The sequence below is a fragment of the Podarcis muralis genome, chromosome 3 (genome assembly GCF_964188315.1).
Source record: "Podarcis muralis chromosome 3, rPodMur119.hap1.1, whole genome shotgun sequence".
NCBI lineage: Eukaryota > Metazoa > Chordata > Lepidosauria > Squamata > Lacertidae > Podarcis > Podarcis muralis.
The window spans coordinates 6,670,249-6,742,337 of NC_135657.1; the positions used below are offsets into that span (position 1 = coordinate 6,670,249).

Here is a 72,089-nt window from a genome sequence, read left to right on the forward strand (position 1 = left end):
TGATGAAAATGGCTCATAGGTGGTACCTCACTCCTTCCAGATTATCAAGAATGTATAAAAAATTGGTGAATGCTTGTTGGAAATGTGGAGGAAATAACGGTGACATGATCCACATGTGGTGGACGTGTGAAAAGATCAAGATTTTTTGGGGGGAAATATACGATGAATTAAATAAGATGATGGGGATAACTTTTACTAAAAAACCGGAGGCATTTCTATTAAGTATTATAGATAAAGAGATCCCCAAAAATCTAAGAGAGGTATTCTTGTATGCAACTGCAGCAGCTCGTATACTTGTGGCCAAGGGATGGAAAGATCAAAAATAACAGGGATAAGGGATGGAAAGGCTCCAAAAATAACAGATTGGCAAATCAAATTACAGGAATTGGTGGAGACGGCTCAATTGACTAGTAAACTCAGAGGAATCATAGAATCATAGAGTTGGAAGAGACCACAAGGGCCATCGAGTCCAACCCCCTGCCAAGCAGGAAACACCATCAGAGCACTCCTGACATATGGCTGTCAAGCCTCTGCTTAAAGACCTCCAAAGAAGGAGACTCCACCACACTCCTTGGCAGCAAATTCCACTGTCGAACAGCTCTTACCGTCAGGAAGTTCTTCCTAATGTTTAGGTGGAATCTTCTTTCTTGTAGTTTGGATCCATTGCTCCGTGTCCGCTTCTCTGAAGCAGCAGAAAACAACCTTTCTCCCTCCTCTATGTGACATCCTTTTATATATTTGAACATGGCTATCATATCACCCCTTAACCTCCTCTTCTCCAGGCTAAACATGCCCAGCTCCCTTAGCCGTTCCTCATAAGGCATCGTTTCCAGAGGAAACTCAAAGCAAAACTTTGTGGAAAAATGGGATGGTTATAGAAGATATGTTCAAAAATACAATAATAGTTTTGACTTCATGCTAGCATTCGAGTGATAAAGGAACGAAAAAGAGGTGGATAACAATTAAGGATTTATTATGTTTTCAGAATGTATTAGAAAAATTATATAGAAAGGTTTATTTTTTTGTGTACATTCAAATGTAAGATAAAATATATGCAAAGGGACTTGACAGGAAGTCAAAGTTGAAGAAAAGATTTTGGAAAATAAAAAGGGAAAAAATATTTACCGTATTTTTCGCTCTATAACACGCACCTGACCATAACACGCACATCGTTTTTAGAGGAGGAAAAGAAGGGGGGAAAATTCTGAATGAAACAGTGGATTTGCCCCTGCACTCGCGCCAGTCGGCTCCAGGGACCACACATTCGCTCAATAACACGCACAGACATTTCCCCTTACTTTTTAGGAGAAAAAATATGTGTGTTATACAGAGAAAAGTACGGTACTTTCATTATTATCATTTTCTCTGAGGGTGTGGGTGTCTGCACATATGTGTGTTGTTGTATGCAATGTTTGGGAGGAAATAAGACGGTAAATAACAAATAACAAACTAAATATCGATGTATGTAATTTTTATTTCTTCATTATATTTAGTGGTAGTATGGCTGTATTGCTTTTTGTAACATAAAATCATTCAATAAAAATTATTTTTTTAAAAAAACCTTTAGCTTTTTTGCATGTCCACCACGTTAAGAAGAATGAGCCATCTATTTGCTTACATTTCCAGCATTTACTTGACAAATTTTTATACATCTTGGCCAGTTTATTTGGCATTCAATACCACCTGCACCTCATTTTAAAATGATTTTCTATAAGTGTAAAAGGAGCAGTAAATTTCATTTCCTTTTTCCATGACTTCTTTTCCAAGATTGATGCAAATGATAGATCATTTTGGTCAAACTTCTTGATATTCTATAAATTGGGCAAAGTCGGAATTGCTTCCTGGACGTAAAGGTGACTTTATTTATTCAGCTAAGAATTATCAGTTCCATATTTGCAGAGAATATGGAACTGATAGATATTTAGATATTTAGATATTTAGATATCATTTAGATATTTAGATATTTAGATATTTATTTAGATATAACCATACCAAAGGATATCACCCAACTAGCCGTATGTAATATAAACAAAGTACCTAATGAGGTTTCTTTATATAGTGATAGAATTATAGAATCAGAGAATTGGAAGGGACCCTGAGGGTCATCTACTCCAGCCCCCTTCGATGCAGGAATCTCAGCTAAAGCATCCCTGACAGATGGCCACCCAACCTCTGCTTAATAGCCTCCAACGAAGGAGCGTCCACAACCTCCTGAGGGAGACCGTTCCACTGTTGAACAGATGTTTCTTTCATTAATTCCCCCCCCCCCAAGTCAGAATCCCTTTTCTTGTAACTTGAACCGATTGGTTAGAGTTCTACCCTCCAAGGCATGAGAAAACAAGCTTGCTCCCTCTTCAATGTGACAGCCCGTGTGTTATTTGAAGATGGCTATCATATCTCCTCTCAGTTACAGATAGGCCATCAAATGCCAACAGTGTCCTTCAGCTCTCTATATTGGACAAACAGGCCAAACCTTACGCCAAAGAATAAACGGACATAAATCTGACATCAAGAATCACAAGACAGAGAAACCAGTAGGAGAACACTTCAATCTCCCAGGACATTCTATACAAGATCTCAAAGTAGCTGTTTTACTACAAAGGAATTTCAGAAATAGACTGGAAAGAGAAGCTGCTGAATTGCAACTCATTACCAAACTTAAAACCATGGAGAGACCTGGTCTGAACAAAGACATTGGATTCTTATCTCATTATACATGACAAAGCCATTTTTCACCTTCTCACCCCTTGCTTTTTCCTGTAAGACCTATTGCAGTCGTTAAGAGTCGTCAACAGGCTCATCACAGCTATCTGCCAATCACCCATTCCCACCACCCTTCTGAGTAATACCCCTCCCCACCTTCTCACTATATAGAAGGATCTGGCAACTTCTGTTTCAGTGTATCTGAAGAAGTGTGCATGCACACGAAAGCTCATACCAAGAACTAACTTAGTTGGTCTTTAAGGTGCTACTGGAAGGAATTTTTTTTTGTTATATCTCCTCTCAGTCTCCTCATTTGCAGGCTCAACATACCCAGCTCCTTCAGCCATCTTCCACATAAGGCTCGGTCTCCAGAGCCTTGATCATTGGACAGCCCTCCTCTGCTCCTCTGGTCAATATCCTTCTTGAATGCCAAATCCTCAGTTTTTAATTGATAATTGCATTTTTAGTAAGGATATTCAAACAGAAGATCTGGAAGTAAATTTGGCAAACGGTTGGTTCAGCTGTTTCTGGAATCCAGGTTTCTGTTCTGTTCAGTTGAAATATACTCGGAGTCGAGTGTGGATTTCATGCTCTTTATTCAGCTCATAGCAGTGAGTGTTGGGATCCTGCCAGGGAGTCAGGAGCATCAGGCAGCCTCATCAGGCAGGCCTCCATCGTCGTCTCTGGACGATCTCCAGACTTCCATTGGAACAGCATCAGTCAATTAGCTACACGAGCCTCAGACACATTCCAGGACTCGTGCACGCCCTTTTCGCAGAGTTTCCACAACGGAAGATTCACCCAGGAAAGCGTATTTACAGCTTTATTCAACGTTGGTCAGAACAAAGGAAAAACATGATTGCTTGCTTCGATGTCGAGGAAACAGCCAGACCAAAAACTATATACAAAACGGAAACTCCCTGTGAGCAGGACGTACACAGGCTTGTGACACACAACAGCCTGCTCCATTTTTAAGCTGGAACGGAAATATCCTAACATTGAGGAATGAAAGTTCCCCCGAAATGTCTGCTTTATATACATTATTTACACAATGGGCCGCAAGTGATTGGCTAATTCTGGGATTCTCCTGTAGGCCAATCAGGTTGTAGATTCACTTCCACCTGGAGCTGGATTGGGTGGCTCCTGCAGACCAATCATACTGCTGCATTGTTCTGGGCCAATAAGAGTGCTGCATTCTGAATCCTATTCTTCTAGGACCAATCAGACTGCTGCCTTTTGGATCCTATTCAACTCAGTACATAACATCAGTGTTTCTAAACTGTGACACACCCAAGGCTTGCCCAGTTTACTGGAATTCCTGCCAGACAACCAAGAGCCAGATGACTGTCGAGGGAGCTCAGCACAAAAACCGGGACATCCAATCAGAAACTGGGATAGCTTCTGTAATTCCGGGATGTCCCAGTTGATTCAGAACTGTTGATGAATAAGCAATCTTGACTTGACATTAGGCATAGTGGATCTGTGACCCTCCGATTGTTGTTGGACTACAATTCCCATCATCCATGAACTGCAATTCCCACAAGCCCTGGTATATTCTGCATGGGTTGAAGCCAAAGGGAGAGGGGGAAGAAATTATAAGCTGCATGAGTATGAGTTGAGCCCACTCATGGTAGCCACCGACACAACCTCCCCGCCCTCCCCAAAGCTACGCTTTCTTCAGTCCATTTCAGCGCCCCCTGCCCCAACCTGGTTTCCTAACATTGTTTCTCCTTTCCACTGCTGATTTCTTTCTCCTCCCTGGAGTCTTCCTAACCAGTCAATGATCCCATTGTGGAAGTATACCTGAAGGAGCATCTCTACCCTCATCATTCAGCCCGGACACGGAGGTCCAGCTCCAAGGACCTTCTAGCGTTTCCTTCATTGGGAGAGGAGAGGTTACAGGGAAGCAGGCAGAGGGCCTTTTAGGTAGTGGTGACTATGGAACTAAGGGCAACGGCACCAGCGTGGTATTGGTCTAAGACCTGGGAGACATGGGCTCACGGGAGAAAACGATGTACATCGCCTTGAGTTCCTTGAGGAAAGTTGGGAGAGAAATGTCTAAACAAACAAACAAATTGAAAGTGGCATAGATATGTGTTCCTATGTGTTGAACTTTAGACATCCCTTTCTGCTTGTATTTTATTTTAAGTGGCATCTGCAATTATACTTGGCTATGTTGTGAATTAATGTATGTAAATTAAAGTTGAAAAGAAAGAGCCAGATCAATGACTGAATCTGGGATCTTGATCACTAGGCAGCAATAGCCCTTCCCTACTCTTTAGTCTACACTCTCTCCCTGGCATGAGTTCCTTCTTTCCTTCTCAAAATTCCAGAAAACACCCCTTCAGAAAATTCCGCGTCCTACTCAGAGTACACCCATAGAAATCAATAAACCTGATGTGCATTCAGCAGCATTAAATACCACTCCCAGTGACCTATGGGCACCCACAAGGCAGTGGCTCCTGAATAATCAGCTCCAGTTAGGTCATGGCTATGCTCTTCCACCAGAGGAGGGTCAGATTTAGTCATAGATCCTTTTTCAAAAAATAAAAAAAAATACAATTTTAGATTTGCAGGTTAATATGTGTTTAATTTGATGATCATCTGAACAGACTGATCTTTGTTTCATTGCTTGCTTCACAAATGGATTGATCAGGAACACTTCCAGAAGCAAAGATCCAGAAGAATCAGCGTAGTCCTCAGACATTCTCGCCCATGGATGTGGGCTGCTCACTGATGTCACTCAAGGGCACAGCATTGTGCATTGAAGCCACAGTAAGCAGGAAGAGTTAGACCAGGCGGGTAGCATTTGGTGATTCTCTTCTGGCAGAACCCTCCATTTCATCACACACTGATGATTATCCTGCATAAAAGAAATAAATAAATCTATAATTGATGGCACTTTCATGAACCTGGAGTCGGATTGCTCACCTTCAGGAGATGAGGGAGGATCATAGAACTGTAGTGTTGGAAGGACTCAGTGGAACATTTAAGGAATCTGTACCAGAAAGGAAGAGGACATGCAGGCCCAGCCCCAGAAGAGCTCTCAAAGGAACATCAGTGCTGACACCCTCTGACCCATCAGGATGTCAGGATGGGCCACTGGCAGCCGCTGACTTTGAGGACTCCACCACACGAAAACGCAGGGAGACCTGAGGATCCCACACTCCATTGATGTAGGAGGTGATGGCAAAGGCTGGACCCTCAAATTGACACCGCATCTTGCAGGAAAGGTGGTGCTAACTATCATTTTATCTTTTTTCTGATATTTATATTGCACCTTTTTTCCAAGGAGCCCCATATGGTGTACATAATTCTCTCAGCTCCATTTTATCTTCACAACCACCCTGTTAAGTAGATTAGGCTAAGTTGCAGTGACTGGCCCAAGGTGAGCTTCTTGGCCAAGTGGGGACTTGAATCCTGATCTGCCAGGTCCTCCTCCAGCACTCTAACTCCTACACCACACTGTTTTTCTATTCGGCTGCTGCTGCTACAACATAAAGCCCCCAATTCAGCTTGTTCCTTGATGGAGCAGCTTTAGAGCTGTATTCCTCAGAGGGCAGCCTGCACCTTGTCTCCTCTTGCCCCAATTTTACCTAGCCTTGCCATAGCACAGAACCCAACAGACACCTTGTCGTGGACAGCAAGATGGTCACTGATTTAGATGGACAGGCATGGACAGGAAAGTCCTGATTTGACTGAAGCTCTGGTCAATTACATAATTTTTTGACTGAATGGGTGTATTTAGAGGGACCTTATTTATCTACTGTATTTTGATCTCTTTTGCCAAGAATAAATGACAAAAACAAAGTAATGGTTCACCGGGTCTTACAGATAGCAATTTGTAAAAAGAAGAGAAAAAAGCCCTGATCTGAGACTTATAATCAGAAAAGGCATGCAACAAAAATCGCTTTTCAATTTTTTTGTCCTTATAGATCTGTGCTTTTATCTTTTGTGTTTATCTCGTGAACCACCCTGGGATCTTTTGATGAAGGGTGGTATATAAATCAAATAAATAACATAATTAAAAAGAGTTTAATATGAATAGTTCTATATGAAGTGCTTAGAGATATCTGTTCCCAAGTCTCCTTTGGGAAGAAGAGCAGGATAAAAATTGAAGTGATAAATAAACCTTCCTAAATAAAAATTAGTTTGTGTGGTTTTTTAGAAAGGAAAAGAAGATTTGGAGAAGAAAATAATCCTACTAAAAAGTGATTTATTAGCAGAATGTTCAGTGAGTTAACAGCTGGATGGAGAGCCAAAAATGACCTGGAAATCAACTAGTCCAACCCTTGTTCAATGCAGGATCTTCAATAACAAGATCCTTCACAATTGTCCCTCAAAACCTGCTTCTCTGTCATTTCCACCCCTTTGGTTCTAGTCCTGGCCTATGGAACAACTTCCACATGGCAGCCGTGCAAATATTTAGAGGCTGCAATCATGTCTCTCCCTCAAATTAACCTTCTCTTCTCCAGGCTAAACATGCTGAGCTCCTCCAATGTTCCTCAAAACAAACAGCTTTCAAATCTTGTACCCTTCCGGTCACTTGACTTAGGAGACACTCAAATCAGTCGTTTTCCTTTTTAAAACATGGGTTCAGAACTGGCCACAGGCTAGAATAGATCTATTAAATTATTTCTCATCTCCAGCCTCAGATTGCAGTTGCTTTTCAATTCATTTTTCCAGTATTTCTAAAAGGCAGAATTAACTACAGTGGTACCTTGGGTTACATATGCTTCAGGTTCCATATGCTTCAGGTTACAGACTCCGCTATCCCAGAAATAGTTCCTCAGGTTCCTCAGATTTCTGAGAACAGAAATCATGCTCCGGCTGCGCGATAGCAGTGGGAGGCCCCATTAGCTAAAGTGGTGCTTCAGGTTAAGAACAGTTTCAGGTTAAAAACGGACCTCCGGAATGAATTAAGTATTTAACCTGAGGTACCACTGTTTCACCATTTTGTGTATCTGAAGAAGTGTGCATGCACACAAAAGCTCATACCAATAAGAAACTTAGTTGGTCTCTTAGGTGATACTGGAAGGAATTTTTTTATTTTCTTTTGACTATGGCAGACCAACAAGGCTACCTACCTGTAACTATCACCTTGTTGGCATTCAAGAATTCCTCCCCTGGTTCAGGTCCTTAGGGACCATGAGGTTTCTAGCTCCGGTTCTGCTGGATATTGTGATGTACTTTGGTACTTCAGGTGAGGTCTGGTGAGTGTAGAATGAAGTGGGACTCTTTGTTGCCAAATCACATATGCGTTCTTTCAGCAGCAGCAGACGGCCGCTTCATCCTCATTTACTGAGTGTTGTCTTAACATTTTGGAAAGTTAGATAAGAGCCACCAGTTTTTACTGCCCATGGGAAGTGCAGCCTGCACAGTTTGTACCCATACGAAATATCTGTGGTATCAAAATTCCCTGTGCACAGAGGAAAACCTTGAGGCTCTAATGCTTAAAAGAAGATGCAGAACCTAGAATCATAGAGTCATAGAGTTGGAATAGACCACAAGGGCCATCGAGTCCAACCCCCTGCCAAGCAGGAAACACCATCAGAGCACTCCTGAAATATGGTTGTCAAGCCTCTGCTTAAAGACCTCCAAAGAAGGAGACTCCATCACACTCCTTGGCAGCAAATTCCACTGTCAAACAGCTCTTACTGTCAGGAAGTTCTTCCTAATGTTTAGGTGGAATCTTCTTTCTTGTAGTTTGGATCCATTGCTCCGTGTCCGCTTCTCTGGAGCTGCAGAAAACAACCTTTCTCCCTCCTCTATGTGACATCCTTTTATATATTTGAACATGGCTATCATATCACCCCTTAACCTCCTCTTCTCCAGGCTAAACATGCCCAGCTCCCTTAGCCATTCCTCATAAGGCATAGTTTCCAGGCCTTTGACCATTTTGGTTGCCCTCCTCTGGACACGTTCCAGTTTGTCAGTGTCCTTCTTGAACTGTGGTGCCCAGAACTGGACACAGTACTCCAGGTGAGGTCTGACCAGAGCAGAATACAGTGGCACTATTGCTATAGAAGTGCTGCATCAAAACTGAATCCAAATTTAGACATATAAAAATAGGGTTAATATGTCCTGATTTATAAAGTGATTGATCACTATTCCCTTTAGCACAAGAAAAGCCCTGCTTCTGCTTCCTCCAGTGAAGATGCAGAGTGTAGATCAGGAAAACAGGATGAAAAATGAGGAAACATTCACATGTGAGTGGGACCAACTCATGGGTATCACTTACTCCTGCAGCAGCGTGCATTAGGGCCACAGGAGACGTTTGTAATCTCTTCATAGGCACAGTTCTCAGTCCTTGGGGCCTGGCAAAATCCTCCCAAGAGTGTACACAATGGAGGTTCATCTGTGCAAAAGAGAGGGAAGTTGATATTCATCATTTGAGAGAACTCCTTGTGCAATACAGAAACGTTAATTTGACGGCCGTTTTGTTTTGAGCCTTGGAAGAGGACTTCCAAGTATGAGAGCCTGAGGTCCTGGACTAGGAAATGGGAGACCAGCCTTCAAATCCAGCCTCATCATGAGGCTCACAGAGTGGCCTTGGGCCAGTCACTCACTTTTAGCCTGATCTGCCTCGCAGGGTTGTTGTGAGGATTAAATTAGGAAGAACCACAGAAGGCACCTTGCGCTCCATGGGGGAAAAGGTGGGACATAAATGCAACAAACAAACAAACAAACAAATATTCAAAGCCCTTCTGTAACAGCAAGTCAGTATTACCATGTCCCATAATGCTGATGGGGAGATCGAGGCTGAGAGTGAAAGTGTGGTTATCTGTAGGCCAGCTGGTGAGCTCATGGTGGAGTCTCACAGACTTGGATTGTCAGGCATGGGAAGTCCTGATTTGACTGATGCTCCGGTCAACATTATTTTTGTACTTCAGGTGAGTTCTGGTGAGTGCAGAATGAAGTGGGAATCTTTGTTGCTTAAAAGAAGATGCAGAACCTAGAAGTGCTGCATCAAGACTGAATCCAACTTTCTACTTCTAAAAATAGAATTAGTATGCCCTGAGCGTATTATCAGCTACTCTGATCCACAAACTGTTCAGTGATTATTTCCTTTAGCACAAACATAGCCCTGCTTCCTCCAGTGAAGATGTAGAGTGTAGATCAGGAAATCAGGATGAAAAATGAGCAAACATTCACATGTGAGTGGGACCAACTCATGGGTATCACTTACTCCTACAGCAGCGTGCATTAGGGCCACAGGAGACGTTTGTAATCTCTCCAAAAGTACATTTCGCAGTCCTTGGGGCCTCGCAAAATCCTCCCAAGAATGTACATAATGTACGTTTATCTGTGCAAAAGAGAGGGAAGTTGATTTTCGTCATTTGAAAGGACTTCTTGTGCAAAACATAAACATTCATTTGACTGATGTTTTGTTTTGAGTATTGGAATAGCACTTCCAAGTATGAGAGCTTGAGGTCCTGGACCAGGAAATGGGAGACCAGCCTTCAAATACAGCCTCATCATGAGGCTCACAGTGTCTCCTTGGGCCTCTCAGGGTTGTTGTAATGATTAAATTAGGAAGAACCACAGAAGGCACCTTGAGCTCCATGGAGAAAAAGGTGGGATATAAATGCAATGAGTAAATAAATATTCAAAGCCTTCTGTAACAGCAAGTCAGTATTATTATGTCCCATAATACTGATGGAGAGATCGAGGCTCAGAGTGAAAGCGTGGTTTGCTAAAAAGCCAGCTGAGGAGCTCATGGTGGAATCTCACTGGACTACATCGTCAGGCATGGGACGTCCTGATTTGACTGATGCTCCGGTCAACATCATCAATTTTACATAGTATGGTCAAGTTTGGAGGGACCTCATTCATTCCTTCATTCATTCATTCATTTCCTGCCTCTTTTTCTCTATTGCAAAAACAAAACAAAAACAAGTTTTCGGAGGCTTAAATTTCAACTGCCTTGGGAGACACTCAAATCAGTAGTTTGCCTTCTTAAAATCTGGGTTCAGAACTGCCCACAGACAAGAATGGATCTATGAAATGATTTCTCATCTCCATCCTCAGATTGCAGTTGCTGGAGATGAGAAAACTATTTATTTCTCAAAGATTTCTAAAATACAGCAATTTCTATCACCATCTTGGCCTTCCTAGTGTTCCTTGGTGATGGATGCACCCCTGGTTCAGGTCCCTTGGGACCATAAGGTTTCTAGCTCCTATTCTGCTGTATTTTATGGTGTATTCTTCCACTTCAGGTGAGGTCTGGTGAGGATTAAGCGGTACTCTTTGTGGCCAAATCACACTTGTGTTCTTTCAGCAGCAGCAGACAACTGACTCATCTTCACTTACTGAGCACTATCTTAAAATTTTGGAGAGTTAGATCAGAACTGCCAGTTTTCATGCCCATAGCAAGTGCAGCCTGCACAGTTTGCATCCATATGAACACTAGAAGTGCTGCATCAGACAACTGAATCTAACTTTGTGCTTCTAAATATAGAGTTAATATGCCCTGTGTGTATCATCAGCTACTCTGATCCATAAACTGATCCGTGACTATTTCCTTTAGCACAAGGAAAGCCCTGCTTCTGCTTCCTCCTGTGAAACAAGAAACAGGAAATCAGGATTGAAAATGAATGAACGTTCACAAGTGAGTGGGACCACCAACTCATGGGTATGACTTACTCCTACAGCAGCGTGCATTAGGGCCACAGAAGGCCAATCTATTCTCTCCAAAGGGACAGTTCACAGTCCTTGGGGCCTGGCAATATCCTCCCGAGAGTCTACAAAATGGAGGTAAATCTGTGCAAAAGAGAGGGGAGTAAAATGTCATTATTTGAGAGGACTTCTTGTACAAAACAGAAACATTAATTTCATGGACATTTTGTTTTGAGCATTGGAAGAGCACATTCAAGGTGGTAGCCTGAGTTCCTAGACTAGGAAATGGGAGACCAGCCTTCAAATCTAGCCTCATCATGTGGCTCACAGAGTGGTCTTGGGCCAGTCACTCACTCTGAGACTAATCTGCCTCGCAGGGATGTTGTGAGGATTAAATTAGGAAGAGCCATAGAAGCCACCTTGACCTCCGTGGAGAAAAAGGTCGGATATAAATGCAATGAGTAAATAAATAAATAAATAAATAAATAAATAAATAAATAAATATTGAAAGCCTACTGTAACAGCAAGTCAGTATTATTATGTCCCATAATACCGATGGGGAGATCGAGGCTGAGAGTAAAAGCGTGTTTAACCCGTGGCCAGCTGGTGACCTCATGGTGGAGTTTCACAGATTTGGATTGTCAGGCATGGGAAGTCCTGATTTGACTGATGCTCCGGTCAACATCATCAATGTTACATAGAATGGTTGATATGGGGGGCATCTTACCGGTGTTCATGGGCTTGCCATCCGGAAGGTCGTCGTTCGAATCCCCACGATGGGTTGAGTTCCCGTTGCTCGGTCCCAGCTCCTGCCCACCTAGCAGTTCGGAAGCATGTCAAAGTGCAAGTAGATAAATAGGTACTGCAGCAGCAGGAAGGTAAATGGCGTTTCCGTGCACTGCTCTGGTTTTGCCAGAAGCAGCTTAGTCATGCTGGCCACATGACCTGGAAATACTGTCTGCAGACAGACGAGGGCTCCCTCAGCCAGTAAAGCGAGCTGAGCACCCAACCCCAGAGTTGTTCACGACTTAACTGTCGGGGTCCTTTACCTTTACCTTTTTGTTTTTATATATATATTTATTTACTGCATATTTATCTCTTTTGCGAAAAGAAAAGAACTCAATGGAAATCACTTACCCCTGCAGCAGGTTCCGTTGTTGCCACAGGAGACCCCTGTAATTTCTCCATTGGCACAGTTTGTAGTTGCTGGGAATTGGCAAGTTCCTCCTACTACTTCACAACCATGTTGCCCTGTGTAAAAAAGATGGGAAATAAATTGGTTTAAAGGGGGCAAAAGGGTTGCCAACTACTTTTTTTCCAAACTAGAACCCTGCGTATTAAATGGGATGACCAACTTTTAGAGGATTCTGCTGCCTCTCAACCTGCTAACTACTATTTCATTGGCCAACATTAGCAAGGGTCAGATTGGTCCTCCTTCTCTGCAAAGCGTGTTCTCATTAAAGGAGAGCATGTGTTGCGGATGGGGCTGAGCAAAGCACCCCATGGTTTCCAGGCAGGATAGATTGAAGGGGCTTGGATTGGATTGGTGGTTGGTGTTACTGGGGTAAATTTGATGTTGCTAATTTAGGGGTGGGAACAGAGGTTACCGTATTTTTCGCACAATAGGACGCACCGGTCAATAGGACGCACCTAGATTTGGGGGGGGGAGGGAAAAAAATTTATCCCCCCCCCAGGTGCGGGGCTGGGGCAGGGGAAGCCCGAGCTTCCCCCTCCCCCAGAACGGGACCCAGAGCCATGCCGAAGCTGCGCGCAGCTTTGGCATCGCTCTGGGAGCTTGCGGGGCTGGGGGAGGAGGAAGCCCTCCGCCAGCCTCCAAACCATGTCGGGAGACAGCGGGATGGCGCGCTGCGCCTCTCCCGCTGTCCCCCGAGTTTGCGGGGCTGGCGACGGGGAGGAGCAGGCTTATCCCCCCCCCGCCAGCCTTCTAACCAAGTCGAGGGACAGCGGGATGGCGCGCTGTGCCTCTCCCCCTGTCTCCCGAGTTTGCGGGGTTGGCGATGGGGAGGAGCAGGCTTCTCCCCCCCCCCCGCCAGCCTTCTAGCCAAGTCGGGGGACAGCGGGATGGTGGCGTTCCGCCTCCCCGCTGTCCCCCAAGCTTGTGGGGCTGGCGGTGGGGCTCTCCTGAAGCCTGGAAAGTGAGAGGGGTCGGTGCGCACCAGCGAAAGCCTGCATTCACACCATAGGACGCACACACATTTCCCCTTCATTTTTGGAGGGGAAAAAGTGCGTCCTATAGTGTGAAAAATACGGTATTTAAACAAGGCTCACAGCATGTTCCTTTCTCTTTCACTGTGGAAACCGGATCACCTGCCCGCCCTCCCTTGTTTGGGCTTGTGCTTTGACCTTGCTATGCCTGTCATGGGGTTGTCTGCCTTGGTACGGGGGCCTGGTAGGAATTTTTCCATTTTGCTGATTAGTGTGTGCCAATTGGTTTTTGCCTACTGCGTAGCAAATCGTCACAACTTGTAAGGTTGGCGGTTAGGCATTGGTGTAAATTGGTTGGTGGAGGGGTATGGATTGGCTGTGCCTGCCCCTCCAATGCTGCTGCTGCACAGGAATTCCGTTAAAGGAATTCAGGGGCTTACCATCCTTTCGTCCAAACCCCTGGAATCGGGTTTGGGCCATGTAAGCCCCTGGGAGCATGTGGGGAGAAGCTGAGGGTCTGTGCCGCAGCTCCAGTTATCCCTGATCTTGTTCCTCCACACTGGCTCTCGCTGGAATCCGGGAGTCAGTCCTGTTCCCCAAGGCGGGGGGGGGGGGGGGACAGCTAGTCATAACCAATGCCTAAGCAACCACTCACAATTTGTATTTTAATAAAGTTGTGGCCAAAATTATGCCAAAAACCTTAAACAAAAAATTATGTGTGATGTGTGAGTTATTGGGGTAGGGGTGTTTTGGGGACCTCAGCACGCAAACACTCCAGCTGATTCCTGAACCTTGTAAGGGTGCTGCACCCAGCCAGTTGGGTGGGGTATGAATAATAAAATTGTGTTTATTATTATTACTGCTCCTGGGATCTTTTCAGCACAGCTGCCACCTAAATTTTACAGGTTGGGTGAAAGATTTAGAAAAGGTATAGAAGCTATCTATAAGCTATAGAAGCTATCAAAAAGCTAAGCTAATAATAAATAACTCGACATCAGAATTTTTTTACATATCTAAAGGGACTAGACAAGGCTGCCCCCTGTCTCCTCTGTTATTTATACCAGTACTTGAAGTACTTACTAAGAGACTGAGAGAGGCAGCGGAAGTGAAAGGGATTAAGGTAGGGACTAAAGAACATAAGATAAAAGCTTTCGCGGATGATATTGTATTAACTCTAGAAGACCCGAAAAATATTATGAAAGAAGCCTTGCAAAAATTTGAAGAGTTTGGAGCGGTGTCAGGCCTCAAGATTAATAAAAATAAGACTAAAATGTTGACTAAAAATCTAACTAAGGAACTGATAGACTATATGGAATTGGCAGAAATGACCGGCAGAATCCGAGACCTGGGAGAAGAGCTAGTGGAAGAGGACTGGAAGAAATTTAAAGACTATTTGCAAAAGTATTGTAAATTGTATGAATGTTAGAATGATGCAAGATATAAAGATAACACGGCAATAGTGACATAGCTGAAAGGAGTATGCAAAAAGAATAAGAACAAAGGTGAAGTTAGATTAAGGTTATGTCTAACCTAAATAATTGATAATAAAGGGAAAATTTTAGAGACATAATGGTTGAAATGTATAATACAAAATAAGATTTGAAAGAGGGTGAAGTATTGCTGAACAAGATTTTGTGAAGGGGAACACAGAAATGGGAGATGTGAGGAAGTCTGGAAGGAGGGTTATGAAAATAATATTTAAGAAACTGGTTCTTTTTTATGTTTTGCTTTTCATCTTTTTATGTCTTTTTCTTCTATTTTGTATGGGGTTTTTTACTGTACTTTTTTCGCTTTTGTTTTTTTTTGCTTGATTGTGATGGTGTTTTTTCTGTTTTATTCTGTTTTATTGTTTAAAAACTTTAATAAATATCTTTTAAAAAATAAAAATAAAAATCTAACTAAGGAAGATATTGTAGAACTAGAACAAAAGGCGGGAATTATGACAGCAAAGAAAGTGAAATACCTTGGAGTGTGGATATCAGCGAAAAATATTAACCTATATAAGGATAATTATGAAGTCACTTGGAAGAATATTAAGAAAGATCTTGAAATCTGGGAGAGATTGAGGTTATCTTTTCTGGGGAGGATAGCGGTTATCAAAATGAAAGTTCTCCCCAGAATGTTATTTTTGTTCCAAACCATTCCGGTACTAAAAGGTCTAAAGCAGTGTAAAGAGTGGCAAAGGGCCTTAGCGAGATACATCTGGCAAGGCAAAAGACCACGAATAAAAATGAAAATATTGGTAGACAAAAAAGAAAGAGGGGGATTCTCTCTACCGGATCTAAGTTTATATTATGAAGCGGTGTGTTTATTGTGGCTGAAGGATTGGATAAGATTGGAAAATAGGGACATCTTGGACTTGGAAGGTTTCGATAACAGGTACGGGTGGCACTCGTACCTGTGGTACGAAAAGGTGAAAGTTAATAGAGGCTTTCTAAATCATATTTTTAGGGGACCACTATTCCAAGTATGGGAAAGAAATAAAAATATATTGGAAAGGAAGACACCTTGGTGGATTTCACCAATAGAGGTGTTAACTATTAAAAAAAATAAACATGGAAGGGAAGAATGCCACCTATGAAGAACTAACTTGGAAGACAGATCAAGGGATTAAACTTAGACCATATGAAGAGATCAAAAATTTATTTACAGGGTGGTTGCAATACCACCAAGTAAATGACCTGCTAAAAGAGGACAAAAAGAAAGTAGGATTTGAAGATAAAAAATCTAAATTTAATGTAGAAGTTATAGAAAGAAAGAACAAAACACTGTCAAGGATGTATGATATTTTGCTGGAGTGGTATACAAAAGATGAGGAGGTGAAGGAGGCCATGACTAAGTGGGCGATAGACATTGGATATAACATTGACTTTGAGAGGTGGTTGGAACTATGGAACAAGAATATGAGATTTACGGCATGCATGGCACTAAAGGAAAACCTGTGGGAAATGATCTACAGGTGGTATCACACACCAGTGAAATTAGCGAAGATTTATAAGTTGAAGGATAAAAGATGCTGGAAATGTAGAGAGGTAGAAGGTGACCTCTACCATATGTGGTGGTCGTGTTGCAAAGTGAGAGGCTTTTGGGAATTGGTTTATAATGAACTTAAAAAAATCTTGAAATATACATTTCCCAAAAAGCCAGAAGCTTTTTTGTTAGGAATGGTCGGTAAAGAAATTAAAAAAGAAGACAAGATCTTGTTTCTATATGCTACGACAGCTGCAAGAATTATGTTAGCACAAAAATGGAAATTAGAAGTAATACCCAATATAAGTGACTGGCAGGTTAAAATGATAAATTATGCGGAGCTTGATAGAATATCAGGAAGATTAAGGGACCAAGACGAACAGAAATTTCATGATAATTGGAAGAAATATTTAATGTATATGGAATCTAAATCTCAGGTGACACTGGCGGGGTTGAAATAACTCTAACAGCGGGAAAGGCCTATGTAAAAGAGTTAAAAAGTACGTGATTATATAATTTATTCGATACTTACCAAAGGAGTGGAGGGAAGTCCAAGGCTCAGTTGAGACTAACTCAGTTATGTATCTTATTTATGATTTGTGAAGTGGATATAATTTGTATAAGGTATGTGGTGGATTTTTTGTTTATGTTTTTTCTGTATATATGTGCAAATATGAATAAAAATTCAATGTTAAAATAAATAAATAAAAAATAAATAAATGTTACAGGTTGCTAATGGAAGGGGAGAAAAAATAGCAGATAATGCACCCACAGACCCACATAACAGGTGACTGAGTCTGCCTTCATTCCATTCTACTGAAGGTTCCCCTTTGCTTTCAACATCTGCTAATCAGAATTACAGCTGTTCTGAGCTTCAGAAATACCTTGCCATTTGCGCCCTCTCTGAGAATGGTATTTTCTGCAATCTCCCCAGTAGTGTTGCCAATGTGTTTTGCTCAGCTCACACCCAAACGCGCCGGCTATAGTCTTTCTTGGCTCCCAGCCAGGTGAGGAGGGGGTAAGGCCCACCCATTTGCCCAGTGGGCACCATCTCTTCATTGGCTATACTCATGGGGTCCTGAGGTGGCAACTGTGGTCATTCTTTAACAAAGAAACTTGCTGGGTTAGGTCTACAATCAGATTTTTACTCTTCATAGATCCAGGACCTCTGGAATTAGGAAGGACTTGGGGATCATGGACACTAACTTTCCAAACTTTTCCAAGCAATATAAATGACCACCATGGAATTTCCAGGTCGCTAAGGCTGCATCCCGAACATTGCTGCTTTTGCAAAAGTCATGTATTCAAATTCAATTTCATTATTAAATAGGTTTTTAAATACTTTCCTCCCCACCCCTTTTAAGCAGCTGGATAGGATAGGAAGCTGCCAGGTCGGACTGTTGTTCCATCAAACTCATAGCTGTCTACACTGACAGGCAGAAGGTCTTAAATGTTGCCAACCAGGGAAATACCTGGGACTCAACCTGAGACCTTCTGCATTTGCAGCAGATCCTCCCTCCCTGTGCCCTCTTACCTGCAACAACGTGGAAGAAGATGAAGACCAGAACAAAGCTCAGGTAAAGGAACCTCATGGCTGCAGTTTCCTCTGAGATCTCTGCCAAAGGGAAGGCACTCTAAGGTAGAACGAAGTTGGGTGGAACAAGGAGGTTCACTCTACTTATAGTGTTGCCGTGCCAAAAAGATGCTGAAATACACATTTGAGCATCTGAGTGGGAAATGCTGCAAGCAGGTATTTCTTGCAGCTGTCAGCATCTGAACCGTCCAGGCCATTTTTTCTTAACTCACCCTAGGCAATTTATTCATCTTGCAGACCATTCCAAGATTGATCTGCAGAACAATATTTCTCATCCTGTTCTCTTTCCATATCAATTAACAGATTTCCCTTCATCTCACAAAAGCTGCTCCCAACTTCATGGCCCCTGGATAGAAAGGAAGTGGAATTTTGGGTAACAGCTTGGGCATAGTGCAGTTTGATGCAGCCTCTTTTGGTTGGACTGTTCAGTTCAACTGCAGTTTCCATACCTACCAAGAAAGAAATGTTTCAGTTTGCTTTCCTCCTCCTCTGCACCTTTTTGGATGCATTTTGCTTAACATGATTGTTTTTGTTATGTGTGTTGTTTTATATCCATTGCCCCCATTATATGCTTCTCCCTACTATGTTTCCCAGCCAAAAGGCTTCCAGAGTGGCTTATGTACAATTTAAAAACCAAAAAAACTAAACATGGAACACAAGCGAAAAAGGACAGGAAGGGAAGAAGAAAACAAAAACCAGAACTCCTTACCAGTTTCTAGACAATCATGGCCCATTGGCCCAGTTCAGGGCCAGGAGGTGCCTGATTCAGCTTGGCCTTCGGCAAAAGCAGAAGCCTTGATCCCTGCTTCCTATCTCTCCCTAAGAGACAGTCTGGTGGAGCGGTCCATTAGGAGCTCCATCTTTCCTGCACTGCTTGCATCAAAGGATCATCTAGGATGGCTGCTGCAGAACTGCATGGCTCTTTTCTTCTGATGGGTGTGTGGAGCAGTGGGTTTTAGGGACTGGAAGATGTGGCAGGATTTTTCTCTTGCACTGGCTGTCTAGGGTTGTTGCAAATGGAGAGGCTGTAATACTCACCTAGAGGACAGGTTTAAGCACCTGGATCTAGATCCTTGAGGGTGCATTGGACCTATAATCTGGCTCTGGATCAGGGAGGCCCAAAAACCAATGACCAGAAGGGAGTAAGATTCAGGGTTGACCCTTTCAAGTTCTTGCACTTTGTAAGGCCTGAACTGTAGAAATGTGTGAGGCTGGTTTCTGAGCTCAAAAGCAGGCTATCTCTGCCCAACAGATACACTCACCTTTCCCCTGCCACCTTTCACTTGCAGTAGATCACAAGGTGAGCAACCGATTCTGCCCCCTTTGACATTTAACATCTATATCAGTGGTTCTCAAAGGAATGGTGTGTCAGGAAAGAATGGGTTGTGTGGCTGTGAGATTCAAGTACAGGGAAAGAAACATTTAGATATTTCTGTGTAGTATAGCATCAAAATCAGAAAAGAGAAAGGCTCCTTTGTGTTGATGAGATGAGAGCTTGTTTGTCACAAATTGGACTTAATATAAGTGAGATTACCTAGCAAAAGCAAGCTCAGGCCTCTCATTGAGTTTCTATACATACTTAAGGTACATATGGTAAAGGCTCATTAATAATTCTATGTTGGACCTGATTCAGGTTCTTATGCAGCTGCATTGTTTTATATTTTTTTTTTGGGGGGGGGTTCCATGATCATATTTGGAAGGACAGATCGTGAAGTTGAGGCTCCAATACTTTGGCCACCTCATGAGAAGAGAAGACTCCCTGGAAAAGACCCTGATGTTGGGAAAGATGGAGGGCACAAGGAGAAGGGGACGACAGAGGATGAGATGGTTGGACAGTGTTCTCGAAGCTACAAACATGAGCCTGACCAAACTGCGGGAGGCGGTGGAAGACAGGAGTGCCTGGCGTGCTCTGGTCCATGGGGTCACGAAGAGTCGGACACGACTAAACGACTAAACAACAACAACATGATCATATTATAAAGTAGTTGTGTTCTGTTATAAATCAAGCGCTGTGAGGAGTTGTTTGTTTGTGCAGGGCACTCTTTAGTGAAACAGCAGTGTTGAGATGAGAGGAAATCTCCAGCAAAGGCATTGAAACCTAGGACAATGCATCGCAGGCTGAGGAGCCCAAAGCGGTCAAGGGTTCGGAAGCTGAACGCCTGCAGTTCTTTGAAGAGGGCGATTGTGACGACGATGACACTAAGGAAATGGTGAAATGGTGGAATGTCTTCGGCTTGGAACCACAGTGGTACCTCGGGTTACAAACACCTCAGGTTACAAACGCTTCGGGTTACAGACTCTGCTAACCAGGAAATAGTACCTTGGATTAAGAACTTTACCTCAGGATAGGAACAGAAATCTCAGGCGGTGGCAGCAGGAGGCCCCATTAGCTAAATTGGTACCTCAGGTTAAGAACGGTTTCAGGTTAAGAACGGACCTCCGGAACAAATTAAGTATATAACCAGAGGTACCACTGTATCTTGAATGGCCTAGTAGCCGAACAAATTGGCTCCTGAAAACTGCAAACCTGGAACAATAATAATTTCCAATGTATTTCTGAATGCATTCAATGTGGCATGAGCAAATTTTTATTCTGTTCAGCTTGGAAAAGAGGAGACAGAGGAGATGTGATAGCTCATTTTCTCCTGCTTTGGAGCGTAGGACTCAAAGCAATTGATTCAAGTTACAAGGAAGGAGATTCCAACTAAACATATGGAAAAACTATTTGACATTAAGAGCTGTTCAACTGTGGAACAATCTCCCTCAGCAGCCTGTGGACTTGGAGGTTTTTATTTTTATGTATAATATTTACTGGCATTTTTATTTTTAAAAAACCCCACCATACAGTTTTTACATTTCTTATCATCACCTATATTTTGACTCTCTCAAGTCATTGAGTTCCCTCTATCCCTCCAACTTGACTTTCTAACTTCAGTTTGTAGTTTCACCCACATTTCTCATTCCCCCTATCTACAACAGTACCTCGGGCTACATATGCTTCAGGTTACATATGCTTCAGGTTACAGACTCTGCTAACCCAGAAATAGTACCTTGGGTTAAGAACTTTGCTTCAGGATGAGAACAGAAATCATGCTCCGGCAGCACGGTGGCAGCGGGAGGCCCCATTAGCTAAAGTGGTGCTTCAGGTTAAGAACCGTTTCAGGTTAAGTACGGACCTCTGGAACGAATTAACTACTTAACCCGAGGTACCACTGTACCTTTCTTTTTCTTTTCATAACCCTTATAATTGTAAATATTCTCCTCCTTTTGACTAGCAAACCTTTAAATCAGTCCTGTTAGTGTTGTCAGATGTTTACAATTTTCTTTCAAATACATAATAAAATTGCTCCAGTCTTTTTCAAACTGTTGGTCTCGCTGGTCTCGAACCTTCCCTGACAATTGACTTGGAGGTTTTTAAGCAGAGGTTGGATGTCCACCTATCATGGATGCTTTGGTGGAGATTCCTGCATTGCGGGGGCTGGTTTGGATGACTTGGGGTTCCTTCCAACTCTGCAATTCTATCATTCTATGATTCTAAGAAGACTTGTTCCCAGCGCCTAACTGAATAATGTGATCTGTAATTCAATACGTGTGAAAACAGTAGTGATGCCCTTCAGCTGAGGGACCTGATCCTGTTGTTGAGGAGCAGGGGAAGCAGTGTCATTTTTCTGGGAAGGAGCAGATGAAGTTCCTTCCTCCACCAGGAATAGCTCTTGCTGGGAAGGAGGAGGTGTGGTGTGTTTCTGCTGAAGGACTTGTTATTGCTGGGATACAGTAGATGACGTGCCTTTCCACACAGGGACTTGTTGACTTGAAAAAGGTTATCCTGCAGGTAAATCTTGGGATGGTGTCCAAGACAAATAAATTGCCTAGGATGAGTTAAGAGAAAAGGAGCCTGGAGGGTTCAGATGCTGACAGTTGCAGGAAATACCTGTTGGCAGCATTTCCCACTCAGGAGCGCAAATGTGTGTTTCAGCATCTTTTTGGCACGGCAACACTATAAGTAAAGAGAACCTCCTTGTTTCATCCAACTTCCTTCTGCCTTAGAGTGCCTTCCCTTTGGCAGATATCTCAGAGGAAATTGCAGCCATGAGGTTTCTTTACCTGAGCTTTGTTCTGGTCTTCATCCTCTTCCACGTTGTTGCAGGTAAGAGGGAAGCTCAAAATTGGGGGGGGGGGGACCTATAGTGCATGCAGAAGGTCTCAGGTTCAATCCCTCTGCCAGAAATCTGCGAAACTGCTTTGTAGCTCAGACCAATCCATCTACCGTATTTTGGTTTCTCTCACTTCAGTATTAAGATCTGTTCACCACATTTTTGTACCAGTTTGTAATTTTGTGGGAGGAAAACCCTTGTGAATATAAGGGGAGGACACAAATGGGAAATTATTTCTGAGGCTCAGAACAGCTGTAATTCTGACTGACAGGTTTTGATAGCAAAGGGGAACCTTCAGAAAAATGGCATGAAGGATGAAATAGAGGCCAAGTATGTGGGTCTTTGAGTACTTTATCTGCTAATTTTTCTCCCCTTCCATAAACAACCTGTAAATTTAGGCTTGGAAGCTGTTCAGATCAGATCCCAGGAGCAATAGTAATTATTATTATTATTATTATTATTATTATTATTATTATTATTATTATTATTATGCCCCATCTGTCAGGCTGGATGCAGCTGAGTGTCAGCACTCTTACAAGGTTCAGGAATCAGCTGGAGTGTTTCTAGTGAAACATGTTAATGTTTGCCCTTGCTAATGTTGGCCAATGAACCCGTAGTTAGCAGGCTGAGAGGCAGCAGAAGCATATAAAAGTTGGTCATCCCATTAAATACACAGGTTTCTAGTTAGGGTGTTGGAAACACTATTACAAACTCTTAGAAAAAACGAAGAAATAAAAGGAGTTAAGATAGGAGTAAAGTCATACAAAATCAGAGCATTTGCGGATGACCTGATAATAACAACTGAGAATTCTCAACAAAGTATTCCAGCAGCTATAGAAACAATTAACAAATTTGGAAGGTTGGCAGGATTCAAAATAAACTTCAAAAAAACCTAATTTATTAGTTAAAAATATGAGATCTGAGGAGATAAAGGACTTACAAAAAATCACGGGTTTGGAGATTAAAAACAAAGTAAAATACTTGGGAATTTGGATATCGACAAAATGTATTAATTTCTATCAAGTCAATTACACAAAAACTTGGAATGAGATAAAAAGAATAATCCTCACCTCTCCCTTTTGGGATCTCAGTAGTCAAAATGAACATTCTACCAAAAATAATTTTCCTGTCCCAAACCATTCCAATATTGGGAGGAATGAAATGCTTTAAAAGTTGGAGGAAAGACATAGCCAGATTTATATGGAATGGAAGAAAACCAAGAATCAGACATCAAATACTTATAGATCAAAGGGAGAGGGGAGGTTTTGCCCTACCAGAATTAGAACTGTACCATGCTGCTGCTGCTGGATTGGTATGGATAAAAGACTGGATTACTCTAAGAGACACGGACATGGTAGACCTGGAGGGTCTTGACAACCGATACGGGTGGCACACGTATTTAATTTATGAAAAGATGAGGGTCCATAGGGGATTTCTAAATCATATTATAAGGAAATCGTTATAAAAGATCTGGATAGAATATAAAGGAATATTAGAACCAAAAATTCCCCTATGGACTTCACCGACAGAAGCCCTGCAGTTAAAAAGAAAAATATGCAAGGAGACTGGGCCACATATAGATTATTAATAAAAGGAATTAACGATAACATCAAATTAAACGAGTTTGAAGAAATCAGAAGACACCTGACAGACTGGCTACAATATTTTCAGATAAATCAAAAATTGAACTTAGATAAGAAGAAATTGTGACAAAACACCTACAATAAATGAGTGGCAAGTCCAAATGATAGAATATTTACAGATGGCCATGATGACAGGGAGAATTAGAGGTTGTGTGTGTAGGTCCCCAGGCCACCCCTCAAATAACTTCACACATAACACGTAATTTAGTTTTGGTTTTTGGACACTATTTTGGCCACAACTTTATTAAAATACAAAATCAGTGAGTGGTTGTTTAGACATTGGTTATGACTATCTGTCCCCCCGCCTGGGACAGAACTGACACCCCGAGGTCCGATCGGTAGCCAGTAGAAGAGAAAGTCAAACTTGGGGGTCATTTGAGCTAAGCGTCGGACCCACGTCGCTCACCCCAGCAGCTCCCCGAAAGTTTGCCGGCCCAGATCCTATGACAAGGATTCCCATGACAGGGATTGGACGAAATCATGGCAAGCTCCAGGATTCCTTTAATGGAATTCCCTTCAGCGCAATGGGAGGGGCAGGCACAGCGTATCCTGACCCCTCCACCACCAGCATATTATAACCAATGCCTAACCGCAACCTTACAAGTTGTGACGAATTGCTGAGTAGTAGGCAAAAACCAAATGGCACAGCTAATCACCAAATGGCAAAATTCCTACTAGGCCCCTGCGCCAAGGCAGACGACCCCATGACAGGCAAAGCAAGGTCAACCGGAAAAGAGGGCGGGCGGGCGGGTGATCCGATGCACTCTGCAAAGAGAAAGAGAAACCAGAGTGCACCAATATTTAAAGACTATGGTCCCACCCACCCAATTTGCAACATACAATTTGCCCCAGCAACCCGGTTATCCAATCACAATGCCAGGCAACAACTATTAACCTGCCTGGCAACAAGAGGCCTGGCCCGGTGGCCCACACCACAACACGTGCTCTCATTTATTGGAGAACACGCTTTACCAAAAACAGAAAGTACAGAAAGAATGGGAAATCTTTAAAGCGTGTCTGGAAAAGTATTATAATAATAAATACCTCACAAAAACAAGCATATTAAGCAAAATGCATCTAAAACTGTGCAGATCAGGAGAAAGGCACACTGAAAAGTTTCTTTCTTGGTAGGTATTGCAATTGCAGTCGAACTGAACCGTCCAATCAAAAGAGGTTGCTTCAAACTGCATTGCAGCAAAGCTCTTAAGTCGCATTCCACTTCCTTTCCATTTAGGTGCTGTGAAGTTGGCAACAGCTTTCATGAGATTACATGTTAATTGTTATGGAAATAAATTCATGTTAATCGTTATGGAAATAAAACAGCAGAGCCTGGAGCACAGGACAGATTGTGAATATATGAGAAAGGTGGTTCTGCGGGTAAATAAATATAAAGATAAATGTTCTACGATGAGTTAAGAGACAAGGGCCTGGAGGGATCAGATGCTGACAGTTGCTGGAAAGTTTGCAGCTTTCCCCAAAGGTATGTTTCAACATCTCTTTGGCACGGCAGCACTATAAGTAAAGAGAACCTCCTTGTTCCATCCAAACTTCACGTCCTTCTGCCTTAGAGCGTCTTCCCTTTGGCAGAGATCTCAGAGGAAACTTCAGCCATGAGGTTCCTTTACCTGAGCTTTGCTTTGGTCTTCATCGTCTTCCACGTTGTCACACCCCTGCGGACAGTGTCCCACGACCCTGTGACATGCGTCAGCCCCGCCACCACCTGCTCTCCGCCCCCCGGTGCTGGAGCATGAAGCTCCGCCACAGCTTCAATCCCAGGCGTTTCCACAAAATGCTGGGTTTTCCCCCTGCCAGAATCCCTGGAGAACTGCTGCCTTTCAGTGTAGACAATTCTCAACTAGTGTGACTGGGTATAATAGAGCTACGTATCTGGCTGCCAAAATAGTGAAGAAGAAAAGTGTATCATAATAAAACTGAATTTGAATAAATGACTTTTGCGAAAGCATCAATGTTCAGGCTACAGACTGAGGCACACTCCAGATTCCATCATGGTCATTTATATTGTTCAGGCAGGTAGCCGTGTTGGTCTGACACAGTTGTACTAGCACTTTAGGTAAAGGGAAAGGGACCCCTGACCATTAGGTCCAGTCGTGACTGACTCTGGAGTTGTGGTGCTCATCTCGCTTTATTGGCCGAGGGAGCCGGCGTACAGCTTCCAGGTCATGTGGCCAGCATGACTAAGCCGCTTCTGGTGAACCAGAGCAGCACACAGAAACGCCGTTTACCTTCCTGCCGTTTACCTTACCTTCCTGCCTATTTATCTACATGCACTTTGAAGTGCTTTCGAACTGCTAGGTTGGCAGGAGCAGGGACTGAGCAACGGGAGCTCACCCCATTGCGGGGATTTGAACCGCCCTCCTTCTGATCGGCAAGCCCTAGGCTCTGTGGTTTAGACCACAGCGCCACCCGCATCCCTAGCACCTTCCAGAGCTAATAGTTTGTTCTGGGTATAAGCTTTTGTGTGCATGCACACAGGCTCGTCCAAAGTCCATTTCAGGGGCCTAACCCAGCCTGCTGATCAATTTACTCTGGCCCCCGTGGTAGTATATGTCCTGGGGTAAAATCCTAAAAAAAGTTCAACAACTTTGGAGTAAAATAATAAAAAAGACTCTCCAAATACTGATATTAGAAAGAAAGTAGGATCTCGTTAGCTGCTGGAGAGACTTCAAAAAACCTTGGACGGATTCCGAGAATGTTGATGTGATGCACGCTTTAATTAAGATTCGCCATTATGCAATAAGACCGAGTTGCAGGGATGAATAGTCATAGGTGGAGGTGAGCTCTTAATTTGTTATTATATCTGTACTTCAAGTCAGATTTGATAAATCTCCGCTGGAAAGGATATGTTTGATGCAACTGGTCTGGGAAAATTAATGAGCAAATGCCTAGATTTGATTTCATCAGAACTGAGAGAAGATGGCGTCTGCCAGCAGCGAAATGACTTTTGGATTGATTCGTCATAAACACCAGCGTGTGAGGAGATACTGCAACAATAGGAGAGTCAAGCACATAAATTCACACAGAAACACATCATTGCTTTCTTCAACTCACCCGTAGAAACAACTCAGAGGCCATGAAAGAAGGGAAGTTAACAACAGGAAGATTTAAAGGAACTATTGGAAACTCAAGCTAGCAGAGATATGAGATGATCAGAGCCCCACCCCCACCCCACCCAAAACTTGAAGCATGGGAAGTCCCAACAATATATGGACTATATGGTATGTATTTGTATAATTTGGAATATTTAATACGATTTGATTGGATTGTTAAAATGGATTTTAAAAATCATAAAAAAAGCTCCTCAACAATTTTGGTCGGCCCTCACACATGTTCACTTCATCAAATCTGGCCCTCTTTGAAAAACATTTGGGCACCCCTGGTATAACCAAGAAGTGGTGGCGTTCCTTGGGCAAATGGGTGGGCCTTTCCCCCTCCTCACCTGGCTGGCAGCGAGAAAGGCAGTAGCCAGCACAGTTGGATGTGAGCTGAAGAATAGGCAGGCTGCAGGCAGAAACCAGAGAGGGAGAGCTGTCTGACTTACCTCTGCCACCTGACTCACCCAGATCAATGCAGGACGTACATCCTAGCGAGACTGAATGTGCTCCCATCAGCAGCACTACAGAGGAAATTCCAGAAAAAATCCCTTTCAGAGAGACTATGCCCCTGTGGACAGATCATATAGAATCAGTTTTGGCATGCTGCCTTGCCCCCCCAACGACCGGGGGATGGGGGCCAGGGACACGTGACGTCACTAAGGTTTGTGCACATGGCTGCCGCCGAACTTATTTGGGGGGGGGGGGCTCAGTCCCTTCCTTGAAGAAACCCTGTGAGGTAGATCAGGCTGAGAGTGAGTGAGTGGCCCAAGGCCACCCAGGGAGCTTTTTGGCTGAGTGAGGATTTGAACCCAGGCCCTAATTTGACGCACTAACCACTACATTAGCCTGGGTCTCATTCTTGAAAATGTTGTTCCAATGCTCAAAACAAAATGTTATCAGTCCAATTAATGTCCTTTTTTCCCTTTTTTGCACAAGAAGTCTTTTCAAATAATGACAATTTACGTCCCTCTCTTTTGACAGGGCAACCTCCAAGCTGTGAAGAAATGGGACAATATTGCCAGGTGCCACTAACTGTGAAATGTCCCTATGGATATATTCCAGCCAACCGTGGCTTTATTGGAAACTGCTGCAACAGTAAGTGAAGTCCAATGAGTTGGTCATGCTAACAAGGGGGAATATTTAATACTGCTTTTTCATCCTGATTTCCTGATCTACGTTCTAGATCTTCACTGGAGGAAGCAGAAGCAAGGGTTTGCTGTGCTAAAGGAAACAGTGATCAATCAAAATAGCTGATATTCTCAGGGCATACTAACCCTATTCTTAGTAGTACAAAGTATGATTCAGTTCTCAAGCTGCACTTCTAGGTTCTGCATCTTGAGACCAAACTGAGCCTTCTGGTGTGTATTTTTCTCTAGGAGGCTTAGTTTCGTCAGAATCGAGTACAGTGGTACCTCGGGTTACAAAAGCTTCAGGTTATGTGTTTTCAGAAACCCAGAAGTACTGGAAAGGGTTATTTCCGGGTGTTGCTGCTCATGCAGAAGCGCTAAATCATGCTTTGCACATGTGCAGAACCACCAAATTGCATCACGTGCATGTGCAGATGTGGCGCTGCAGGTTATGAACGCTGCGGGTTGTGGACGTCATGGATTACGTCCACAACCTGAGGTTTCACTGTACATACTTCCAGGAGTGTGTCAGGAGCCAGGCCATGTGACTGGTAGGGTTTTGCAGGACTGGGGCTTTCCTAAGTTTGTTCTGGAGAGGCAAGGCGTGGCCGCACAGGTGAGGCCGATTGGTAACTCAAAGCACCTGGTGGCAAGAGCCGGGAAGGCATATAAGGTCAGCATTTCCCTTTAGCTCTTTGCCACAGCAATACGCTTCCTGCCTTTGACTTCTTGACTGCTTGACTCCTTGCTTCCTGATCCTTGGCTTTTTGACTCCTTGCTTCCTGATCCTCGGACCCTCAGCTTCTTGACTCTTTGCTTCCTGATCCTCGGACCCTTGGCTCCTTGACTCCTGGTTTCCTGACCCTTGGACTCTTGGCTTCCTGACTCGTGGCTTCTGGACTCTTGCTCCTGCTCCCACCCTGCCGTCTTACCCCAGTCCCAACACCCTCATCCGGGACTTCGACTGCCTGTAAACTGGCCCAAGACAGCTAATGCTAAATACATTAATTCTGGTAAATGAGCTACCATAGCCACTAGAGGGCCATGAAAATTGGTGTCCTGGGCTTTTAAACTGGTCTACCCATGTACTATCTGAAACCAAAAGGGCACATTGCCTGCCAGAATTCTTTTCACCTCTACTACCCCAATAGAGAGGTCTTCTGGGACTAGGCCTGCACGCCTTCTTCCCTGTCTGCTACAGATTCTTGCATTTCAAGGTAGCATACCCTCCAACATTTTCCCAATGAAAATAGGGATGTCCCATTCCATCATGATAATTTAACTCTGTATACTCCACACATCTTATTGGGTTGCCCATCACTCTCGGTAGCTTCCAAAATATATATAAACACATAATAAAACATTAAATATTATAATAACTTCAGACAGCTCGGGTGTTGGAATAATTCCATACCCTCCAACATTTCTCCAATGAAAATAGAGACATCCTAAGGAAATGTGGGATATTCTGGGATCAAATCAGAAACCAGGATGGCTTCTCTAAATCGGTGGTATCCCTGGAAAATAGAGACACTGGGGTGGACTAGATGTTATTTTGAGCCCTTCAAACTCTACAATTCTACACATCTTCTGAAGGTGAGGAATCTGACTTTAGGGCCATCAACGATAGATCTCCTTGTTTCTTTGATAAACCACTGACAATGCCCGAGTGTGATAAACTGGGAGGGTTCTGCCAAAAGGAACTCAGCAACCCCTGTCCGTCTGGTCGGAATCTTCCGAGTTACTGTGGCGTCAATACACAATGCTGTGCCCTTGAGGGATACCTGTGAGCAGCCCACCTCCATGGTTGTGAACGTCTGATGGCTATTCCAGTTCTTCGGGATCTTTGCTTGTGAAAGTGAAGCAAACCTGCCCATGTGTGAAAGGAGACAATGAAATAAATATCAGTCTGCTCAGATGAATAAACACAAAATAATTTCGCAAAGTTGAAATTGAATGTGCATTTTTTTTTAAAGCACCTACTGCTAAATACTAGTGACGCGGGTGGCACTGTGGGTTAAACCACAGAGCCTAGGGCTTGCTGATCAGAAGGTCGGCAGTTCGAATGCCCGCAACGGGGTGAGCTCCCATTGCTCGGTCCAAGCTCCTGCCCACCTAGCAATTTGAAAGCACGCAGTGCAAGTAGATAAATAGATACCGCTCCGGTGGGAAGGTAAATGGCGTTTCTGTGCGCTGCTCTAGTTCACCAGAAGCGGCTTAGTCATGCTGGCCACATGACCTGGAAGCTGAGTGCCACAACCCCAGAGTCGTCCACAACTGGACCTCATGTGGTCAGGGGTCCCTTTACCTTTACCTTACTGCTAAATATGATCCAACTCCAATGAAAAAACATCTTATCTGCTGAAAATCCCTCTTGACTGAAGTCCTCATCAAGTAGTCTCAGGAACAGATAATTGCAGCCAGTGCTTTTCATGCACACAGGTTATGGGAACATGGGCGGGACAGGATGAACTCAACCCAGACTGGAGCCATGACTGAATTGAAGCTGATTTTTAAGGAGCCATTGCCTTGTGGGTGACCACAAATAATTGAGGGTGGCATTTAGTGCTATTGAAGTTGATGGACAGTGGCTGCATTAGGTTTATTTCTTTCCATGGGTCTACTCTGAGTACGACTCAGAATTTTTTTTGAGGGGTGGGAATTTCTGTGAATGAGAGAAGGGACTCAGAGAGGTTCCAGGGAGTGGGGGATGGGGAAGAACTGAAGAACCAGGAAGGGCTATTGCTGCTAGTAATCAAGATCCCAGGTTCAATCATCATCTGGGTCTTTCATTCTTTTCAACTTTCATTCATACACATTAATTCATAACTGTCAAGGACTGGGCAGAGGAGGAATGGTGGAGACCACCACCCCAGCTTGACCCATCCAGGGAGGAAGAAGTGGAAGACAGTTTAGATTTACAACAGGGTCTTGAGGGAAGTCACAGCTCAGAGGCAGATGGGGGGGGGGATTGGGAAATAATGGGAGATGAGGAGGAGGAAGCACTGAGGGGGCAACAGCTGATGGACACAATGTCTTTAGAAAGCATTCCTGACCCCCTCTCTCCCAGAACCTGTTGAGCCTTGAAAGTGGGAGAGCAAAGAGCTCAAAGACGGCACGTAGCAGTCATGAGGAAGTAGGAGAGACGGGGGTAGAGGGTGGAGATTCACTCGGGACAACGCCCACAGGGGTGTGACAACGTGGAAGACGATGAAGACCAAAGCAAAGCTCAGAAAAAGGAACCTCATGGCAGCAGTTTCCTCTGAGATCTCTGCCAAAGGGAAGGCACTCTAAGGCAGAAGGAAGTCGAGTTTGGATGGAACAAGGAGGTTCTCTTTACTTATAGTGCTGCCATGCCAAAGAGATGTTGAAACATACCTTTGGGGAAAGCTGCAAACTTTCCAGCAAGTGTCAGCATCTGATCCCTCCAGGCCCTTGTCTCTTAACTCATTGTAGAACATTTATTTATCTTTATCTTTATTTACCCGCAGAACCACCTTTCTCATATATTCACAATCTGTCCTGTGCTCCAGGCTCTGCTCTTTTATTTCCATAACAATTAACATGAATTTATTTCCATAACAATTAACATGTAATCTCATGAAAACTGCTGCCAATTTCACAGCACCTGAATGGAAAGGAAGTGGAATGCGACTTAAGAGCTTTGCTGCAATGCAGTTTGAAGCAACCTCTTTTGATTGGACGGTTCAGTTCGACTGCAATTGCAATACCTACGAAGAAAGAAACTTTTCAGTGTGCCTTTCTCCTGATCTGCACAGTTTTAGATGCATTTTGCTTAATATGCTTGTTTTTGTGATGCACAAGGTTTTCCCCGTTATGCAGTTTTAAATAAATAAATAAATAAGATAGTGATTTTACTCCATTCCCCATAAGAAGATTTCACCATCACTAAAGTCTTGCCAAATCTGACCCTCAGTTGCAAGGCTCTGAATGGAAGGAAATCCCTAACACACCACAATCATTGCCTTACAAAACATCTGGGGGACACCAGGCTGTCAAAGGCTGCTTGATCAAGTCCATATTCTGGTCATCCTTTCCTTCTAACCCAAGAACATCCTCACAGCCTACACACAGGCCTTTGTTGGCAAGGTGATGTCTCGGCTTTTTAAGATGCTGTCTAGGTTTGTCATTGCTTTTCTCCCAAGAAGCAGGCGTCTTTTAATTTCATGACTGCTGTCACCATATGCAGTAATCATGGAGCCCAAGAAAGTAAAATCTCTCACTGCCTCCATTTCTTCCCCTTCTATTTGCCAGGAGGTGATGGGCCCAGTGGCCATGATCTTCATTTTTTGATGTTGAGCTTCAGACCATATTTTGCGCTCTCCTCTTTCACCCTCATTAAAAGGTTCTTTAATTCCTCCTCACTTTCTGCCATCAAGGTTGTGTCATCTGCATATCTGAGGTTGTTGATATTTCTTCCGGCCATCTTAATTCCGGCTTGGGATTCATCCAGCCCAGCCTTTTGCATGATAAATTTTGCATATAAGTTAAATAAGCAGGGAGATAATATACAGCCTTGTCATACTCCTTTCCCAATTTTGAACCAATCAGTTGTTCCATATCCAGTTCTAAGTGTAGCTTCTTGTCCTACATAGAGATTTCTCAGGAGAGAGATGAGGTGATCAGGCACACCCATTTCTTTAAGAACTTGCCATAGTTTGCTGTGGTCGTAACACCAGTAGATACGGAATCAAGCAAGCAAAGACCATGTTTCTTTTTATGCAGTTTTTAATTGTGTTCTATAGTGAGTACTGCATTGATCACCTTTTTTCTGGGCTATGCTGTAGGTTCTGGACCCCCTCCATACAGACTTAAGTTGTAAACAGGTGAATAAATCATATTTCTAAAAGCCAAAATGTACCTTCAGAACTGAGGGTCAGATTTGGCAATATTTCAGTGATGGTGAAATCTTCTTATGGATGATGGAATAAAATCACTATTTTATTTTTCTTAAAAAACCGCATGATGGGGAAAGTGTACATAAAACCTTGTGCACCACAAAAACAAGCACATTAAGCAAAATGCATCTAAAAATGTGAAGATCAGGAGAAAAGCACACTGAAAAGTTTCTTTTTTGGTAGGTATTGCAATTGCAGTCCAACCACAAGAGGTTGCATCAAACTGCATTACAGCAAAACTCTTTCACTTCCTTTCCATTTAGGTGTTGTGAAATTGAGATTACAGGAAATCTGCTAATTGTTATGGAAATAAAACAGCAGTGCCTGGAGCACAGGTCAGATTGTGGACATATGAGAAAGGTGGTTCTGCGGGTAAATCTTAGGAAGAGAAATAAATAGCTTAGGATAAGTTAAGAGAAAAGGGCCTGGAGGGTTCAGATACTGGGTTACTGGAAAAACCTGTTTGCAGCTTTCCCCACCCAGATGAGCAAATGTTTTTTTCAACATCTCTTTGGTACAGGAACGCTATAAGTAGAGAGAACCTCCTTTTCCCATCCAAACTTGACTTCCTTCTGCCTTGGAGCGTCTTCCCTCGGGCAGAGATCTGAGAGACAAATCCAGCCATGAGGTTCCTTTACCTGAGCTTTGCTCTGGTCTTCATCCTCTTCCACGTTGTTGCAGGTAAGAGAGCAGTTCAAGCTCAGGTGGGGGAGAATCTGCTGCAAATGCAGAAGGTCTCAGGTTCAACTGCAGGTGTTTCTGCAAAGTGCTGGGTTTTCCCCCTGCCAGAAACCCTGGAGATCTGCTGCCTCTCTGTGTAGACAATTCTGAACTACTGTGACTGGGTATGACAGTATCCTATCCTATCTGGCTGCCAAAATAGTGAAGAAGAAAAGTGTATCATAATATAACTGAATTTGAATAATTGACGTTTGCGAAAGCATCAGCTTTCAGGCTACAGACTGAGGCACACTCCAGGTTCCATCGTGGTCATTTATATTGTTCAGGCAGGTAGCCGTGTTGGTCTGACACAGTTGAAATATCACCTTAGAGACCATCTAAGTTTGCTCTGGGTATAAGCTTTTGTGTGCATGCACACTTCTTCAGATACAGATATATTGTTGTGAGTTTGGAGGGGTTAGTGTGCATGATGCCCAAGTCCTATCTAAATCCTGGATTCAACAAGGGTAAAAATATAATGGAGGATTTCATTGTTGAACTAGCCAGACAAGCTTCTTTGTGAGAAAATGGCCACCATATTTGGCACCTAAAACCCAATGAGTATAACCCAGGCATGTCCAAAGTCCATTTCAGGGGCCTAACCCAGCCTGCTGATCAATTTATTCCATCCCCCATGGCAGCATAATGAAAGTTCAACAACTCCGGTAGAAACTCAATGAGAGGCCTGAGCTTGCTTTTGCTAGGTAATCTCACTTATATTAAGTCCAATTTGTGACAAACAAGCTCTCATCTCATCAACGCAAAGGAGCCTTTCTCTTTTCTGATTTTGATGCTATACTACACTGAAATATCTAAGTGTTTCTTTCCCTGTACTTGAATCTCACAGCCACACAACCCATTCTTTCCTGACACACCATTCCTTTGAGAACCACTGATATAGATGTTAAATGGCAAAGGGGGCAGAATCGGTTGCTCACCTTGTGATCTGCTGCAAGTGAAAGGTGGCAGGGAAATTTGAGTGTATCTGTTGGGCAGAGATAGCCTGCTTTTGAGCTCAGAAACCAACCTCACACATTTCTACAGTTCAGGCCTTACAAAGTGCAAGAACTTGAAAGGGTTAGCCCTGAATCTTACTCCCTCCTGGTCAATGGTTTTTGGGCCTCCCTGATCCAGAGCCAGATTATTGGTCCAACACACCCTCAAGGATCTAGATCAAATAGAAATCCAAGCTTGTCATTAAACTGCTCCAGGTGCTTAAACCTGTCCTCTAGGTGAGTATTGCAGCCTCTCCATTTGCAACAACCCTAGACAGCCAGTGCAAGAGAAAAATCCTGCCACCTCTTCCAGCCCCTAAAACCCACTGCTCCACACACCCATCAGAAGAAAAGAGCCATGCAGTTCTGCAGCAGCCATCCTAGATGATCCTTTGATGCAAGCAGTGCAGGAAAGATGGAGCTCCTAATGGACCGCTCCACCAGACTGTCTCTGAGGGAGAGATAGGAAGCAGGGCTCAAGGCTTCTGCTTTTGCTGGAGGCCATGCTGAATCAGGCACCTCCTGGCCCTGAACTGGGCCAGTGGGCCATGATTGTCTAGAAACTGGTAAGGAGTTCATGTTTTTGTGTTCCTCTTCCCTTCCTGTCCTTTTTCGCTTGTGTTCCATGTTTAGTTTTTTGGTTTTTAAATTGTACATAAGCCACTCTGGAAGCCTTTTGGCTGGGAAACATAGTAGGGGGAAGCATATAATGGGGGCAATGGATATAAAACAACACACATAACAAAAACAATCATGTTAAGCAAAATGCATCCAAAAAGGTGCAGAGGAGGAGGAAAGCAAACTGAAACGTTTCTTCCTTGGTAGGTATGGAAACTGCAGTTGAACTGAACAGTCCAACCAAAAGAGGCTGCATCAAACTGCACTATGCCCAAGCTGTTACCCAAAATTCCACTTCCTTTCTATCCAGGGGCCATGAAGTTGGGAGCAGCTTTTGTGAGATTAAGGGAAATCTGTTAATTGATATGGAAAGAGAACAAGATGAGAAAGATTGTTCTGCAGATCAATCTTGGAATGGTCTGCAAGATGAATAAATTGCCTAGGGTGAGTTAAGGAAAAATGGCCTGGATGGTTCCGATGCTGACAGCTACAGGAAATACCTTCTTGCAGACACATTGGCAACACTACTGGGGAGATTGCAGAAAATACCACTCTCAGAGAGGGCACAAATGGCAAGGTATTTCTGAAGCTCAGAACAGCTGTAATTCTGATTGGCAGATGTTGAAAGCAAAGGGGAACCTTCAGTAGAATGGAATGAAGGCTGACTCAGTCACCAGTTATGTGGGTCTGTGGGTGCATTATCTGCTATTTTTTCTCCCCTTCCATTAGCAACCTGTAAAATTTAGGTAGCAGCTGTGCTGAAAAGATCTCAGGAACAGTAATAATAATAAACACAATTTTATGATTTATACGCCGCCCAAGTGGCTGGGTGCAGCTGAGTCTCAGCACCCTTACAAGGTTCAGAAATCAGCTGGAGTGTTTGCAGAGAAGGAGGACCGATCTGACCCTTGCTAATGTTGGCCAATGAAATAGTAGTTAGCAGGTTGAGAGGCAGCAGAAGCCTGTGAAAGTTGGTCATCCCATTAAATACGCAGGGTTCTAGTTTGGAAAAAAAGTAGTTGGCAACCCTTTTGCCCCCTTTAAACAAATTTATTTCCCATCTTTTTTACACAGGGCAACATGGCTGTGAACTAGTAGGAGGAACTTGCCAATTCCCAGCAACTACAAACTGTACCAATGGAGAAATTACAGGGGTCTCCTGTGGCAGCAACGGAACCTGCTGCTTGGGTAAGTGATATCCATTGAGTTGTTTTCTTTTCGCAAAAGAGATAAATATGTAGTAAATAAATATATATAAAAACAAAAAGGTAAAGGTAAAGGACCCCTGACAGTTAAGTCCACTCGTGAACAACTCTGGGGTTGGGTGCTCAGCTCGCTTTACTGGCTGAGGGAGCCCTCGTCTGTCTGCAGACATTATTTCCAGGTCATGTAGCCAGCATTACTAAGCTGCTTCTGGCAAAACCAGAGCAGTGCACGGAAACGCCATTTACCTTCCTGCTGCTGCAGTACCTATTTATCTACTTGCACTTTGACATGCTTTCAAACTGCTAGGTGGGCAGGAGCTGGGACCGAGCAACGGGAACTCAACCCATTGTGGGGATTCGAACGACGACCTTCCGGACGGCAAGCCCATGATGACCGGTAAGATGCCCCCCAAATCAACCATTCTATGTAACATTGATGATGTTGACCGGAGCATCAGTCAAATCAGGACTTCCCATGCCTGACAATCCAAATCTCTAAAACTCCACCATGAGGTCACCAGCTGGCCACGGGTAAACCAGGCTTTCACTCTCAGCCTCGACCTCCCCACCGGTATTATGGGACATACTAATACTGACGTACTGTTACAGTAGGCTTTCAATATTTATTTATTTACTCATTGCATTTATATTCCACCTTTTTCTCCATGGAGGTCAAGGTGGCTTCTATGGCTCTTCCTAATTTAATCCTCACAACATCCCTGCGAGGCAGATTAGGCTCAGAGTGAGTGACTGGCCCAAGACCACCCAGGGAGCCACATGATGAGGCTAGATTTGAAGGCTGGTCTCCCATTTCCTAGTCTAGGAACTCAGGCTACCACCTTGAATGTGCTCTTCCAATGCTCAAAACAAAATGTCCATGAAATTAATGTTTCTGTTTTGTACAAGAAGACCTCTCAAATAATGACAATTTACTCCCCTCTCTTTTGCACAGATTTACCTCCATTGTGTAGAGTCTTCGGAGGATATTGCCAGGCCCCAAGGACTGTGAACTGTCCCTTTGGAGAGAATAGATTGGCCTTCTGTGGCCCTAATGCACGCTGCTGTAGGAGTAAGTCATACCCATGAGTTGGTGGTCCCACTCACTTGTGAACGTTCGTTCATTTTCAATCCTGATTTCCTGTTTCTTGTTTCACAGGAGGAAGCAGAAGCAGGGCTTTCCTTGTGCTAAAGGAAATAGTCACGGATCAGTTTATGGATCAGAGTAGCTGATGATACACACAGGGCATATTAACTCTATATTTAGAAGCACAAAGTTAGATTCAGTTGTCTGATGCAGCACTTCTAGTGTTCATATGGATGCAAACTGTGCAGGCTGCACTTGCTATGGGCATGAAAACTGGCAGTTCTGATCTAACTCTCCAAAATTTTAAGATAGTGCTCAGTAAGTGAAGATGAGTCAGTTGTCTGCTGCTGCTGAAAGAACACAAGTGTGATTTGGCCAAAAAGAGTACCGCTTAATCCTCACCAGACCTCACCTGAAGTGGAAGACTACACCATAAAATACAGCAGAATAGGAGATAGAAACCTTATGGTCCCAAAGGACCTGAATCAGGGGTGCACCCATCACCAAGGAATACTAGGGAGGCCAAGATGGTGATAGAAATTGCTGTATTTTAGAAATCTTTGAGAAATAAATAGTTTTATCATCTCCAGCAACTGCAATTTGAGGATGTAGATGAGAAATAATTTCATAGATCCATTCTTGTCTGTGGGCAGTTCTGAACCCAGATTTTAAGAAGGCAAACTACTGATCTGTGTGTCTCCCAAGGCAGTTGAAATTTAAGCCTCCAAAAACTTGTTTTTGTTTTGTTTTTGCAATAGAGAAAAAGAGGCAGGAAATGAATGAATGAATGAATGAATGAATGAATGAGGTCCCTCCAAACTCGACCATACTATGTAAAATTGATGATGTTGACCGGAGCATCAGTCAAATCAGGACGTCCCATGCCTGACGATGTAGTCCAGTGAGATTCCACCATGAGCTCCTCAGCTGGCTTTTTAGCAAACCACGCTTTCACTCTGAGCCTCGATCTCTCCGTCAGTATTATGGGACATAATAATACTGACTTGCTGTTACAGAAGGCTTTGAATATTCATTTACTCATTGCATTTATCTCCCTCCTTTTTCTCCATGGAGCTCAAGGTGCCTTCTGTGGTTCTTGCTAATTTAATCATTACAACAACCCTGAGAGGCCCAAGGAGACACTGTGAGCCTCGTGATGAGGCTGTATTTGAAGGCTGCTCTCCCATTTCCTGGTCCAGGACCTCAAGCTCTCATACTTGGAAGTGCTATTCCAATACTCAAAACAAAACATCAGTCAAATGAATGTTTATGTTTTGCACAAGGAGTCATTTCAAATAATGCCGTAGTCACAAGAAAATAAAAAAATTCCTTCCAGTAGCACCTAAGAGACCAACTAAGTTTCTTATTGGTATGAGCTTTTGTGTGCATGCACACTTCTTCAGATACAGAAAATGGTGAAACAGTGGTACCTCAGGTTAAATACTTAATTCATTCCGGAGGTCCGTTTTTAACCTGAAACTGTTCTTAACCTGAAGCACCACTTTAGCTAATGGGGCCTCCCACTGCTATCGCGCAGCCGGAGCATGATTTCTGTTCTCATCCTGAAGCAAAGTTCTTAACCTGAGGAACTATTTCTGGGTTAGCGGAGTCTGTAACCTGAAGCATATGGAACCTGAAGCATATGTAACCCAAGGTACCACTGTAGTTAATTCTGCCTTTTAGAAATACTGGAAAAATGAATTGAAAAGCAACTGCAATCTGAGGCTGGAGATGAGAAATAATTTAATAGATCTATTCTAGCCTGTGGCCAATTCTGAACCCATGTTTTAAAAAGGAAAATGGCTGATTTGACTGTCTCCTAAGTCAAGTGACCAGAAGGGTACAAGATTTGAAAGCTGTTTGTTTTGAAGAACATTGGAGGAGCTCAGCATGTTTAGCCTGGAGAAGAGAAGGTTAATTTGAGGGAGAGACATGATTGCAGCCTCTAAATATTTGCACGGCTGCAATATGGAAGTTGTTCCAGAGGCCAGGACTAGAACCAAAGGGGTGGAAATGACAGAGAAGCAGGTTTTGAGGGACAATCTGTGAAGGATCTTGTTATTGAAGATCCTGCATTGAACAAGGGTTGGACTAGTTGATTTCCAGGTCATTTTTGGCTCTCCATCCAGCTGTTAGCTCACTGAACATTCTGCTAATAAATCACTTTTTAGTAGGATTATTTTCTTCTCCAAATCTTCTTTTCTTTTCTAAAAAACCACACAAACTAATTTTTATTTAGGAAGGTTTATTTATTACTTCAATTTTTATCCTGCTCTTCTTCCCAAAGGAGACTTGGGAACAGATATCTCTAATCACTTCATATAGAAATATTCATATTAAACTCTTTTTAATTATGTTATTTATTTGATTTATATACCACCCTTCATCAAAAGATCCCAGGGTGGTTCACGAGATAAACACAAAAGATAAAAGCACAGATCTATAAGGACAAAAAATTGAAAAGCGATTTTTGTTGCATGCCTTTTCTGATTATAAGTCTCAGATCGGGGCTTTTTTCTCTTCTTTTTACAAATTGCTATCTGTAAGACCCGGTGAACTGTTACTTTGTTTTTGTCGTTTATTTTTGGCAAAAGAGATCAAAATACAGTAGATAAATAAGGTCCCTCTAAATACACCCATTCAGTCAAAAAATTATGTAATTGACCAGAGCTTCAGTCAAATCAGGACTTTCCTCTCCATGCCTGTCCATCTAAATCAGTGACCATCTTGCTGTCCACGACAAGGTGTCTGTTGGGTTCTGTGCTATGGCAAGACTAGGTAAAATTGGGGCAAGAGGAGACAAGGTGCAGGCTGCCCTCTGAGGAATACAGCTCTAAAGCTGCTCCATCAAGGAACAAGCTGAATTGGGGGCTTTATGTTGTAGCAGCAGCAGCCAAATAGAAAAACAGTGTGGTGTAGGAGTTAGAGTGCTGGAGGAGGACCTGGCAGATCAGGATTCAAGTCCCCACTTGGCCAAGAAGCTCACCTTGGGCCAGTCACTGCAACTCAGCCTAATCTACTTAACAGGGTGGTTGTGAAGATAAAATGGAGATGAGAGAATTATATACACCATGTGGGGCTCCTTGGGGAAAAGGTGCAATATAAATATCAGAAAAAAGATAAAATGATAGTTAGCACCACCTTTCCTGCAAGATGCGATGTCAATTTGAGGTTTCAGCCTTTGTCATCACCTCCTACATCAATGGAGTGTGGGATCCTCAGGTCTCCCTGCGTTTTCATGTGGTGGAGTCCTCAAAGTCAGCGGCTGCCAGTGGCCCATCTTGACATCCAGGATGGGTCAGAGGATGTCAGCACTGATGTTCCTCTGAGAGCTCTTCTGGGGCTGGGCCTGCATGTCCTCTTCCTTTCTGGTACAGATTCCTTTTAATGTTCCACTGAGTCCTTCCAACACTACAGTTCTATGATCCTCCCTCATCTCCTGAAGGTGAACGATCCGACTCCAGGCTCATGAAAGTGCCATCAATTATAGATTTCTTTCTTTTATGCAGGATAATCATCAGTGTGTGATGAAATGGAGGGTTCTGCCAGGAGGACCTCACCAAATGCTGCCCGCCTGGTCTAACTCTTCCTGCTTACTGTGCCTTCAATGCACAATGCTGTGCCCTTGAGTGACATCAGTGAGCAGCCCACATCCATGGGCGAGAATGTCTGACGACTACGCTGATTCTTCTGGATCTTTGCTTGTGGAAGTGGGCCTGATCAATCCATTTGTGAAGCAAGCAATGCAACAAAGATCAGTCTGTTCAGATGATCATCAAATTAAACACATATTAACCTGCAAATTCAAAATTGTATTTTTTTTATTTTTTGAAAAAGGATCTATGACTAAATATGACCCTCCTCTGGTGGAAGTGCATAATATCTGCCCCAAATTCCTCTTCACTGAAGTTCTTATCCCCGGGTCCCAGGAGCGGATAACTGCAGCCAATGCTTTCCATGCACCCAGGCAGAGTTTGGGTTTCGCTGCCCAGTTGGTTTTGTGAACACGGGTGGGATAGGCTGAACTCAACCCAGACTGGAGCCATGACCTAAATGGAGCTGATTATTCAGGAGCCACTGCATTGTGGGTGCCCATAAGTCACTGAGAGTGGTATTTAATGCTGCTGAATGCACATCAGGTTTATTGATTTCTATGGGTGTACTCTGAGTAGGACTCAGAATTTTCTGAAGGGGTGTTTTCTGGGATTTTGAGAATGAAAGAAGGAACTCTGGGAGGTGCCAGGGAGGAGGTGGGACTGAAGAGTCGGGAAGGGCTATTGCTGCCTAGTGATCAAGATCCCAGATTCAATCATTGATCTGGGTCTTTCTTTTCAACTTTAATTTACATACATTAATTCGTAACATAGCCAAGTATAATTGCAGATGCCAATTAAAATAAAATACAAGCAGAAAAGGATATTTAAAGTTCAACACATAGGAACACATATCCATGCGACTTTCAATTTGTTTGTTTAGACATTTCTCTCCCAACTTTCCCCAAGGAACTCAAGGCGATGTACATCGTTTTCTCCCATGAGCCCATGTCTCCCAGGTCTTAGACCAATACCACGCTGGTGCCGTTGCCCTTAGTTCCTTGGTCACCACTACCTAAAAGGCCCTCTGCCTGCTTCCCTGTAACCTCGCCTCTCCCAATGAAGGAAATGCCAGAAGGTCCTTGGAGTTGGACCTCTGTGTCCGGGCTGAATAATGAGGGTAGATATGCTCCTTCAGGTATACTTCCACAATGGGATCATTGACTATTTAGAAAGACTCCAGGGAGGAGAAAGAATCAGAAGTGGAAAGGAGAAACAATGTTAGGAAACCAGGTTGGGGCACTGAAATGGACTGAGGAAAGAGTATGGTTTTTTTTGGGGGGGGGGGAGGTAGTGTCGGTGGCTACCTTGAGCGCGCTCAGCTCATCCTCATGCTGCTTATAATTTCCTCCCCCTCTCCCTTTGGGCTTCAACCCACGCAGAATAAACCAGGGCTTGTGGGAATTGCAGTTCATGGATGATGGGAATTGTAGTCCAACAACAATCGGAGGGTCACAGGTCCACTATGCCTGATGTTAAGACAAGATTGCTTATCCATCAACAGTTCTGATTCAACTGGGACATCCCAGAATTACAGAAGCTATCCCAGTTTCTGAGTGGATGTCCCGGTTTTTGTGCTGAGCTCCCTCGCCAGTCAGCTGGCTCTTGTGAGAGCTCAGCACCCAAATACAAATGTCTTTGGTGAAAAAAAGGTGGCTGCGCTTTAGTCCATGGAAGCAGAGGAGGAGGGGGAGCTGCTGGTGATACAGGTCAGGCTGCACCCACTGGACTCAGTTGCCATGCTTCCTCTGCCCAATGCTGCCCCCACTGGAGGAGGAGGAGACCACAACAACAGGGGGCTGAAGAGGGGAAGCCCCAGCTCATTTGCCCGGGAGTATGGCACTGAAAGAAGCACATCCCAAGTTTAACCAGCAGAATGTTGGAGGGTCTGAGATTTTGTTATCTAACAATCCATCCATGTTCCCTGTGCTAATGCTTGGTTGTCTGGCAAAAATTCCAGTAAACAGGGCAAGCCTCTGGTGTATCATAGTTTAGAAACACTGATGTTATGTACTGAGTTGAATAGGATCCAAAATGCAGCAGTCTGATTGGTCCTAGAACAACAGGGTCCAGAATGCAGCAGTATGATTGGTCCGCAGGAGCCACCCAATCCAGCTCCAGGTGGAAGTGAATCCACAGCCTGATTGGCCTACGGTAGAATCCCAGAATTAGCCATTCATGTGTGGCCCATTGTGTAAATAATGTATATAAAGCAGATATTTTGGGGGAACTTTCATTCCTCACTACTATGAGCTGAATAAAGAGCATGAAATCCACACTCGACTCCAAGTATATTTCAACTGAACAGAAGAGAAACCTGGATTCCAGAAACAGCTGAACCAACCGTTTGACAAATTTACTTCCAGATCTTCTGTTATGGGCCCTGATGCACAGAGACATTGGAGGACATAATTCGTTCCGGAGGTCCGTTCTTAACCAGAAACCGTTCTTAAGCTGAGGTACCACTTTAGCTAATGGGGCCTCCCGCTGCTGCCACCAGCGTGCGATTTCTGTTCTCACCCTGAAGCAAAGTTCTTAACCCGAGGTACTACTTCCAGGTTAGCGGAGTCTGTAACCTGAAGTGTTTGTAATCCGAGGTGTTTGTAACCCGAGGTACCACTGTATAGTTCTGAGACACAATTGTTCTTATGCATCTTCTATTGGGATGTACCCCAGACCACTTAGGAAGCCCATGATGGAGATGAGAACTAAACTCTTGTGAGGTAGGTAAGCTGCCACACGACACAATTCCTTGGGAAATCCTGCAAAAACCTCATTGCAAGGAATGGAAGGTCTTGGTTATTTCACTGAGATTTGCTCAGAAAATGGCCAGGACTTCCTTTCTCCTCTGCAATTGCCTGTCATGGTATCCGGTGCCTGCTGCCTAAGATGGACAACTCACTTTAGAATCATATAATTATAGAGTTGGAAGGGACCCCAATGGTCATCTAGTCCAACCCCCTGCAAAGTAGGAAACACAACTAAAGAATCCCGGAAGAATAAGAAATCAAGATAACATTTTAGATGAAAGAATCGAAATGGTTTACTGAATATTTATGGATAAATTATAAACAGATAAAAGCATTGGCAGGATTACTGTAATAACCTGCAGTTTTATAAGAGTATAAGGAGTACTTTTTTCTATATAAAAAAAATAATGTTTAGGGGTACTTTCATTTTCCTACTCATATTGAAATACTGCCCCTCAATGAGGCCAAACTTAGATTCACAAAATGGTTAAGTGTATGCATATGCCTGTGTACCCCCCAGAAAAAAAGCACTGGGTATATATTTAAAGAAGATGAAATAAAGGAACAAATTTAGATAATTTGGATATGCAGAAGATATTAAAAATAATTTAAGGAACCGCAGAAAGAGGGGGAAGGAAGCCAAGTTTTAAAATGTCAAAAGGATTATAAAATAAGTGAAATGTATAAAATTAATGAAATGTATACACTTGGAAAGTATAAATAAATAAATGAAAATTGAAAAAAAGAACCCAAATAACCCCCGACATATGGCCACCCAGCCTTGCCTCACGGTAATGCAGCTCCCGTTTTCACAAGTTTTTAATCACAGATCACATTGTTTGTTTAGGCACTACCTCTGGGACCAAGGCTTCTCAAGACAAGTAAACAAGGACCATCCATTAAGATGTAGAAAAATGTGGTTTGTCTGCTTGATTGCATAATGTGCAGATGATAAGAAGAATAGCAATTTGGTTATGACACTAACTGAGCTGAATAGGATCCAGAATGCAGCAGTCTGATTGGTCCGCAGGAGCCACCCAATCCAGTTCCAGGTGGAAGTGAATCCGCAACCTGATTGGCCTACAGGAGAATCCCAGAATTAGCCAATCATGTGGGACCCATGGTGTAAATAATGTATATAAAGCAGACATTCTGGGGGAACTTTGATTCCCCCTCACCAACATAAGCTGAAGAGCATGAAATCCACTCTTGACTCAGAGTATATTTCACTAACCTCTTTTATGAAGAAAGGGTTAGGCAGTGAGGATGTTCTTGGGTTTGAAGGAAAGGATGACCAGAATATGGAGTTGATCAAGCAGCCTTTGACAGCCTGGTGTCCCCCAGATGTTTTGTAAGGCAATGATTGTGCAGCTTTAGGGATTTCCTTCCATTCAGAGCCTTGGAACTGAGGGTCAGATTTGGCAAGATTTTAGTGATGGTGAAATCTTCTTATGGAGAATGGAGTAAAATCACTAATTTATTTATTTATTTATTTATTTATTTATTTATTTATTTATTTATTTAAAACTGCATAACGGGGAAAACCTTGTGCATCACAAAAACAAGCATATTAAGCAAAATGCATCTAAAACTGTGCAGATCAGGAGAAAGGCACACTGAAAAGTTTCTTTCTTGGTAGGTATTGCAATTGCAGTCGAACTGAACCGTCCAATCAAAAGAGGTTGCTTCAAACTGCATTACAGCAAAGCTCTTAAGTCACATTCCACTTCCTTTCCATTTAGGTGCTGTGAAGTTGGCAGCAGCTTTCATGAGATTACATGTTAATTGTTATGGAAATAAATTCATTTTAATTGTTATGGAAATAAACAGCAGAGCCTGGAGCACAGGACAGATTGTGAATATATGAGAAAGGTGGTTCTGCGGGTAAATAAATATAAAGATAAATGAATGTTCTACAATGAGTTAAGAGACAAGGGCCTGGAGGGATCAGATGCTGACAGTTGCTGGAAAGTTTGCAGCTTTCCCCAAAGGTATGTTTCAACATCTCTTTGGCACGGCAGCACTATAAGTAAAGAGAACCTCCTTGTTCCATCCAAACTCGACTTCCTTCTGCTTTAGAGTGCCTTCCCTTTGGCAGAGATCTCAGAGGAAACTGCAGCCATGAGGTTCCTCTACCTGAGCTTTGCTCTGGTCTTCATCCTCTTCCACCTTGTTGCAGGTAAGAGGGAAGCTCAAACTCGGGGGGGGGGGGCACCTGTAGTGCATGCAGAAGGTCTCAGGTTCAATCCCTCTGCCAGAAATCTGGGAAACTGCTTTGTAGCTCAGACCAATCCATCTATTTTGGTTTCTCTCACTTCAGCATTGAGATCAATCCACCACATTCTGGCACCAGTTTGTGATTTTGTGGGAGGAAAACCCTTGTGAATATCAGGGGAGGACACAAATAGGAAATTATTTCTGAGGCTCGGAACAGCTGTAATTCTGACTGACAGGTTTTGAAAGCAAAGGGGAACCTTCAGAAAAATGGGATGAAGGATGAAATAGAGGCCAACTATGTGGGTCTTTGAGTACTTTATCTGCTAATTTTTCTCCCCTTCTATTAAAGGTAAAGGTTAGGTCCAGTCGTGGACGACTCTGGGGTTGCGGCACTCATCTCGCTTTCCTGGACGAGGGAGCCAGTGTACATCTTTTGGGTCATGTTGCCAGCATGACTAAGCCACTTCTGACGAACCAGAGCAGCGCATGGAAATGCCGTTTACCTTCCCGCCGGAGCGGTACCTATTTATCTACTAGCACTTTGACGTGCTTTGGAACAGCTAGGTTGGCAGGAGCAGGGACCAAGCAATGGGAGCTAGAACCAAAGGGGTGGAAATGACAGAGAAGCAGGTTTTGAGGGACAATCTATGAGGGATCTTGTCATTGAAGATCTTGCATTGAGCAAGGGTGGGACTAGTTGATCTCCATGTCACTTTTGACTCTCCATCCAACTGTTCATTCACTGAACTTGCTGCTAATAACTCACATTTTAGTATGATTATTTCCTTCTCCTCCAAATCTTATTTCCCCCCCCCCATAAAACACAATAAACAAATTTTTATTTACGAAGGTTTATTTATTACTTCAATTTTTATCCTGTTTTTCTTCCCAAAGGAGACTGGATCACAAATATTACTTCATCCAATACATATCTCTAAGCACTTCATATAGAACCATTCAAATTAAACTATTTTTAGTATGCTATTTATTTGAAAATAATTTTTTGTTTCATGCCTTTTTTGATTATAAGTAAGATCAGGGGCTGTTTTCTCTTCCTGTTTCGAAATTGCTATATGTAAGTCCCGGTGAACCATTACTTTGTTTTTCTTTTTTCTTTTTGGCAAAAGAAATAAAAATACAGTAGATAAATAAATAAGGTCTCTCTGAACATGACCATTCTATCAAAAAAATGATGCTATTGACCAGAGCTTCAGTCAAATCAGGACTTTTCTCTCCATGCCTGTCCATCTAAATCAGTGACCATCTTTCTGTCCAAGAGAAGGTGTGGGGGGGCTCTGTGCTATGGCAAGGTCAGGCAAAACTGGGGGCAAGAGGAGAAAGGGTGCAGGCTGCCCTCTGAAGAACACAGCTCTAAAGATGCTCCATCAAGGAACAAGCTGAATTGGGGGCTTTATGTTGTAGCAGCAGCAGCCTAATAGGAAACTGTGTGGTGTAGTGGTTAGAGTGCTGGAGGAGGACCTGGCAGATCAGGATTCAAGTCCCCACTTGGCCAAGAAGCTCACCTTGGGCCAGTCACTGCCTCTCAGCCTAAACTATCTCACAGGGTGGTCGTGAAGATAAAAAGGAGCCGAGAGAATTATATCCGCCACATGGAGCTCCTTGGAAGAAAGGTGCAAAATAAATATCAGAATAAAAGATAAAATAATAGTTAGCATCACCTTTCCTGCAAGATGCTGCATCACTCCATGGGTCCAGCCTTTTCCATCACCTCCTACAGCAATGGAGTAGGGGATCCTCAGGTCTCCCTGGGTCTTTGTGTGGTGGAGTCCTCAGAGTCTGACTGCAGGTGCCCCATTTTGGCATCCAGGATGGGTCAGGGGATGTCGGCATTGATCTTCCAAATTCCTCTGAGAGCTCTTCTGGGGCTGGGCCTGCATGTCCTCTTCCTTTTTTGCTCCATTGTTCCGTTACGTCATAATAATAAAAATAATAATGATAATAATTTTGGACCCCACTCACCTTACTGGGTTACCACAGCCACTCTGGGCGGCTACCAGCATGTACGGAAACATATTGAAGCATCAACACCTCTTAACTGCTGTCAGAATCCTCTTCCAAAATCCGGTGAAGAAACGAGAACAACAACCATGAGGGAATGAAAAACTAAAATCTGGGCCATACATGGTGAGAATAAGAGAGGGCAGACAACAAGGAAATGCCTTTGCCAAGAAATGAAGTCTTTTTAGAAGGTGCTGAAGTAAGAAGGCATAGGCATTTTTGTTACTTGGAACCTTTCAATATTATTATTATTATTATTATTATTATTTGTGTTTGGAATTCATATGGAAATGTGGTCCTAGTGTTTAATTCTAGATGTGCTGGTCCCGTGGGTTACCCGAGAGGCGAGGTTCAAGTCCAGTCCATGGTCAAAGGTGCAATGTGGAGGCAGTCCGTAGAAGCTGAAGCTGAGTGCAGGGCAGGGAGTTGGGTGAAGTCAGGAACAGGCTTGCAAGCAGGGAGCCAGGGCTGGTCAGGAGCTCAGACAGGAAAGCAGGACAGGGTTCAGGGAGGAACTAGGAACCAACAATGTTGCTCCCGCAACTTGGGACTGGGGCTGGCCGGCTTTTATCTGCCCCGAGGTGTAAGGCGGCCCCGATCCTCTAGTGACTCACCTCTCCTGGCCTGGAGGCGAGCACTCCTCCTGCGGGAGGGTTACCGGACCCAGAGGCAACCTCAGCTTCCTCTGACGGGGTTGAGAGTGGAGCACCTGCAGGCAATGGGTCCTCCATCACCTCAGGAGCCAGAGCAGACTCAGCTGGTGCCTGCACCTGAGGATATAGCACAGGTGAGGACCCTTCAAGCTCATGCCCCTGCCCCGGCTCAGCTGGTTCTGGAGGCTGGGAATCCTGTGCAGGCTGGGATCCCTCAGGTTCAGCATCCGTGTCTGAATCCCAGGCCATCACACTAGATATAGTTTTCTACTTGTATTTTATTTTGATTGGCACCTGTGATTATACCTTGTCTTGTTATTGTCAGGCTGCTGCCAGCAACTCCCAGCCGGTTGCCAGGAACGTACAAACACAAGGAAATGTTCCTTACCATCCTTTTATAATTCTGTCATTACAGAGAGAGGCTACAGAACCCAGCCTCTTGCATAATGGCGTTGTCCCGAGTGAATCTCCACCCTCTACCCCCGTCTCTCCCACTTCCTCACGACTGCTACGTGCCGTCTTTGAGCTCTTTGCTCTCCCACTTTCAAGGCTCAACAGGTTCTGGGAGAGAGGGGGTCAGGAATGCTTTCTAAAGACATTGTGTCCATCAGCAGTTGCCCCCTCAGTGCTTCCTCCTCCTCATCTCCCATTATTTCCCAACCCCCCCCCCATCTGCCTCTGAGCTGTGACCTCCCTCAAGACCCTGTTGTAAATCTAAACTATCTTCCACTTCTTCCTCCCTGGAAGGGTCAAGCTGGGATGGTGATCTCTACCATTCCTCCTCTGCCCAGTCCCTGACAGTTTATGAATTAATGTGTATGAATGAAAGTTGAAAAGAATGAAGGATCCAGATGATGATTGAACTGGGATCTTGATCACTAGGCAGCAATAGCCCTTCCTGGTTCTTCAGTTCTTCCCCATCCCCCACTCCCTGGAACCTCTCTGAGTCCCTTCTCTCATTCACAGAAATTCCCACCCCTCAAAAAAAATTCTGAGTCGTACTCAGAGTAGACCCACGGAAAGAAATAAACCTAATGCAGCCACTGTCCATTAACTTCAATAGCACTAAATGCCACCCTCAATTATTTGTGGTCACCCACAAGGCAATGGCTCCTTAAAAATCAGCTTCAATTCAGTCATGCTTTCACTCTGGGTTGAGTTCAGCCTGTCCCACCCATGTTCCCATAACCTGTGTGCATGAAAAGCACTGGCTGCAATTATCTGCTCCTGAGACTACTTGATGAGGACTTCAGTCAAGAGGGATCTTGAGCAGATAAGATGTTTTTTCATTGGAGTTGGATCATATTTAGCAGTAAGGTAAAGGTAAAGGGACCCCTGAACACATGAGGTCCAGTTGTGGACGACTCTGGGGTTGTGGCACTCATCTCGCTTTACTGGCCGAGGGAGCTGGCGTACAGCTTCCAGGTCATGTGCCCAGCATGACTAAGCCGCTTCTGGTGAACTAGAGCAGCGCACAGAAACGCCATTTACCTTCCCACCAGAGCGGTACCTATTTATCTACTTGCACTGCGTGCTTTCAAACTGCTAGGTAGGCAGGAGCTGGGACCGAGCAACGGGAGCTCACCCCGTTGCGGGGATTCGAACTGCCGACCTTCTGATCAGCAAGCCCTAGGCTCTGTGGTTTAACCCACAGTGCCACCCGTGTCACTAGTATTTAGCAGTAGGTGCTTTTAAAAAAGAAAGAAAAAAAATGCACATTCAATTTCAACTTTGCGAAATCATTTTGTGTTTATTCATCTGAGCAGACTGATATTTCATTGTCTCCTTTCACACATGGGCAGATCTGCTTCACTTTCACAAGCAAAGATCCCGAAGAACTGGAATAGCCATCAGACGTTCACAACCATGTAGGTGGGCTGCTCACAGGTATCCCTCAAGGGCACAGCATTGTGTATTGACGCCACAGTAACTTGGAAGATTCCGACCAGACGGACAGCGGTTGCTGAGTTCCTTTTGGCAGAACCCTCCCAGTTTATCACACTTGGGCATTGTCAGTGGTTTATCAAAGAAACAAGGAGATCTATCGTTGATGGCCCTAAAGTCAGATCCCTCACCTTCAGAAGATGTGTAGAATTGTAGAGTTTGAAGGGCTCAAAATAACATCTAGTCCACCCCAGTGTCTCTATTTTCCAGGGATACCACCGATTTAGAGAAGCCATCCTGGTTTCTGATTTGATCCCAGAATATCCCACTTTTCCTTAGGATGTCTCTATTTTCATTGGAGAAATGTTGGAGGGTATGGAATTATTCCAACACCCGAGCTGTCTGAAGTTTTTATAATATTTAATGTTTTATTATGTGTTTATATATATTTTGGAAGCTACCAAGAGTGCTGGGCAACCCAATAAGATGTGTGGAGTATACAGAGTTAAATTATCATGATGGAATAGGACATCCCTATTTTCATTGGGAAAATGTTGGAGGGTATGCTACCTTGAAATGTAAGAATCTGTAGTAGACAGGGAAGGAGGCGTGCTAGTCCCAGAAGACCTCTCTATTGGGGTAGTAGAGGTGAAAAGAATTCTGGCAGGCAATGTGCCCTTTTGGTTTCAGATAGTACATGGGTAGACCAGTTTAAAAGCCCAGGACACCAATTTTCATGGCCCTCTAGTGGCTATGGTAGCTCATTTACCAGAATTAATGTATTTAGCATTAGCTGTCTTGGGCCAGTTTCCAGGCAGTCGAAGTCCCGGATGAGGGTGTCGGGACTGGGGTAAGACGGCAGGGTGGGAGCAGGAGCGAGAGTCCAGAAGCCAGGAGTCAGGAAGCCAAGAGTCATAGGGTCAGGAAACCAGGAGTCAAGGAGCCAAGGGTCCGAGGATCAGGAAGCAAGGAGTCAAGAAGCTGAGGGTCCGAGGAGCAGGATGCAAGGAGTCAAAAAGCCAAGGATCAGGAAGCAAGGAGTCAAGAAGTCAAGAAGTCAAAGGCAGGAAGCGTATTGCTGTGGCAAAGAGCTAAAGGGAAATGCTGACCTTATATGCCTTCCCGGCTCTTGCCACCAGGTGCTTTGAGTTACCAATCGGCCTCACCTGTGCGGCCACGCCTTGCCTCTCCAGAACAAACTTAGGAAAGCCGCAGTCCTGCAAAACCCTACCAGTCACATGGCCTGGCTCCTGACACACTCCTGGAAGTATGTACAGTGAAACCTCAGGTTGCGGACGTAATCCATGACGTCCACAACCCGCAGCGTTCATAACCTGCAGCGCCACATCTGCACATGCACGTGATGCAATTTGGTGGTTCTGCACATGTGCAAAGCATGATTTAGTGCTTCTGCATGAGCAGCGACACCCGGAAATAACCCTTTCCAGTACTTCTGGGTTTCTGAAAACACGTAACCTGAAGCGTTTGTAACCCGAGGTACCACTGTACTCGATTCTGACAAAACTAAGCCTCCTAGAGAAAAATACACACCAGAAGGCTCAGTTTGGTCTCAAGATGCAGAACCTAGAAGTGCAGCTTGAGAACTGAATCATACTTTGTACTACTAAGAATAGGGTTAGCATGCCCTGAGAATATCAGCTATTTTGATTGATCACTGTTTCCTTTAGCACAGCAAACCCTTGCTTCTGCTTCCTCCGGTGAAGATCTAGAACGTAGATCAGGAAATCAGGATGAAAAAACAGGATTAAATATTCCCCCTCGTTAGCATGACCAACTCATTGGACTTCACTTACTGTTGCAGCAGTTTCCATTAAAGCCACAGTTGGCTGGAATATATCCATCGGGACATTTCACAGTTAGTGGCACCTGGCAATATTGTCCCGTTTCTTCACAGCTTGGAGGTTGCCCTGTCAAAAGAGAGGGACTTAAATTGTCATTATTTGAAAAGACTTCTTGTGCAAAAAAAGGAAAAAGGAAAAAAAGGACATTAATTGGACTGATAACATTTTGTTTTGAGCATTGGAACAACATTTTCAAGAATGAGACCCAGGCTAATGTAGTGGTTAGTGCGTCAAATTAGGGCCTGGGTTCAAATCCTCACTCAGCCAAAAAGCTCCCTGGGTGGCCTTGGGCCACTCACTCACTCTCAGCCTGATCTACCTCACAGGGTTTCTTCAAGGAAGGGACTGAGCCCCCCCAAATAAGTTCTGCTGCAGCCATGCGCACAAACCTTAGTGACGTCACGTGTCCCTGGCCCCCCTCCCCCGGTCGTTGGGGGGGGGGGCAAGGCAGCATGCCAAAACTGATTCTATATGATCTGTCCACAGGGGCATAGTCCCTCTGAAAGTGATTTTTCCTGGAATCTCCTCTGTAGTGCTGCTGATGGGAGCACATTCAGTCCCGCTAGGATGAACGTACTGCATTGATCTGGGTGAGTCAGGTGGCAGAGATAAGTCAGACAGCTCTCCCTCTCTGGCTTTTGCCTGCAGCCTGCCTATTCTTCAGCTCACATCCAACTGTGCTGGCTGCTGCCTTTCTCGTTACCAGCCAGGGGAGGAGGGGGAAAGGCCCACCCATTTGCCCAAGGAATGCCACCACTTCTTGGTTATACCAGGGGTGCCCAAATGTTTTTCAAAGAGGGCCAGATTTGATGAAGTGAACATGCGTGAGGGCCGACCAAAATTGTTGAGCTTTTTTTATGATTTTTAAAATCCATTTTAACAATACAATCAAATCGTGTTAAATATTCCAAATTATACAAATACATACCATATAGTCCATATATTGTTGGGACTTCCCATGCTTCAAGTTTGGGGGGGGGGGGCTCTGATCATCTCATATCTCTGCTGCCTTGAGTTTCCAATAGTTCCTTTAAATCTTCCTGTTGTTAACTTCCCTTCTTTCATGGCCTCTGAGTTGTTTCTACGGGTGAGTTGAAGAAAGCAATGATGTGTTTCTGTGTGAATTTATGTGCTTGACTCTCCTATTGTTGCAGTATCTCCTCACACGCTGGTGTTTATGACGAATCAATCCAAAAGTCATTTCGCTGCTGGCAGACGCCATCTTCTCTCAGTTCTGATGAAATCAAATCTAGGCATTTGCTCATTAATTTTCCCAGACCAGTTGCATCAAACATATCCTTTCCAGTGAAGATTTATCAAATCTGACTTGAAGTACAGATATAATAACAAATTAAGAGCTCACCTCCACCTATGACTATTCATCGCTGCAACTCGGTCTTATTGCATAATGGCGAATCCTAATTAAAGCGCGCATCACATCAACATTCTCGGAATCCGTCCAAGGTTTTTTGAAGTCTCTCCAGCAGCTAACGAGATCCTACTTTCTTTCTAATATCAGTATTTGGAGAGTCTTTTTCTTTTTTTATCATTTTACTCCAAAGTTGTTGAACTTTTTAAAGGATTTTACCCCAGGACATATACTACCACGGGGGCCAGAGTAAATTGATCAGCAGGCTGGGTTAGGCCCCTGAAATGGACTTTGGACGAGCCTGGGTTATACTCATTGGGTCTTTAGGTGCCAACTATGGTAGTCATTCCCTCACAAAGAAGCTTGTCTGGCTAGTTCAACAATGAAATCCTCCATTATATTTTTATCCTTGCTGAATGCAGGATTTAGAAGGGACTTGGGCATCATGCACACTAACCCCTCCAAACTCACAACAATATATCTGTATCTGAAGAAGTGTGCATGCACACAAAAGCTTATACCCAGAACAAACTTAGATGGTCTCTAAGGTGCTATTAGCTCTGGAAGGTGCTAGGGACGCGGGTGCCGCTGTGGTCTAAACCACAGAGCCTAGGGCTTGCCGATCAGAAGGAGGGCGGTTCAAATCCCCGCAACGGGGTGAGCTCCCATTGCTCTGTCCCTGCTCCTGCCAACCTAGCAGGTAAGGTAAACGGCAGGAAGGTAAACGGCATTTCTGTGTGCTGCTCTGGTTCACCAGAAGCGGCTGAGTCATGCTGGCCACATGACTTGGAAACTGTACGCCGGCTCCCTCGGCCAGTAAAGCGAGATGAGCACCGCAACTCCAGAGTCGGTCACAACTGGACCTAATGGTCAGGGGTCCCTTTCCCTTTACCTAAAGTGCTATTACAACTGTGTCAGACCAACACGGCTACCTGCCTGAACAATATAAATGACCATGATGGAATCTGGAGTGTACCTCAGTCTGTAGCCTGAACATTGATGCTTTCGCAAAAGTCATTTATTCAAATTCAGTTTTATTATGATACACTTTTCTTCTTCACCATTTTGGCAGCCAGATAGGATACGTAGCTCTGTTATACCCAGTCACACTAGTTGAGAATTGTCTACACTGAAAGTCAGCAGTTCTCCAGGGATTCTGGCAGGGGGAAAACCCAGCATTTTGTGGAAACGCCTGGGATTGAAGCTGTGGCAGAGCTTCATGCTCCAGCACCGGGGGGCGCAGAGCAGGTGGTGGCGGGGCTGGCGCATGTCACAGGGTCGTGGGACACTGCCTGCAGGGGTGTGACAACGTGGAAGATGATGAAGACCAAAGCAAAGCTCAGGTAAAGGAACCTCATGGCTGCAGTTTCCTCTGAGATCTCTGCCAAAGGGAAGACGCTCTAAGGCAGAAGGACGTCAAGTTTGGATGGAACAAGGAGGTTCTCTTTACTTATAGTGCTGCCGTGCCAAAGAGATGTTGAAACATACCTTTGGGGAAAGCTGCAAACTTTCCAGCAAGTGTCAGCATCTGATCCCTCCAAGCCCTTGTCTCTTAACTCATTGTAGAACATTTATTTATCTTTATATTTATTTACCCGCAGAACCACCTTTCTCATATATTCACAATCTGTCCTGTGCTCCAGGCTCTGCTGTTTTATTTCCATAACAATTAACATGAATTTATTTCCATAACAATTAACATGTAATCTCATGAAAGCTGCTGCCAACTTCACAGCACCTAAATGGAAAGGAAGTGGAATGCGACTTAAGAGCTTTGCTGGAATGCAGTTTGAAGCAACCTCTTATGATTGGACGGTTCAGTTCGACTGCAATTGCAATACCTACCAAGAAAGAAACTTTTCAGTGTGCCTTTCTCCTGATCTGCACAGTTTTAGATGCATTTTGCTTAAGATGTTAGGATATTTCCGTTCCACCTTAAAAGGGAGCAGGCTTTGTGAGTCACAGAGTCTGCGTATTTCCTGTTCACAGGATGTTTATGTTTTCAGTTGCTTTCGTTTTTTTTCTTCGTGCCTGAAGCAGGCGGTCATGTCTTTTCTTTGTTCTGACCAACGTTAAATAAACTGTAAATATGCTCTCCTGCAGTGCATCTTTTGCTGTGTGAAGTCTGCTGAAAGAGTGTGCACCAGCTTAAGAATGTGGCAAGCTATTTCTGAGGCTTCGTGTCACTAATTGCTGATACTGCCTGTCTACGGGAGATCGATGGATCGTCCGGCAGCCGGCTTGGGGGCTATGATGGACTGTGTCTCCCTGGCAGTATCCCAACATAATATGCTTGTTTTTGTGAGGTATTTATTATTATAATACTTTTCCAGACACGCTTTTATTGTAGGTGTTTTGTCACAGTTTCTTGCAATTAAGATCCTGGCTGCTACTGTTGTATACATAAAAAGTGTTCTAAGTTCTTTTTTGATTTCTGGTGACATTATTCCCAGGAGGAAGGTTTCAGGTTTTTTCTTAAATGAAAACTTAAATAGTTTTTTAAATTCGTTGTAGATGTTATTCCAGAATTCTTTAATGGCTGTGCATTCCCACCACATGTGCATATATGACCCTATACCATCTTTATACCTCCAGCAAGTTGGTGATCTGTTTTTATACATCTTTGCGAGTTTTCTGGAGTGTAGTGCCATCTGTATAGCATTTTCATAATATTTTCTCTCAGATTACAGCACGCCGTAAATTTAATATCCTCCCTACACAATTTCTCCCATTGAGCCATATAGATGTTATATCCTAGGTCTTGCACCCATTTCACCATTGAACCTTTCACCAATTCTTCTTTCACCTCCCACTCTAATAGGAGGTCACGTGGCCAGCGTAACAAGCTGCATCTGGCGAGCCAGCGCAGCACACGGAAACGCCATTTACCTTCCCACTAGTAAGCGGTCCCTATTTATCTACTTGCACCCGGGGGTGCTTTCGAACTGCTAGGTTGGCAGGCGCTGAGACCGAGCAACGGGAGCGTACCCCGCCACGGGGATTCGAACCGCCAACCTGATAATTGGCAAGTCCTAGGCACTGAGGTTTTACCCACAGCGCCACTCGCGTCCCATCCCACTCTAATAGGAGGTTATAAATTCTTGAGATGTATTTTCCTTTATATTGTATTAATTCTTTTTCAAATCTAGATGTTTCCTTTGTAAGACTTTCCTTTTTATCTAAGTTCAATTTTTGATTTATCTGAAAATATTGTATCCAGTCTGTCAGGTGTCTTCTGATTTCTTCAAACTCTTTTAATTTGATGTTATCGTTAATTTCTTTTATTAATAATCTATATGTGGCCCAGTCTCCTTGCATATTTTTCTTTTTAACTGCAGGGCTTCTGTCGGTGAAGTCCATAGGGGAATTTTTGGTTCTAATATTCCTTTATATTTTATCCAGATCTTTTATAACGATTTCCTTATAATATGATTTAGAAATCCCCTATGGACCCTCACCTTTTCATAAATTAAATACGCGTGTGTCAGGGGCTCAGGAGCAGAGGGACAGGAAAGGGAGGAATTAGAGACCGAGGGGGAGGAATCCGAGGGAGAAGTTAGCGATGATAGCTGCCCGAGGTCTCTAAGTCTCTCCAGCGAATCGGAGGATTCACAGAAAGGGGCTCCCGTGGTCAGAGCTAGGGGGTTGCCAGAGGGAACACCCCAGGAAGGAGGGGCCAGAGGGGACTCAGAGAGCAGCAGTTGGAAATCGGGACCAGCTTCCCCACCGGAGAGCAGTAGGGGGGAGGAGTCCCAGGCATCGGCATCAGGCAGCTTTCCGTCAGCGGGAGGACATGAGTCAGGGTTAGCCACGCCTGCATCAGAGAGCGAGGAAACGGTCAAAAGGAAGGTCGGAGGCAGTGCGCACGCGCCAAGTTCAAATGTACAAGAGGGTGGCGCAATGAGCAGCCTGGAAAGGGAGCCAGGTCCCAAAGCCCGCCGAAGGGAGGGGGAAGAGTCCGAGGGGTCCGCCTCCGAAGCATCCAGGAAGGAAGGGACCCCGGGGGGTGGTAGGACCCAGAGGCGGAAGGAGAGACGGAAGAGGTGGAGTAAGGCTAGAGTCTTAAGCTGGTGTACAGGGGGCGGAGACTCAGACGGAGCTTCGCCGGTCTAGTGTCTAGACGTAGAGACGCACGCTAGGGTTTGAAAATGGATAATGTACTTTAATAAAGACTTTTGTATATTACCGCTGGCTAGCGTTGGTCCTCTGTGAGCTGGGACCTGGAGGCAGTCTCTGACAGCGTGCCACCCGTATCGGTTGTCAAGACCCTCCAGGTCTAGCACGTCCGTGTCTCTTAGAGTAATCCAGTCTTTTATCCATACCAATCCAGCAGCAGCAGCATGGTACACTTCTAAATCTGGTAGGGCAAAACCTCCCCTCTCCCTTTGATCTATAAGTATTTGATGTCTGATTTTTGGTTTTCTTCCATTCCATATAAATCTGGCTATGTCTTTCCTCCAACTTTTAAAGCATTTCATTCCTCCCAATATTGGAATGGTTTGGGACAGGAAAATTATTTTTGGTAGAATGTTCATTTTGACTACTGAGATCCCAATAGGGAGAGATGAGGATTATTCTTTTTATCTCATTCCAAGTTTTTGTGTAATTGACTTGATACAAATGAATACATTTTGTCGATATCCAAATTCCCAAGTATTTTACTTTGTTTTTACTCTCCAAACCCGTGATTTTTTGTAAGTCCTTTATCTCCTCAGATCTCATATTTTTAACTAATAAATTAGGTTTTTTTGAAGTTTATTTTGAATCCTGCCAACCTTCCAAATTTGTTAATTGTTTCTATAGCTGCTGGAATACTTTGTTGAGAATTCTCAGTTGTTATTATCAGGTCATCCGCAAATGCTCTGATTTTGTATGACTTTACTCCTATCTTAACTCCTTTTATTTCTTCGTTTTTTTCTAAGAGTTTGTAATAGTGTTTCCAACACCAATATGAATAAAAGGGATGAAAGGGGACATCCTTGCAGATTCCATTACTGCCACAGTGGCCCAATGTCATTTTCCCATAGATACAATTTGTAGTTGGGGGATATCAAGATCCTCTAAGTGCGTTACAGAATAATTGCCCTGTGTAAAAGAGAGGGAAATAAATCATTAATAGAAGGGGTTGCCAACTTTTCCCTAACTAGAACCCTGCGTATTTAATGGGATGACCAACTTTTATATGCTTCTGCTGCCTCTCAGCCTGCTAACTACTGGTTCATTGGCCAACATTAGCAAGGGCAAACATTAACATTAACATGTTTCACTAGAAACACTCCAGCTGATTCCTGAACCTTGTAAGGGTGCTGACACTCAGCTGCATCCAGCCTGACAGACGGGGCATAAATAAAATAATAATAATAATAATAATAATAATAATAATAATAATAATAATTACTATTGCTCCTGGGATCTGATCTGAACAGCTCCCAAGCCTAAATTTACAGGTTGTTTATGGAAGGGGAGAAAAATTAGCAGATAAAGTACTCAAAGACCCACATAGTTGGCCTCTATTTCATCCTTCATCCCATTTTCCTGAAGGTTCCCCTTTGCTTTCAAAACCTGTCAGTCAGAATTACAGCTGTTCCGAGCCTCAGAAATAATTTCCTATTTGTGTCCTCCCCTGATATTCACAAGGGTTTTCCTCCCACAAAATTACAAACTGGTGCAAAAATGTGGTGAACAGATCTTATTGCTGAAGTGAGAGAAACCAAAATAGATGGATTGGTCTGAGCTACAAAGCAGTTTCCCAGATTTCTGGCAGAGGGATTGAACCTGAGACCTTCTGCATGCACTACAGGTGCCCCCCCCCCAAATTTTGAGCTTCCCTCTTACCTGCAACAACGTGGAAGAGGAGGAAGACCAGAGCAAAGCTCAGGTAAAGAAACCTCATGGCTGCAGTTTCCTCTGAGATATCTGCCAAAGGGAAGGCACTCTAAGGCAGAAGGAAGTTGGATGAAACAAGGAGGTTCTCTTTACTTATAGTGTTGCCGTGCCAAAAAGATGCTGAAACACACATTTGCGCTCCTGAGGGGGAAATGCTGCAAACAGGTATTTCCTGCAACTGTCAGCATCTGAACCCTCCAGGCTCCTTTTCTCTTAACTCATCCTAGGCAATTTATTTGTCTTGGACACCATCCCAAGATTTACCTGCAGGATAACCTTTTTCAAGTCAACAAGTCCCTGTGTGGAAAGGCACGTCATCTACTGTATCCCAGCAATAACAAGTCCTTCAGCAGAAACACACCACACCTCCTCCTTCCCAGCAAGAGCTATTCCTGGTGGAGGAAGGAACTTCATCTGCTCCTTCCCAGAAAAATGGCACTGCTTCCCCTGCTCCTCAACAACAGGATCAGGTCCCTCAGCTGAAGGGCACCACTACTGTTTTCACACGTATTGAATTACAGATCACATTATTCAGTTAGGCGCTGGGAACAAGTCTTCTTAGAATCATGGAATGATAGAATTGCAGAGTTGGAAGGGACCCCAAGTCATCCAAACCAGCCCCCGCAATGCAGGAATCTCCGCCAAAGCATCCATGATAGGTGGACATCCAACCTCTGCTTAAAAACCTCCAAGTCAATTGTCAGGGAAGGTTCGAGACCAGCGAGACCAACAGTTTGAAAAAGACTGGAGCAATTTTATTATGTATTTGAAATAACATTGTAACCATTTTAAAACACTAACAGGACTGATTTAAAGGTTTGCTAGTCAAAAGGAGGAGAATATTTACATTTATAAGGGTTATGAAAATAAAAAGAAAGGTACAGTGGTACCTCGGGTTAAGTACTTAAGTCGTTCCAGAGGTCCGTACTTAACCCGAAACTGTTCTTAACCTGAAGCACCACTTTAGCTAATGGGGCCTCCTGCTGCCTCCTCCTTGACAAACACACATGGATCAGCTTTACCCTGGTGAAAACCTAGAGAAAGCAACGTCTCAGTGAGTTTTGTGTTCCAACACCTGGCACTCTGCTTGAGACCATATAAGGATTTCCACAATTTACAGACCATTCCCTTCTGTATCTGCATTCCATCAGGTGGAAGCATAAACAGCTCCTCCCCCAAAATCCCATACAAAAAAGCTGTATTAATGTCATGATGGGAAACATGCAGTTTCTCCTCCACAGCAATCTTGAGCATCAGCCGAATGCTCTCATATTTGACGGTGGGAGAGTAGTGAAAAACACAGTGGTACCTGTGAAAAACCTCTGGCAACCAATCTGGCTTTGTGTCTGACAACCTTGCCATTCTGGTCTGTCTTGGCCTTGAAGACCCATTTGCTGCCAACCAGTCTCATTCCTGGGACTACCGGTACCAGCTCCCAAGTTTGGTTCCTATTCAAGGAATCAACTTCAGCCTTCATGGCATTAAGCCAAGGCTCAGCATCTTTATAGGTTAACTCCTGAACCTCTTTGAAGCTTGAAGGTTCCCACACCTTCTCTAAGCTACTAAGAACAGCAGTTGCCATCTTAGCAAACTCATCAGCAAATCTCTTTGGAGGTCTGCCTTTGGTCGCCCTTTCAGATCTGTGTACTAGACACAAGTCTTCTGGACTCATCTCCTCCTTCTTAGGAGAAACGTGACCAATGGTGAACAGTGGTTCTTTCAGGCCAAAATATTGGGAAATTTTGGAACAAGATGGAGATAGATTAAAATTGCAGAGTTTTGAGAAACTAAAGAACAAAGTGCGAGATTGGCTCCATTATTATCAGGTAATGGAGACATATAATCTGGACAAGAAAATTGGCTTCCAAGTGGAAAAATCAAAATTAGAAACAGAACGGCTAGAACCCAAAATTAAGAATTTGTCAAGGATGTATAACTTACTGTTGAAATGGAATACTCAGGATGAAACGGTTAAATCTGCTATGATAAAATGGGCACAAGATGTTGGACATAATATTATGTTCGCTGACTGGGAAAAGTTGTGGAACACCGGTATGAAATTTACGGCATGTAATGCCTTAAGAGATAATATTATGAAAATGATTTATAGGTGGTACATGACCCCGGTCAAGCTTGCAAAAATTTATCATCTGCCCGATAATAAATGTTGGAAATGTAAAGAAAATGAAGGCACATTCTTTCACCTTTGGTGGACGTGCCCAAGGATTAAGGCTTTCTGGGAGACGATATGTAATGAATTGAAAAAGGTATTCAAATATACCTTCTTGAAGAAACCAGAGGCCTTTCTTCTGGGCATAGTCGACCAATCGGTGTTAAAGAAGGACAGAACTTTCTTTATGTACGCCACAACAGCAGCAAGAATACTTATCGCAAAATATTGGAAGACACAAGATCTACCCACTCTGGAAGAATGGCAGATGAAGGTGATGGATTATATGGAATTAGCGGAAATGACCGGCAGGATCCGAGACCAGGGGGAGGAGTCAGTGGAAGAAGACTGGAAGAAATTAAAGATTATTTACAGAGACACTGTAAAATTAACGAACTTTAGAATAATGTTGGATTGAAATTAAGTGGTTTCTAGCTGTAATGAGTTAAAAGAATATAAAAAATGGGTTTATAAAAGTAAAATTTTAAGATCACAACAATTTAAGAATAAAGATTTGGGTAGAACAAAGAGGGAAACAAATTGTTGAGCTAATAAATTGAATTGGAATACAAAAAAGAGAGGTATGAGGAGGTCTGAGAAACAAGTAAATGAAAAAATAATGTGATGGAAAGATTGATTGTTTTTAACAGGTTTTATTCTGTATTTTTTCTTTTTTCTCTTTTTGTTTTATTTTTTGTAATGTAAAAATCTTAATAAAAATCTTATAAAAAAAAGAACAGTGGTTCTTTCAGTTCATTGTCAGACGCATCAGATGGTCTGACTGAGGCCTTTGCGCTCTTGTAGTCTGCTGTGTCATCACTGTCGCTGACATCAGCAGCAGCGCCACCCACTAAGCTGGAATCCGAACTCTGATCATGATCATCATCATCATCCTCAGCTTCCTCAGCATCATCTGCTTTTTTCACATCACCTTCATCTTCCTCTGGGTAACTCTGGAAAACCCCCACATTTTCCCCCCACTTAGGATTGTACTCAACACTCTTTGTGAACTTAATGGACTTAGAATCAGTCATCCATACCCTGTATGCACCTTTTTCGTACCCCATGAACAAACCATGTGCCCCACGCTTCCCAAGCTTGTTGCTTTGTGGGGTGTGTACCCACATGTCAGAACCAAAGATTCTCATGTGCTTGACGTGAGGTTTCTTACCAAACATTTTCTCGTAGGGAGTACAACCAATAGGTGATGACAATCTGCAATTAAAAGTGTAAACAAAAGTTGACAGAGCCTCCCCCCAAAACTTCTCAGGGAGATTGGCATCATGCAACAAGGTTTTCAGGCCTTGAAGCAAAGTCTGGTTTGCTCGCTCCGCAAGTCCATTCATCCATGGCGATCTAGGCGTTGACAAGTCATGCTGGATTCCCTTCTCAGTCAGGAAAGCTTCAAACTGCTGAGAAGTGAACTCCCCGCCCCGATCAGTAAAGAGACAGCCAATACGTTTACTGTGAACATTCTCCAACCAAGCACAGAATGCCTTGAACCTAGGAAATGCTTGCGATTTCTGCTCGAGCATAAACACATGAATGTACCTGGAAAAAGAATCAATTAAAACCATGAAGTACCTTGCTCCACCCAAAGAGGGCGCAAGTGCACCAACCAGGTCTGCGTGGACTAGCTGGTAGGGTTTGGAAGCCTGCCTGCTAGACTCCTTGCCTTTTGGAGCAACCTTCACCTTGTTCTCTGCACAAGATACACATTTCATGTGAAACTTACAGGGTTTGATGTTCAAACCCTGAACCAACTCAGGCATCTTGGCCAGCACCTGCCAAGACATGTGACAAAATCTTCGATGTGCTTCATCAATGCATCCTGCATGAAGAATTTTGTTAGTTTGTGCAACACAACAAGAACCAACATTAAACACAGCAACAGCACCATTGTCATCATAAGTTATACAGAACAAACCATCTATAAACTTTGCATGCAAAATGTCCTCTTTGCCTTTTCTGATGACACAGACGCTCCTCTTGAAGGAAATCTCAAAGCCACGCCCAGTCAGCTGTGGGACACTGAGCAAATTGTCTGCAGCACCTGGAACATAAAGTACATCTTTGATAGTAGTGTGCAGACTTGCCAGTTTCACAGTCCCTTCTACTACAATTCATAACGTCTTTCCGTCAGCCAGGTGGATCTCAACATCTTGCGGTTTGAAGGAGATAAAGAGATGTCGGTCTTTTGCCAGATGGTGGGTGCATCCAGAATCTACAATAAATCTGGCCTTGGCATTTGGAGCAGCTTTTGCAGCAAGCAAAACCTTGTTTTCCACCGGTGTGGGCTTTTGCTGCTTGCCCCCCTGCTCCTGGCCATCAGACTTGCCTTTAGCCTTTGGTGAAGCTGTGCCAGCAAACAAAGCCTTTTTTTCCCCTGGTTTGGGCTTTACACCCCCCCCCTTCTGCCTCTGGCCATCTGCAGGCATCTGTCTCTGTTTACTTCTGGCCTTTCGGTATCTGTGAGGATGACCTTGGCTCCCATGAGAAACAGAGCTCTCAGCTGCCGACTCCTTGGCTCCCCCTGGAGGCTGGAATGCTGCCTGGGATGACATCACAGTCAGCTCCCCCTGCAGCTTGCAACCAGTGCCCTCAGCATCCCTGCATTCATTCTCATTCTGGGAAACAGCCAGGACCTCCGATGCAGTCAAAATCTGGGCTGGGATGATTGGCAGATGAGCTAACTTCAAAGCATTCCACATCTGACGTGCTGTGGTGTTGCCAGCCAGCGTTTTAATTTCCTCCAGAGAGACGGATAAGACTATTAAGTCTATGTCCCTTGTATCCTGGGCCCTCCATCTATCTGTCAGAGGAACTGGAGGGGCCTCACACACAGTATGCCACACTCCAAATTGTCGTAGTAAACGCTCACACCACACAGCCCAGGTCTCATAATTGTGCCGATTTAACTTTGGGCACTGAGCAGCTTCAGAAGCTTGGAAAAACTCCATTCCAGCTCTTTACTTGAGCCATGAGTCTTTTTCACTTCAGAGACTTCTTATCTCAGCAGCTCATAAATCTGGAGTTCTGCTTGGCTCGACTCCCAGGCTAATTAGCCGGCCGGAGTTCAAAGAGACTCTGCCGTGGCAACGAAAAGCCTCACTTTCGCTTTCCCCCCACATACCTTCACAGTCTCTTTCACAGTCTTGTTGTTGTTTAGTCGTTTAGTCGTGTCCGACTCTTCGTGACCCCATGGACCAGAGCACGCCAGGCACTCCTGTCTTCCACCGCCTCCCACAGTTTGGTCAGGCTCATGTTTGTAGCTTCGAGAACACTATCCATCCATCTCATCCTCTGTCGTCCCCTTCTCCTTGTGCGCTCCATCTTTCCCAACATCAGGGTCTTTTCCAGGGAGTCTTCTCTTCTCATGAGGTGGCCAAAGTATTGGAGCCTCAACTTCACGATCTGTCCTTCCAGTGAGCACTCAGGTCTGATTTCCTTAAGAATGGATGCGTTTGATCTTCTTGCAGTCCATGGGACTCTCAAGAGTCTCCTCCAGCACCATAATTCAAAAGCATCAATTCTTCGGTGATCAGCCTTCTTTATGGTCCAGCTCTCACTTCCATCCATCACTACTGGGAAAACCATGGCTTTAACTATACGGACCTTTGTTGGTAAGGTGATGTCTCTACTTTTTAAGATGTTGTCTAGATTTGCCATCGCCTTTCTCCCAAGGAGCAGGCGTCTTTTAATTTCGTGACTGCTGTCACCATCTGCAGTGATCATGGAGCCCAAGAACATAAAATCTCTCACTGCCTCCATTTCTTCCCCTTCTATTTGCCAGGAGGTGATGGGCCCAGTGGCCATGATCTTCGTTTTTTTGATGTTGAGCTTCAGACCATATTTTGCGCTCTCCTCTTTCACCCTCATTAAAAGGTTCTTTAATTCCTCCTCACTTTCTGCCATCAAGGTTGTGTCATCTGCATATCTGAGGTTGTTGATATTTCTTCCGGCAATCTTAATTCCAGCTTGGGATTCATCCAGCCCAGCCTTCCGCATGATGAATTCTGCATATAAGTATAATAAACAGGGAGACAATATACAGCCTTGTCATACTCTTTTCCCAATTTTGAACTAATCAGTTGTTCCATATCCAGTTCTAACTGTAGCTTCTTGTCCCACATAGAAATTTTTCAGGAGACAGATGAAGTGATCAGGCGATCTTAATTCCGGCTTGGGATTCATCCAGCCCAGCCTTTCGCATGATGAATTCTGCATATAAGTTAAATAAGCAGAGGGACAATATACAGCCTTGTCGTACTCCTTTCCCAATTTTGAACCAATCAGTTGTTCCATATCCAGTTCTAACTGTAGCTTCTTGTCCCACATAGAGATTTCTCAGGAGACAGATGAGGTGATCAGGCACTCCCATTTCTTTAAGAACTTGCCATAGTTTGCTGTGGTCGACACAGTCAAAGGCTTTTGCATAGTCAATGAAGCAGAAGTAGATGTCCTTCTGGAACTCTCTAGCTTTCTCCATAATCCAGCGCAGGTTTGCAATTTGGTCTCTGGTTCCTCTGCCTCTTCTAAATCCAGCTTGCACTTCTGGGAGTTCTCGGTCCACATACTGCTTACGCCTACCTTGTAGAATTTTAAGCATAACCTTGCTAGCGTGTGAAATGAGTGCAATTGTGCGGTAGTTGGAGCATTCTTTGGCACTTCCCTTCTTTGGGATTGGGATGTAGACTGATCTTCTCCAATCCTCTGGCCACTGCTGAGTTTTCCAAATTTGCTGGCATATTGAGTGTAGCACCTTAACAGCATCATCTTTTAAAATTTTAAATAATTCAGCTGGAATATCATCACTTCCACTGGCCTTGTTATTAGCGATGCTTTCTAAGGCCCATTTGACTTCACTTTCCAGGATGTCTGGCTCAAGGTCAGCAACCACACTACCTGGGGTATACGAGACATCAATTTCTTTCTGGTATAGTTCCTCTGTGTATTCTTGCCACCTCTTCTTGATGTCTTCTGCTTCTGTTAGGTCCTTTCCACTTTTGTCTTTTATTATGGAAATCAGATATGTTCCTTTCATATCTCCAATTTTCTTGAACAGATCTCTGGTTTTTCCCATTCTATTGTTTTCCTCTATTTCTTTGCATTGCTCGTTTAAGAAGGCCTTCTTGTCTCTCCTTGCTATTTTTTGGAAATCTGCATTCAATTTCCTGTATCTTTCACTATCTCCCTCGCATTTTGCTTGCCTTCTCTCCCCCGCTATTTGTAAGGCCTCGTTGGACAGCCACTTTGCTTTCTTGCATTTCCTTTTCATTGGGATGGTTTTAGTTGCTGCCTCTTGTATAATGTTACGAGCCTCCATCCATAGTTCTTCAGGCACTCTGTCCACCAAATCTAAATCCTTAAACCTGTTCCTCACTTCCACTGTGTATTCATAAGGGATTTGACTTAGATTGTATCTTACCGGCCCAGTGGTTTTTCCTACTTTCTTCAGTTTAAGCTTGAATTTTGCTATAAGAAGCTGATGATCTGAGCCACAGTCAGCTCCAGGTCTTGTTTTTGCTGACTGTATAGAGCTTCTCCATCTTTGGCTGCAGAGAATATAATCAATCTGATTTCGATGCTGCCCATCTGGTGATGTCCATGTGTAGAGTCGTCTCTTGTGTTGTTGGAAAAGAGTGTTTGTGATGACCAGCTTGTTCTCTTGACAGAACTCTATTAGCCTTTGCCCTGCTTCGTTTTGAACTCCAAGGCCAAACTTGCCAGTTGTTCCTTTTATCTCTTGACTCCCTACTTTAGCATTCCAATCCCCTATTATGAGCAGAACATCCTTCTTTGGTGTCATTTCTATAAGGTCTTGTAAGTCTTCATAGAATTGGTCAATTTCAGTTTCTTCAGCACCAGTAGTTGGTGCATAAACTTGGATTGCTGTGATGTTAAAAGGTCTGCCTTGGATTCGTATCGAGATCATTCTATCATTTTTGAGATTGCATCCCAGTACAGCTTTCACCACTCTTTTGTTGACTATGAGGGCCACTCCATTTCTTTTACGGGTTTCTTGTCCACAGTAGTAGATATGATAGTCATCCGAACTGAATTCGCCCATTCCCGTCCATTTTAGTTCACTGATGCCCAAGATGTCAATATTTATTCTTGCCATCTCATTTTTGACCACATCCAACTTACCCAGGTTCATGGTTCTTACATTCCAGGTTCCTATGCAATATTTTTCTTTACAGCATTGGACTTTCCTTTCGCTTTCATGCATATCCGCAACTGAGCGTCCTTTCGGCTTTGGCCCAGCCGCTTCATCAGCTCTGGATCTACTTGTACTTGTCCTCCGCTCTTCCCCAGTAGCATGTTGGACACCTTCCGACCTGAGGGGCTCATCTTCCAGCGTCATAACTTTTATATGCCTGTTGTCTTTGTCCATGGAGTTTTCTTGGCAGGGATACTGGAGTGGCTTGCCAGTTCCTGCTCCAGGTGGATCACGTTTGGTCAAAACTCTCCACTATGACCTGTCCATCTTGGGTGGCCCTGCAAGGCATAGCTCATAGCTTCTCTGAGTTATTCAAGCCCCTTCGCCACGGCAAGGCAGTGATCCATGAAGGATCACTTCGCAGTCTTACTCTCCTGTAAGTGCCGTGAATCTGGTCCCGAAACCTGTTGTTGGGATACTGCCAGGGAGACATCATCCATCAAGACTCCACGTCGCCTCCGGACGTCCATCGATCTCCCGTAGACACGCAGTATCAGCAATTAGCGACACGAGCTCCAGAAATAGCTTGCCACATTCCAGAGCTGATGCACGCTCTATCAGCAGATAATGCACAGTGAAAGATGCACGCAGGAGAGTATTATTTACAAGTTTATTCAGCGTTGGTCAGAACAAAGAAAAACATGACTGCCTGCTTCAGTGTCTCAGACACAGAGAGAGAAACGAAAGCATAGACACAACAGAAACATTCTCTGAACAGGAAATACGCAGGCTGTGACACAAACATCCTGCTCCCTTTTAAGGTGGAACGGAAATATCCTAACACCTAACAAAATATCCTAGCACCTAACACCTAACAAAAACAAGCACCTTAAGCAAAATGAATCCAAAAAAGATGCAGAGGAGGAGAAAAGCAAACTGAAACGTTTCTTTCTTGGTTGGTATGGCAAGTGCAGTTGAACCAAACAGTCCAACCGAAAGAGGTTGCATCAAAGTGCACTAGGGCCAAGCTGTTACCCAAAATTCCACTTCCTTTCTATCCAGGCGCCATGAAGTTGGGCGCAGCTTTAGTGAGATGATGGGAAATCTGTTCATTGATATGGAAAGAAAACAGGATGAGAAAAGTTGTTCTGCAGGTAAATCCTGGGTGGGCTGGTCTGCAAGATGAATAAATTGCATATGATGAGTTAAGAGAAAAGGGGCCTGGAGGGTTCAGATGCTGACAGTTGTAGGAAATACCTGCTTGCAGCATTTCCCACTCAGATGCTCAAATGTGTGTTTCAGCATCTTTTTGGCACAGCTTTTAGGGAAGCTTTTAATGTTTGATGTATTGCAGTATTTTAATATTTCTTGGAAGCCACCCAGAGTGGCTGCAGAAGCCCAGCCAGATGGGCGGAGTATAAATAATTTATTATTATTATTATTATTATTATTATTATTATTATTATTATTATTATTACAGCAACACTATAAGTAGAGCGAACCTCCTTGTTCCGTCCAAACTCGACATCCTTCTGCCTTAGAGTGCCTTCCCTTTGGCAGAGAGCTCAGAGGAAACTGCAGCCATGAGGTTCCTTTACCTGAGCTTTGCTCTGGTTTTCATCCTCTTCCATGTTGTTACAGGTAAGAGGGCACAGGGAGGGAGTATCTGCTGCAAATGCAGAAGGTCTCAGGCTGAGTCCCAGGTATTTTCCTTTGTAATTCCAGAGGGCCTGGATATAGGAAGAGTAATAATCTGATGAAGGATTCCACTGTAGACCTAACCCAGCAAGTTTCTTTGTTAAAGAATGGCCACAGTTGCCACCTCAGGACCCCATGAGTATAGCCAATGAAGAGATGGTGCCCACTGGGCAAATGGGTGGGCCTTACCCCCTCCTCACCTGGCTGGGAGCCAAAAAAGACTATAGCCGGGGCATTTGGGTGTGAGCTGAGCAAGACACATTGGCAACACTACTGGGGAGATTGCAGAAAATACCATTCTAGGAGAGGGCACAAATGGCAAGGTATTTCTGAAGCTCAGAACAGCTGTAATCTTGATGTTGAAAGGAATGTTGAAATGCAGAGTTGATATGCCCTGTTGAACACAGATGTTGAAAGCAAAGGGGAACCTTCAGTAGAATGGAATGAAGGCTGGCTTAGTGGCCAGTTATGTGGGTCTGTGGGTGCATTATCTGCTCATTTTTCTCCCCTTCCATTAGCAACCTGTAAAATTTAGGTTTGGCAGCTGTTCTGAAAAGATCCCTGGAGCAGTAATCATCATCATAATTTTATGCTACCCAAGTGGCTGGGTGCAGCTAAGTGTCAGCACCCTTACAAGGTTCAGGAATCAGCTGGAGTTCTTGCAGAGAAGGAGGACCGATCTGACCCTTGCTAATATTGGCCAATGAAACAGTAGTTAGCAGGCTGAGAGGCAGCAGAAGCCTGTGAAATTTGGTCATCCCATTAAATACGCAGGGTTCTGGTTAGGAAAAAAGTAGTTGGCAACCCCTTTGCCCCATAATTTTTTTTTTTTTACTTGTCTTCTCTTTTTAACAGGGCAAGTTTTCTGTTTACTATTTGGAGGAACTTGCCAATTCCCAGCAACTACAAACTGTGCCAATGGAGAAATTAAGGGGGTCTCCTGTGGCAGCAACGGAACCTGCTGCAGGGGTAAGTGATATCCACTGAGTTGTTTTGTTTTCGCAAAAGAGATAAATATGCAGTAAATAAATATATATATAAAGGTAAAGTTAAAGGACCCCTGACATTTAAGTCCAGTCGAGAACAACTCTGGGGTTGCTGCGCTGCTCTCACTTTACTGACCGAGGGAGCCCCCATCTCTCTGCAGACAGTCTTTCCAGGTCATGGGGTCAGCATGACTAAGCCGCTTCTGGCAAAACCCACGGAAACACAGTTTACCTTTCTGCTGCAGTAGTAGTACCTATTTATCTTGCACTTTGACGTGCTTTCGAACTGCTAGGTTGGCAGAAGCTGGGACTGAGCAAAGGGAGCTCACCCCATCATGGGGATTCGAACAGAAACCTTCCGATCGGCAAGCCCAAGTGGCTTGGTGGTTTACACTGCAGCACGACCCGCATCCCCAGATATAAAGAAGATCCGACCCCCCCAAATCAACCATTCTATGTGAAATTGATGATGTCAGTCAAATCAGGACTTCCCATGCCTGACAATCCAAATCTGTAAAACTCCACCATGAGCTCACCAGCTGGCCTACAGATAACCACACTTTCACTCTCAGCCTCGATCTCCCCATTGGTATTCTGGGACATAGTAATACTGACTTGCTGTTACAGAAGGCTTTGAATATTTATTTACTCATTGCATTTATATCCCACCTTTTTCTCCATGGAGCTCAAGGTGCCTTCTGTGGTTCTTCCTGATTTAATCCTCACAACAACCCTGCGAGGCCCAAGGAGACACTGTGAGCCTCATGATGAGGCTGGATTTGAAGGCTGGTCTCCCATTTCCTGGTCCAGGACCTCAGGCTCTCATACTTGGAAGTCCTCTTCCAATGCTCAAAACAAAACATCAGTCAAATGAATGTTTATGTTTTGCACAAGAAGTCCTTTCAAATAATGACAATTTAATTCCCTCTCTTTTGCACAGATGAAATTCTATTCTGTAGACTCTCGGGAGGATTTTACCAGGGCCCAAGGACTGCGAACTGTGCCTTAGGAGAGATTACAAATGTCTCCTGTGGTCCTAATGCACGCTGCTGTAGAAGTAAGTGGTACCCATGACTTGGTGGCTTGTGACACAAGGGGGCTTGTGAAGAAGGCGCAGCAGAGACTGTACTTTTTGAGAATTCTAAGGAAAAACCATCTTCCGCAGAAACTGCTGCTTGCCTTCTATCACTGTGCCATTGAGAGCGTGCT

General features: G+C 43.8%; 1 protein-coding gene and 1 long non-coding RNA gene across 2 annotated transcripts; one reads left to right on the forward strand and one right to left on the reverse strand.

Moving 5' to 3' along the window:
• Window positions 1-8,957: 8,957 nt before the first annotated feature.
• On the reverse strand, window positions 8,958-11,464 carry LOC114593385 (uncharacterized). Its single transcript, XR_013392046.1, has 3 exons — window positions 11,350-11,464; window positions 9,893-10,009; window positions 8,958-9,061 (listed from the first exon to the last, which is right to left on the reverse strand). It is a non-coding gene; the product is annotated as an uncharacterized LOC114593385 (long non-coding RNA).
• A 22,067-nt stretch (window positions 11,465-33,531) lies between these two features.
• On the forward strand, window positions 33,532-41,440 carry LOC144327142 (uncharacterized). The gene is made up of 5 exons (XM_077925327.1): window positions 33,532-33,689; window positions 36,416-36,529; window positions 36,854-36,943; window positions 37,499-37,615; window positions 41,140-41,440. Exons 1-5 carry the CDS (start codon window positions 33,632-33,634, stop codon window positions 41,142-41,144), a joined length of 384 nt encoding a protein of 127 aa, XP_077781453.1. The 5' UTR covers window positions 33,532-33,631; the 3' UTR covers window positions 41,145-41,440.
• Window positions 41,441-72,089: the final 30,649 nt, after the last annotated feature.

What these genes read in the sequence shown, in the direction of transcription:
- LOC144327142 (XM_077925327.1), top strand. Translation starts at nt 33,632, where the DNA reads ATGAGGTTCCTTTACCTGAGCTTTGCTCTGGTCTTCATCCTCTTCCAC. An exon ending in CCTCTTCCACGTTGTTGCAG is followed by an intron (nt 33,690 to 36,415) that starts GTAAGAGAGCAG and finishes TTTTTTACACAG; the next exon opens with GGCAACATGGCTGTGAACTA. An exon ending in CGGCAAGCCCATGATGACCG is followed by an intron (nt 36,944 to 37,498) that starts GTAAGATGCCCC and finishes TCTTTTGCACAG; the next exon opens with ATTTACCTCCATTGTGTAGA.